The following is a 72,089-nucleotide window of genomic DNA, read 5'->3' on the forward strand; positions in this document are numbered from 1 at the left end:
CGCAGGATGGCAGCAGCACATGACAGAACGGGCGCAGGATGGCAGCAGCACATGACAGAACGGGCGCAGGATGGCAGCAGCACATGACAGAACGGGCGCAGGATGGCAGCAGCACATGACAGAACGGGCGCAGGATGGCAGCAGCACATGACAGAACGGGCGCAGGATGGCAGCAGCACATGACAGAACGGGCGCAGGATGGCAGCAGCACATGACAGAACGGGCGCAGGATGGCAGCAGCAAATGACAGAACGGGGACGCAGGATGGGAGCAGCAAATGACAGAACGGGCGCAGGATGGGAGCAGCAAATGACAGAACGGGCGCAGGATGGGAGCAGCAAATGACAGGATGGGAGCAGCAAATGACAGAATGGAGGCGCAGGATGGAGCAGCACATACCAGGATGGAGACCATATACCAATATAAATGCTCGCCACCCGGGCGTAGAACGGGTTCAATAGCTAGTATATATATATATATATATATATATAATGTGTTTTATTAAGAATATCTCGCTGTAAGGATATGTGCAGACGTCAGGATTTCTTGCAGAAATTTCCTGAACAAAACCGGACATTTTCTGCAAGAAATCCGCATGCGTTTTCCGGAGGTTCTGTGATGCAATAATATAGTGGGAAATCTGCAAAATGAATGAACATGCTGCATTTTTTACCGCGATGCGTTTCTTTTCGTGGAAAAAAACGCAACATATGCACAAAAATTGCAGAATGCATTATAAATGATGGGATGCATATGTATGCGCTTTTTAAGCGTTTTTATAGCGAAAAGTGTATGCAAAAGAACAAATGGGATGGGAACAAATGTATATACCAATGTATATACCAATGTGTGAGGGGTCATTGCTCTGTTAGCCTAGGTAAGACTACAGATATTTGGGGTGGAAGCCATGCACAATATCTAATTGTTAGCTATAGTCAACTGATTTTTCAGACTGGACACCCTTCTCTAGGTTATATCATGTTGTTTTTGATGGGCATTTATACCACTGTTCATGTACCATGGGTATACTATTATTATGAAATAACAGCATGTCTATACCTGACAAAGGGAAACCGTGTTTGATCTTATTGTGCATTATAATCGGCCTATTTGTGTTTTGGTATTCACCTGCAATATTGGTCTGAAATACTGACCTAGCTTATCAGATTTACCTTCTCCGGCATGCCAAATATGTGAGGTTTTATTGTTTTTTTTGGTTTATGTTAATTTATTGTTGGTGTAGATGGGCATTTATATCTTTGTTATGCACCAAGGCTACACTCTTGTGAAATAACAGCCTGTCTATGACCTGGGAAAAAGGGAAACGGTGATCTGAACATATTGTATATTATAGTCGGCCTGTCAGTGTATTTTTTCTGGTATTTTCCTTTAATAATTATTGTGGACCCGTTACCTCTACCCATGTGGTGGGGGGCCATTTAATTGTTTTTAATGTTGTTGTGGGGTGTTCTCAATAAAAATAAAAATTATTTTTTGTACTTTAATATTGTTATGGTGATCCCATTTGTTCTTTTGCATACACTTTTCTCTTTTTTGGTTGTACTTCAATTTTGTATGCAGTAGGTGATCCCTTTAGTTACTAGTAGATGGTGCCCGCTCAGAATTGTGTTTTGGTTTATAGCGAAAAAACGCGAAAAATCCTGAACGTGTGCACACATCCTTAATGTCAGAGAACTTTTGCTCTCAGTCTCAGCTGAAGTATATAATGAACAAGCTGAAGAGCCCGGCGTTGCCTGGGCATAGTAAATATCTGTGGGTAGTTATAGCACCTCACGTCTCTTATTTTCCCATCATGCCTTTCATTTTCTCCCTTACACCTCTCATTTTCTCCCTTACACCTCTCATTTTCCCAATCACATCTTTCATTTTCCCCCTCACATCTCTTTTTCTCCCTCACACCTCTCATTTTTCCCCTCACTCCTCTCATTCCCCCCTAGCACTTGTCATTTCGACCTCACATCTGTCATTTTCCGATCACTGCACTATTTTCCCTCACTCCTCTCATTTTGCACTCACACCTTTTCATTTTCACCTCACACCTCTCATTTTCACATCAGTATATACATGTTTGTCATCTCCCTTATATATAGTATACACCTGTATGTCATCTCCTTTATATAGTATATACCTATATGTCATCTCCCCTGTATATAGTATATACCTGTATGTCATCTCCTCCTGTATATAGTATATACCTGTAGGTCATCTGCTCCTGTATATAGTATATACCTGTAGGTCATCTGCTCCTGTATATAGTATATACCGGTGTGTCATCTCCTCCTGTATATAGTATATACCTGTATGTCATCTCCTCCTGTATATAGTACAGGTCCTTCTCAAAAAATTAGCATATAGTGTTAAATTTCATTATTTACCATAATGTAATGATTACAATTAAACTTTCATATATTATAGATTCATTATCCACCAACTGAAATTTGTCAGGTCTTTTATTGTTTTAATACTGATGATTTTGGCATACAACTCCTGATAAACCAAAAAACCTGTCTCAATAAATTAGCATATCAAGAAAAGGTTCGCTAAACGACCTATTACCCTAATCTTCTAAATCAACTAATTAACTCTAAACACATGCAAAAGATACCTGAGGCTTTTATAAACTCCCTGCCTGGTTCATTACTCAAAACCCCCATCATGGGTAAGACTAGCGACCTGACAGATGTCAAGAAGGCCATCATTGACACCCTCAAGCAGGCCATCATTGACACCCTCAAGCAAGAGGGTAAGACCCAGAAAGAAATTTCTCAACAAATAGGCTGTTCCCAGAGTGCTGTATCAAGGCACCTCAATGGTAAGTCTGTTGGAAGGAAACAATGTGGCAGAAAACGCTGTACAACGAGAAGAGGAGACCGGACCCTGAGGAAGATTGTGGAGAAGGACCGATTCCAGACCTTGGGGAACCTGAGGAAGCAGTGGACTGAGTCTGGTGTGGAAACATCCAGAGCCACCGTGCACAGGCGTGTGCAGGAAATGGGCTACAGGTGCCGCATTCCCCAGGTAAAGCCACTTTTGAACCATAAACAGCGGCAGAGGCGCCTGACCTGGGCTACAGAGAAGCAGCACTGGACTGTTGCTAAGTGGTCCCAAGTACTTTTTTCTGATGAAAGCAAATTTTGCATGTCATTCGGAAATCAAGGTGCCAGAGTCTGGAGGAAGACTGGGGAGAAGGAAATGCCAAAATGCCTGAAGTCCAGTGTCAAGTACCCACAGTCAGTGATGGTGTGGGGTGCCATGTCAGCTGCTGGTGTTGGTCCACTGTGTTTCATCAAGGGCAGGGTCAATGCAGCTAGCTATCAGGAGATTTTGGAGCACTTCATGCTTCCATCGGCTGAAATGCTTTATGGAGATGAAGATTTCATTTTTCAGCACGACCTGGCACCTGCTCACAGTGCCAAAACCACTGGTAAATGGTTTACTGACCATGGTATTACTGTGCTCAATTGGCCTGCCAACTCTCCTGACCTGAACCCCATAGAGAATCTGTGGGATATTGTGAAGAGAAAGTTGAGAGACGCAAGACCCAACACTCTGGATGAGCTTAAGGCCGCTATTGAAGCATCCTGGGCCTCCATAACATCTCAGCAGTGTCACAGGCTGATTGCCTCCATGCCACGCCGCATTGAAGCAGTCATTTCTGCCAAAGGATTCCCGACCAAGTATTGAGTGCATAACTGAACATTATTATTTGATGGTTTTTTTGTTTGTTATTAAAAAACACTTTTATTTGATTGGATGGGTGAAATATGCTAATTTATTGAGACAGGTTTTTTGGGTTATCAGGAGTTGTATGCCAAAATCATCAGTATTAAAACAATAAAAGACCTGACAAATTTCAGTTGGTGGATAATGAATCTATAATATATGAAAGTTTAATTGTAATCATTACATTATGGTAAATAATGAAATTTAACACTATATGCTAATTTTTTGAGAAGGACCTGTATATACCTGTATGTCACGTCCTCCTCTATATAGTATATACCTGTGTATCATCTCTCCTGTATATAGTATGTACCTGTGTGTTATCTCCCCTGTACATAGTATATATCTGTATGTCATTTCCTCCTGTATTAGACCTCGTTCACACGTTATTTGGTCAATATTTTTACCTCAGTATTTGTAAGCTAAATTGGCAGCCTGATAAATCCCCAGCCAACAGGAAGCGGCGACTTTTGTATTTCGACTTTTATGTGGCGAGGTTGGTGTATGTGTGGTGAAATGTGTGCTGAGAGTGGGGCGGCACAGTGTCATCTCCCCTGTATATAGTATATACCTGTATGTCATCTCCTCCTATATATAGTATATACCTGTAGGTCATCTCCTCCTGTATATAGTATATACCTGTAGGTCATCTCCTCCTGTATATAGTATATACCTGTAGGTCATCTGCTCCTGTATATAGTATATACCTGTGTGTCATCTCCTCCTGTATATAGTATATACCTGTATGTCATCTCCTCCTGTATATAGTATGTACCTGTATGTCACATCCTCCTCAATATAGTATATACCTGTGTGTTATCTCTCCTGTATATAGTATGTACCTGTGTGTTATCTCCCCTGTACATAGTATATATCTGTATGTCATTTCCTCCTGTATTAGACCTCGTTCACACGTTATTTGGTCAATATTTTTACCTCAGTATTTGTAAGCTAAATTGGCAGCCTGATAAATCCCCAGCCAACAGGAAACGGCGACTTTTGTATTTCGACTTTTATGTGGCGAGGTTGGTGTATGTGTGGTGAAATGTGTGCTGAGGGTGGGGCAGCACAGTGGTTAGCACAGCAACCTTGCAGCGCTGGAGTCCTGGGTTCAAATCCCACCAAGGACAACATCTGCAAAGAGTTTGTATGTTCTCTCCGTGTTTGCGTGGGTTTCCTCCGGGCACTCCGGTTTCCTCCCACATTCCAAAGACATACTGATAGGGAATTTAGATTGTGAGCCCCATCGGGGACAGCGATAATAATGTGTGCAAAATGTAAAGCGCTGCGGAATATGTTAGCGCTATATAAAAATAAAGATTAATATTATTATTAATAAAGATTATTATTATTATTGAGAGTGATGTGTTCAAGCACGTGGTAGTTTGTGGCGCATTTTGTGTGTGTGTTCATATCCCTGTGTGTGGTGAGTATCCCATGTCGGGGCCCCACCTTAGCAACTGTACGGTATATACTCTTTGGCGCCATCGCTCTCATTCTTTAAGTCCCCCTTGTTCACATCTGGCAGCTGTCAATTTGCCTCCAACACTTTTCCCCCATTATGTAGATAGGGGTAAAATTGTTTGGTGAATTGGAAAGCGCGGGGTTAAAATTTCACCTCACAACGTAGCCTATGACGCTCTCGTGGTCCAGTCGTGTGACTGCAAAATATTGTGGCTGTAGCTGCGACGCCTCCAACACTTTTCCTTTCACTTTTTCACCATTATGTAGATAGGGGCAAAATTGTTTGGTGATTTGGAAAGCGCGGGGTTAAAATTTCACCTCACAACATAGCCTATGACGCTCTCGGGGTCCAGACGTGTGACTGTGCAAAATTTAGTGGCTGTAGCTGCGACGGTGCAGATGCCAATCCCGGACATACATACATACACACACAGCTTTATATATTAGATTTGAATTACTAATTTTTAATGTTTGCCTAAAATGAAAAGCCTAAAAATAAAACATGGGAGTCAGAGGCTTGGGGCGCCATCACACACACCTCAATTGTAGTATAATAAGGTGAATTACAAAGAACCACCTGACCATCATTTATTTTCTCCTCGGTAACCATGAGCTTCAGACCTTCCTTGACTATTTGTACCCACTTACCTGTGGATCTGATTGCCAGAGGCCGCAGTTAGATGCAGAGGTCAGGCGAGTGGGACGGAGAATCAATGAACGTGCCTCCGATGACGCACCATTAGTCACATTTCGCCAAGATTTCCGAAACCCCACCAGCAAGTACTCTACTGATTTTGCAGTGCAAACCAGCCACATCTGAACGATCCCTTATGGATGACTAGTGTGGCTTACCGGTTTTCTACAACACAAGGGCCAGCTCCTGACAACTGTAATTTTGGTGTGTGCGGACACTAATGTCACACATGGATAGCGCACAGATTAATTCAAGTCAAATGGTCAATGCTAATTTCTCACACAGACCAAAAAATGAAGAAAAAAAAAAAAAGAATTGCAGCATGCAATAGTCTAGTCCACTAGTTTCAACTGTGACAAAAGGCACTTCACATGCGCAACCATCTGCAATGCAGACAAGCACATGGATCAGTCACATACACAATTTGCAGACACCATAATCTTGAGATTTCACAAGTTTGTGTGAATTCAATCCAAGTCATATGAGCCAATGTTGTATTTGGTCATTTTTACACGAGTGTAATCCAGGCATCTTTGCGCACTATTATGGCAGTAAGTAAAGCCGCACCTGTAATCTGATTTACAGTACCACAGCTTCCGATAATGCTGTCAGATCAGACCATTAGACCTGCAGCCATTTACAGAGCAAAACTGAGAACATATTATCCTTGTATTAAACTGGACTTTCTCCGATCCTCCCTCTGTTCATTAAGGGAATCAGATTCCGGTCTTTCCTCTGCATTCAGTCTCTGCCATTTACTCGCTGTGAAGGACACTGAATAGCACTATTTGTGCTATGAAGACACAATATCCACAGTACAATTATATAGGCAGCTCCTAGTACAGGCAGCAGGGATATTTGGAAAGCTAGCCGGCAGCATATACAGTGAAGGAAATAATTATTTTATCCCCTGCTGGTTTTGCAAGTTTGCCCACTGACAAAGACATGAACAGTCTATAATTTTAAGGGTAGGGTAATTTTAACATTGAGAGATAGAATATCAAAAATAAAATCCAGAAAAATCACATTGCATAAATTATATCAATGTATTTGCTTTTTGCAGTGAGAAATAAGTATTTGATCCCTCTGGCAAACAAGACTTAATATTTGGTGGTAAAACCCTTGATGGAAAGCACGGCAGTCAGAAGTTTTTTGTACTTGAAGATGAGGTTTGCGCACGTCAGGAGGAATTTTGGTCCTCTCCTCTTTGCAGATCATCTCTGAATCATTAAGATTTTGAGGCTGTCGCATGGCAACTTGGGAGAGTCAACTCCCTCCATAAGATTTCTATGGGATTAAAGTCTAGAGACTGGCTAGGCCACTTCATGACCTTAATGTGCTTCTTTTTTAGCCAATCCTTTGTTGCCTTGGCTGTATGTTTTGGGTCATTGTCTTGCTGGAAGACCCAGCCACGAACCATTTTTAATATCCTGGCGGGGGAAGGAGGTTTTCACTTTGGATGGAGCCATATACCGTAAAATCCTGTCTCCCATTGATGCAGTGAAGTAGTCCTGTGCCCTTAGCAGAGAAGCACCCACAAAACTTAATGCTTCCACCCCCATGCTTGACAGTGGGGATGGTGTTCTTTGGCTCATAGGCATTTCTCTTCCTCGAAACACAGCGAGTTGAACTAATGCCAAAGACCTCAATTTTTGTCTCATCTGACCACAGCACCTTCTCCCAATCACTCAGAATCATCCAGGTGTTCATTGGCAAACTTCAGACGGGACTCCACATGTGCCTTTTTGCGGACACTGCAGGATTTTAAACCTTTATGGTGTAATGTGCTAGCAATGGTGACTATGGTCCCAGCTGCCTTAAGATCATTAACAAGTTCCCCCCGTGTAATTTTAGGCTGATCTTTCACCTTCCTCATGATCAAGGATACCCCACGCTGTGAGATTTCGCATGGTGCCCCAGATCGATGCCGATTAACAGTCACAGTCAAGAGAGCTATCTTTAATGCAGGTAATTAGTTGATTAGGTGCGTCTAACTGGTCTGTTGGAGCCAGAACTCTTAATGGTTGGTAGGGGATGAAATACTTATTTCTCACTGCAAAATGCAAATAAATTTATTTAATTTCTACAATGTGATTTTCTGGATTTTATTTCGGATATCCTGTTTCTCAATGTTTACATTAACCTACCCGTAAAATTATAGACTGTTCATGTCTGTCAGTGGGCAAACTTACAAAATCAGCAAGGTATCAGATACTTATTTCCTTCACTGTAGTGCCACTTACTAGAAAACACTAGATTGCTCTCACGCTGAGAAGGCAGTTTTCAAATGCTCGGATTTATGCTGCAACATGTGTGAAGAAGTCTCTAGGGAAAGGATGTCCCCAATGTGCATTAAATGACCAGCTGCAAATTATCAGTTTCTACTTATCTAACCCAGATGACCATGTTCCCTGCTGGAACACTCACTCTGACAATGCAGCCCACACTGGATGGGTTAGGATGGATTCTGCGAGTGTTCAGGTCATTATAATTCACAAAACTAATACCTACCAAACTAAGGCTGCAGCTCATGGTGAGGAAGCCACGCACACTGCGGTAACTGCGGTGAGAAAGCCACGCACACTGCGGTGAGAAAGCCACGCACACTGCGGTGAGAAAGCCACGCACACTGCGGTGAGAAAGCCACGCACACTGCGGTGAGAAAGCCACGCACACTGCGGTGAGAAAGCCACGCACACTGCGGTGAGAAAGCCACGCACACTGCGGTGAGAAAGCCACGCACACTGCGGTGAGAAAGCCACGCACACTGCGGTGAGAAAGCCACGCACACTGCGGTGAGAAAGCCACGCACACTGCGGTGAGAAAGCCACGCACACTGCGGTGAGAAAGCCACGCACACTGCGGTGAGAAAGCCACGCACACTGCGGTGAGAAAGCCACGCACACTGCGGTGAGAAAGCCACGCACACTGCGGTGAGGAAGCCACGCACACTGCGGTGAGGAAGCCACGCACACTGCGGTGAGGAAGCCACGCACACTGCGGTGAGGAAGCCACGCACACTGCGGTGAGGAAGCCACGCACACTGCGGTGAGGAAGCCACGCACACTGCGGTGAGGAAGCCACGCACACTGCGGTGAGGAAGCCACGCACACTGCGGTGAGGAAGCCACGCACACTGCGGTGAGGAAGCCACGCACACTGCGGTGAGGAAGCCACGCACACTGCGGTGAGAAAGCCACGCACACTGCGGTGAGAAAGCCACGCACACTGCGGTGAGAAAGCCACGCACACTGCGGTGAGAAAGCCACGCACACTGCGGTGAGAAAGCCACGCACACTGCGGTGAGAAAGCCACGCACACTGCGGTGAGAAAGCCACGCACACTGCGGTGAGAAAGCCACGCACACTGCGGTGAGAAAGCCACGCACACTGCGGTGAGAAAGCCACGCACACTGCGGTGAGAAAGCCACGCACACTGCGGTGAGAAAGCCACGCACACTGCGGTGAGAAAGCCACGCACACTGCGGTGAGAAAGCCACGCACACTGCGGTGAGAAAGCCACGCACACTGCGGTGAGAAAGCCACGCACACTGCGGTGAGAAAGCCACGCACACTGCGGTGAGAAAGCCACGCACACTGCGGTGAGAAAGCCACGCACACTGCGGTGAGAAAGCCACGCACACTGCGGTGAGAAAGCCACGCACACTGCGGTGAGAAAGCCACGCACACTGCGGTGAGAAAGCCACGCACACTGCGGTGAGAAAGCCACGCACACTGCGGTGAGAAAGCCACGCACACTGCGGTGAGAAAGCCACGCACACTGCGGTGAGAAAGCCACGCACACTGCGGTGAGAAAGCCACGCACACTGCGGTGAGAAAGCCACGCACACTGCGGTGAGAAAGCCACGCACACTGCGGTGAGAAAGCCACGCACACTGCGGTGAGAAAGCCACGCACACTGCGGTAACTGCGGTGAGGAAGCCACGCACACTGCGGTAACTGCGGTGAGGAAGCCACGCACACTGCAGTAACTGCGGTGAGGAAGCCATGCAAACTGTGGTGAGGAAGCCACACACACTGCGGTAACTGCGGTGAGGAAGCCACGCAAACTGTGGTGAGGAAGCCACGCACACTGCGGTGAGGAGGCCACACACACTGCGGTGAGGAAGCCACGCATACTGCGGTGAGGAAGCCACGCACACTGCGGTAACTGCGGTGAGGAAGCCTTGCACACTGCGGTAACTGCAGTGAGGAAGCCACGCAAACTGTGGTGAGGAAGCCACGCACACTGCGGTAACTGCGGTGAGGAAGCCACGCAAACTGCGGTAACTGCGGTGAGGAAGCCACGCACACTGCGGTAACTGCGGTGAGGAAGCCACGCAAACTGCGGTAACTGTGGTGAGGAAGCCACGCACACTGCGGTAAGGAAGCCACGCACACTGCGGTGAGGAAGCCACGCACACTGCGGTGAGGAAGCCACGCACACTGCGGTGAGGAAGCCACGCACACTGCGGTGAGGAAGCCACGCACACTGCGGTGAGGAAGCCACGCACACTGCGGTGAGGAAGCCACGCAAACTGCGGTAACTGTGGTGAGGAAGCCACGCACACTGCGGTAACTGCGGTGAGGAAGCCACGCAAACTGCGGTAAGGAAGCCACGCACACTGCGGTGAGGAAGCCACGCACACTGCGGTGAGGAAGCCACGCAAACTGCGGTAACTGTGGTGAGGAAGCCACGCACACTGCGGTAACTGCGGTGAGGAAGCCACGCAAACTGCGGTAAGGAAGCCACGCACACTGCGGTGAGGAAGCCACGCACACTGCGGTGAGGAAGCCACGCACACTGCAGTGAGGAAGCCACGCACACTGCGGTGAGGAAGCCACGCACACTGCGGTGAGGAAGCCACGCACACTGCGGTGAGGAAGCCACGCACACTGCGGTGAGGAAGCCACGCACACTGCGGTGAGGAATCCACGCAAACTGTGGTGAGGAAGCCACGCAAACTGCGTTGAGGAAGCCACGCAAACTGCGTTGAGGAAGCCATGCATACTGCGGCGAGGAAGCCACGCAAACTGCGTCGCGGAAGCCGGGCATACTGCGGCGTACATAATGAAATTACCCCCTCCTGAATTGGTAATTAGCTGCAATCAAATTCACAATTTTTGGCAAACCCAGAATTGAGGATGACATTAAAAGACAAATTAATTGAATTCACTCAATCAACTACCCAGCCCTATTTACTCATCCAGACGATGTTTTCGGTCCACTAACGGCCAATTATATCCAATGTGCTAGTGCACATCAGAGTTTTTCGACATGGAACAAAAAAATGCAGCATTCACAATTCTGGATGTTTTAGGGACAATAATAGTTACCGGTACATCCTGTACATTCTTAGCAGTAGCAGGACTGCGCTTTCTGTTTTGCCAAGGTTTTGTTCTGATTTTAGATTTTTGAATTAAGACTGATGTACAAAATGATTTTTTCTGTTTATTTAACAAAAATGATGAAGTTGATATAAGCCTGAGTTGAAAAAAGTTGTAGATTGGTCTTAAAAAATCTTTTCAGTCCATTAGTTATAGGGCACAGCAGTTCAGAAAAAAGTATGGGGTATGGGGAGGTTTCTCCATAAAAAGGCTTCGGTGTTTAACTGAATAGTCCTTCCTTGGCCGTTAACCTCTGTCGATGAATTTGGTCTTGCTGAAGCTCCTCTTGGCTCGGGTGCCAAAGTCTCATTATTATTCGCTCCATGTTCAGTGCATAAACAGTGTGAGAAGGGATGACTTCTCTGTGAATCTGAAAAAGAGGTAAAAACTGAGGTCAGGGTCTTCAACTTCCACATTTAAAATCAGAAAGTTGTGTTCAGAAGTGCCAGTCATCCACACGTGAAAGGCATTATTAACCCTAATAGCTATGTATAGGGTTTGCATGCAAGTAGTGAATGTGGATTTATATGGGGGCTTGCCCTATTCAATTCACTAATCCAGACATCATAAGAAAGGCTGTTCACACCTAATAAAATGTTTTTCAGAAACTTTCCAACATGTTGTAAAATAAAGAAAGAATATATATATATATATAAAAAAAAAAAAACCCCGAAGTAAGTACATGCACCCTTTATGTTCTCTGATGCTTTCCTTCCAACAGTTCCTGTACTTTTTATTTTCTCACCCCATCAAATGCCCATCAAGTAGGGGGAAGTACAAAGAATGATGGAGGATCCAGGCAGCGTTCAATGTAATGTGGCGGAAGACATGAAGGAGAGTTTGGTTTATCTTTTATTTTACAACATGATGAGGAATTCTGAAAAGGAATGTACCACTATGGATAGCCCCTTTAACCACTTCCCGATACTGGAAGGACTAGCACTTCCTCTGTCTGATCCCTGTGTATAATGCGGGTTCAGGAGCTGATCCTGCAGCTTACGCCTTGCAGACTTGAGCCGGTATATAACCAGCAGTGAGAGGAGCTGTGTCAGGTATGATGCAAGCTCAACCACCAAACACAGGGATCAGACATATGACATATTAGTACTCATGTCGGGAAGGTCAAGAGAACGGTTCACAAGGAGAAGAGTGTCCAGTTTCTACTCTTATTTTAAGATGCACCCCAAATGTAAAGTAGGCAAATAGGAAAAAAAAAATTAAAATTTGAAAACGTTGTGTTCGTCTTATAGTCCGAATTTAGCTTCCCAGGGAGGGGGGAAAGCTGCGGTCTCTGGGCTGGATGGAGGAGGTGTCTCGGCAGTGCAAGGCAGGAGCCATTGATCTCCCGCTGGTGGGCTTCAGGAAAATGGCGGTGGGAGGGGGTGGGGAGTGTGTAGAAAAAAAAAAAAAAAAATACGGTAATTCTTCTCTTTGCCTCTAGGTCTATTACATCATGAGACTAGAAGCCGACCAACTGTATTTTCCTGTACACTATATTTAAAAAAAATGGTGTCGTTCAAAACTACAACTCGTCCCACAATAAAATAAGCCCTAGAATAACTATGTCGACAGAAAATTAAAAAAAAAAAATACATATTTTTTTCTTTTATTATGGTTTCTTTTATTATGGGAGAAAAACAAAAAAAGTGAATATCGCCCAGCGAGGAAAAGCTAAAAGTACCTACTAACAGTGAGCTGGAGCTGCACTCACAGCCACTGACAGCACAATCTACCAGCGCTCTCCTACCATAATGTTTTGTCACCTATTCGCAACTGGAAGTGATTCAACTGCAGGAAAACCCAAGTGGGTGATCTGCTGAGAGCCTTTTATCAGTTACGTCATCCCAGAAAAATAATTGGTGACTGTCATAACCACTTTGGTGGGAATAGGCCTCATGGGTGGTCTGATCTTTTAAGTCCAAGTGGGTGTTATCAGATAGCAACTCATGCAGGGAGAAGTCCACACCACCAGTGAAATCGCCCACTCGGACATAGCTACAGTTAACGCATTAGGTGTCAAATAATTTGCTAATATCTCCACAATGGAAAGTGAAACTATAAAACAAACAAAAAATTACAAGTTTATTCTGCTCTACAGCCATTATTAAATGGTGGGTCCAGCTCAACGCAAAAAATTTGGTAAACGGTCGTCTTAAATGTACTGAAGCATTAAAATATCCCTTCAATGGAACAAGAGGGCAGAGGTAGAGAGCCCCTGAAAGATATTCCTGAAGAATTACCCATTCGCCACAAAACTTTCCAGGCAAGTAATGTTCTCCTGGCATTCACCAAACCCAGAATCGGCTATCAGACTCCAGACAGAAGAGTGTAAGCTGCATTAAGCCGTTACGTGAGCTTGGATCCATGAATCTATAATCTATTTTCTGAGACGATTATGTTTTCAGGATATGGCACAGATATTTTAAAAGGCCGCGAAATTATGCACTGGCATTACCTTCAAGGTTTCTAAAAGATCATACATGTTAATGGGAGGCAGGCTGGACGGAAGGTTGTCCCCAGAACAGGCTAATAAGAGGGCAGCTTGTTGTTCGGCGTCATCCGGATGTATACTTGTTCCAGGATTCTGGTTTCCATTGTGAGCAGGGATCATGGGTGGACTGAAACACAGAAGACACAATTTTATCAAAAAGGGAACAAATTAAAATTTCCAGTAAGGTATGTGAGGTTGAAAGAAAAACTGCTGAAAATATGGCCAAAAATTAATTCAGAAGCATTCCCTCTAAAAAAACAAAAACTAACAAATTATGTATTGTTTTTTTTGTATGACTGTGATACTATGTCTTAAAGGGAATCTGTTAGAAGAATCTACCCTCCCTAGCTATCTGTACGGACATGCAGGTCATAGGAAGCGGAATAACATGATACCTTTGATATCTGCAATCATATGTCTTATTCCAGAGAAATCCAGGTTTTTCTTAACATGTAAATGAGCTGTTACAATCTATGGGCCGTACATAGATCTCCCTGAGAATCTGTCTCCGGAGATTGTTAGAAATGAAAGGGGGTGTTAACATTGTTAGACATGTAAAAACTGACAGCTGTAATGAGAGCTCTGCAGTGAGATCAGGAGAACAGACTAATTCAGTACAGCAGAGCTGAACTATGGCTCACTACAAACACCTGTGCAGCTGCAGCTCTCATCTCATAGTGCAATCAGCTCTGCTGCTGAGCCGTAACTGATGACAACTAAAAGTGGTGAGTGATCGTGCTCAGATAAAGTGTTATCCGAGCATGCTGGTGTTCTAACAGTGTCTTTGGCGTGCTCGAAAAATATGTTAGTTTGTTAAGCTTCCATCTCACAGGCAGCTAGTGCGGGTGGAGTACAGCTGAGCTCACAGCATGAGAAGAGAGCTACAACTGCAGATGTGTTGGTAATGAGAACGTTCAGCTCTGATGAACTACGTTAGCCATAATCACAATGCTATGCAGTGAGATCAGAAGGGCATTCTGTCAGTCATTACATGTCTCACATTGGTAACACCCCCTTTGATTTACAATAAGCGCTGGAGGCAGATTCTTGGGGAGATCTATGTCCGGCCCATAGATCTTAACAGCTCATTTATATATTAAGAAAAACATGGATTTCTATGGAATAAGACATCAGATCGCAGATATCAAAGCATCATTTTATTAAACTTTCAATGACCTGCATGTCCATATAAACGGCTTAGGATGGTAGATCCTACAGACAGATTTTCTTTAAGTTTATTTTTTCGGTAGGGAAATAATGCTGAATATTGGTTGGCGATGAGAAGTATTGTGCTTTCTGATCGTCTCAAAATCCCAAAAAATTATGTAAAACAGAATTTTCACTTTCTCTGATCTAAGTCATATTAGTTGGTTAATAGAAAGCTCATGGAAAACCTATAAGAGAAAAAAATGTATCTAGGTAAAGCACCTAGTAAGTACACTCATTGCAGATTGGTATGAGTAAGACTTCCTCTTTGTAAGCAGCAGCATCATTACCACAGAGCGATTAACATCTTTTAGTGTAACAGCGAAATCAGCACCCATGAGTAATCCTTTCCCCACCGAAAAACAAAAAAACAGGTGAAACAAGAACAAGTGGACAGTCCCTGCTCTATTATCACCGCTCTCAGTAAGGGGATGGCCAGGCCTGGACTTGGCTAAAAGTAACATATGACTGTTACTGGAGATGCGATTACTCTATGAAGTGTATGCAACGGTTGGAAAAATTTACTTGGTCAGTTCTTACTGTAAATGTCCACTACAGGAACATTCTCTGATGACTAGTGTCTGTGTATTATTGTGTATGGCTGCGTAGGACTACATCCATCCTGCTGCAATATAGTTTCATAAGGAAAACAAATATTTAGAGTGAAAACTAAGATCAGACCCAGCCATGCCTTTCTGCATACACCCAACAGAATCTGAGCGTGCTGCTCCACTGCAGAAGCTCCCATCGTCCCCATCACGCCCCATTTATCTCATGATGAGAGGTCATGCAGAACAGCCACGCAATCACTGTAGCTAATAACACCATGTAACCTCTGAGGCCAGTGATTGGCTGCAACAGTCACGCGGACGTCCACATGTTACTCCTCCGGGAAAATACAAAGATCAGCAAGACCAATTGGGTATTGATGCTGAAAAGCCAGGATTCTTTGGATAATTATTATTTTTTTTTTTTAATCTTATAATTTCTTAATTAGTTTTTCAATCTTTGCATAAGTACAAGTAAAAGGGGAATTCTCAAGTTGTCTCTTGAGCAGCTCACGACTCTAAGTCTCCTCACTTCCTGGTTTCTAGCAGGGCGGGCGCTCTTCCTAGATTGACAGCTCTGGTGAGAAGCAGAACTGTAGAATTAATAGAGCTATAAAGGCGCCGCACAAGCTCCGCTGTAACACCGCTTACAGTTCAGCTAGCAGTGGTTTGTTTTGGGGTGTACACCAATAGCTCTGTATGTAAGAATAATAGTTAACAGGGCATTTTAACAAGGCATGACCAAGGAAAGTGAGAGCTGTGATTAGCAAACCTGCTGTAAAAGCTGCCAATGGTGGAGCAGGTGATTTTACAAAATTTATAACAGCAGTTTGCCAGGAGCTGATAGGGAGGGTGAGGGAGGAAAGCCAATAACTACTGTATGGAAATCAATGGGCAGAAAATGGGTGGCTGGGATATTGGAAGTTAGCCCCTCCTCTGACATGTAACTATATGGCTCTGGTGGCAGAGTTCCATGGAAACCAGCTGTACACTATAGAAGATAAAAGCTCTCATAGCAGGAGAATGACAGCAGATAAAAAACACAAGCCTATTGCAAACATGCTGATTTTCATGTGGTCTAACTAAAGCAATTTAATCATATAAGAATACCCAACTAAGGCCATGTTCACATGTTCAGTATTTAGTAAGCGTTTAACATCAGTATTTGAGAGCCAAAACCAGGAGTGGGTGATAAATACAGAAGAGGTGACGTGTTTCTAATATACTTTTCCTCTGACTGTTCCACTCCTGTTTTAAGTTTACAAATTGTGATATAAAATACTGTACAAATCCTGAATGTGTGAACGTGGCCTACAGGTGGCAGGGGTGGGAGGATAAATGGATAATAATGAAATGGTTTCAAATGTAATCTTTGGGAGCACAGTACACTGTTGACTCCTGGCTTTCTGTTGTCTGGGAGTGGTTCGCTCCTGAAGACAGCTGGCACCAGCGGAATGGCTGAGCCGCTGTCCTGAACTGCATGCTCTCCAATGCTGATAGAATAGGCAGCTTTACCTCTGCAGCATTGGGGGGGGGGGGGGGGGGGAGCGTAGAGTTGGATGCCAGACGGATCCAGCAATTTGACCAGCGCATGCACGATTTTGAGGAAAAAGCTTGCAAACACTGCTTCTTGCCTAGGAGTTTGCCCTCTTCTGAAAGACTACAGAGGTGGTCAGAAACCTAGGCAGTGACCAGTAAAACAATAGCATTAACCCGTTAGTGACCAACAATACATCTTTTAACTAACCTGATAACAGAATAGCATCAGCAGCAGCTATTGGCTGCACACTATAGCTGACTTCCTGCTGCATCGGCCACGAACACTGTTAGGGTGCAGACAGGCGGCCACATTTCTCGGGCGGGGATCGCATTGCAGTGCATGGACTGGCCCGGCATCTCTCCTGACCAGGGCTTCACAGCGTGATGTGTTTCTATGCAGCAGACACGCTCAGGTCAGGCACGACAAATACGGACGTCTGTCTGCCCCCTTGGCACCAACCTTGGCCCTTTAACCCGTCAGATGCTGTCAATAGTGACTATAGATAGTTAAAAGAGTGTGAGGGGGCTCCCTCTAAAACCCCATCGGCACCCTGAGATCTTGTGGTCCTGATAGTTACCGTGGTAATTCTTGGCCAAATAACGGCCTTACAGTCTGCCGGCTACAGTGGCCTGTTCAGAAGCTTTTGGTGGTAAAAACAAACATTTTTCTTCTCCATCATAACACGCTGCATTAATTCCTGTAAAGCACCTGAAGGGTTAATAAACTACCTGACAACAGTTGAGAATATGTTGAGGGAGGAGGTTTTGTAATGGTATCACTTTTGGGGGCTTTCCCATATATAGGACCTACAAAATCACTTAAAAACTAAATAGGTCCCTAAAAAATAAATTTAGCAAATTCCATTAAAAAAAAAAGAAACATAGAACCATTACTGTTCTATATTTTGTTAGAACATTAGAAAATGTTAAAAAAATATAAAATTTTACAGCTGGTGCCGATGTAAAGCAGACAGGAGATACATGTTATTTATTACTACAATGTCAGCATAGCAGTGCACACGCACCGACCATCGCCATTATCCCTATGGCTTGCCTGTGTGCACTACTACGCTACACTACTTCGATAAAATGGCGCTGTAGTCAGCGTGTGCGCATACCGCCATCTCCAGCACCATTTTATTGAAGACACTGTCTAAATCTACCAATAAAAAGGTTTGCCACCAGGGCTTAGAACAGGTTCAATAGTTAGTAGACTATAATGGGGCCGACAGAGCGAATGTGCATCATTTGCAGGCATGTATGCTTACTGGAGGCAGTCACCCAGACGTTGTAGACTGCAACTGAGTGTCCACCTCTAGTAGGCACACGTCCAAATATGATGCACGGCAGGGCACATGTTCGATCTGTCAGCACCATTACAGTCTATGGTCCCGTCGGCAAATATGTCCGAATCTCGTTTTGCAGGGGGTGAGGTTTAGACATACAGTCATGGCCAAAAGTATTGACACCCCTGCAATTCTGTCAGATAATACTTATTTTCTTCCTGAAAATGATTGCAAACACAAATTATTTGGTATTATCTTCATTTAATTTGTCTTAAATGAAAAAACACAAAAAGAATTGTCCTAAAGCCAAATTGGATATAATTCCACACCAAACATATAAAAGGGGGTGGACAAAAGTATTGGCACTGTTCGAAAAATCATGTGATGCTTCTCTAATTTGTGTAATTAACAGCACCTGTAACTTACCTGTGGCACCTAACAGGTGTTGGCAATAACTAAATCACACTTGCAGCCAGTTGACATGGATTAAAGTTGACTCAACCTCTGTCCTATGTCCTTGTGTGTACCACATTGAGCATGGAGAAAAGAAAGAAGACCAAAGAACTGTCTGAGGACTTGAGAAACCAAATTGTGAGGAAGCATGAGCAATCTCAAGGCTACAAGTCCATCTCCAAAGACCTGAATGTTCCTGTGTCTACCGTGCGCAGTGTCATCCAGAAGTTTAACCCCTTAATGACCGCCAATACGTCTTTTAACTGACCTGAGATATAAGAGAATAGTATCCCCATACAGATGACAGTCCAGCATCTGTCGGTTGTGCACTATAGCTGACAACTTGCTGTACCAGCCACAATCAGTATTTGCACCATCTAAATCTGTTTAACCCCTTAGATGCTGCTGTCAATAGTGACTACATCATTATAAATAGTTAACAGAGTGTGGGGGCTTCTTCTTTGTCACAATTGGTGCCCTCAGATCATGATTTTGTTGTCCTGATGTTTGCCATGGCAATTCATGACCAAATAGTGGCCTTAGAGTCTGACGGCTGTAGTAATCTGTTTAGAAGTTAGAGACATTTAGGTGGTAAAAAGACACATTTTCATTTCTGTCATACCACTTTGCATTAATTCCTGTAAAGCACCTGAAGGGTTAATAAACTACCTGACAGCAGTTTTCAATATGTTTGGGGGTGCTGTTTTTAAAATGGTATCACGTTTGGGGTTTCCCAATATATGGGACCCCTAAAGTCACTTCAAACATGGATAAGTCCCTAAAAAAATAAATTTTGTAAATTTCTTTGAAAAAATGAAAAATTGCTGTTACATTTTTAAACCTCCTAAAATGCTAACAAAATAAAATAACATTTTACAAATGGTCCTGATGTAAAGCAGACATGTGGGAAATGTTATTTATTAATGGTTTGCTGTGGTATGACTATCTGGATTAAAGGGATAATCTTTCACATTTAGAAAATTGCTAATTTTTTTTACATTTTTCTCAAATTTTTGATATTTTTTATAAATAAACACAAAAAATGTTGAACTAAATTTACCATTATCATAAAGTAGAATGTGTCACGAAAAAACAATCTCAAAATCACTGGGATTTGTTGAAGCGTTGCAGAGTTATTACCACATAAAGTGACACTGGTCAGATTTAAAAAATTTGGCTCGGTCACTAAGGGGTTAAAGCCCATGGCACTGTGGCTAACCTCCCTAGATGTGGACGGAAAAGAAAAATTGACAAGAGGTTTCAACGCAAGATTGTGCGGATGTTGGATAAAGAACCTCGACTAACATCCAAACAAGTTCAAGCTGCCCTGCAGTCCGAGGGTACAGCAGTGTCAACCTGTACTATCCGTCGGCGTCTGAATGAAAAGGGACTGTATGGTAGGAGACCCAGGAAGACCCCACTTCTTACCCCAAGACATAAAAAAGCCAGGCTGGAGTTTGCCAAAACTTACCCGAAAAAGCCTAAAACGTTTTGGAAGAATGTTCTCTGGTCAGATGAGACAAAAGTAGAGCTTTTTGGGCAAAGGCATCAACACAGAGTTTACAAGAGAAAAAAAGAGGCATTCAAAGAAAAGAACACGGTCCCTGCAGTCAAAGATGGCAGAGGTTCCCTGATGTTTTGGGGTTGCTTTGCTGCCTCTGGCACTGGACTGCTCGACCGTGTGCATGGCATTATGAAGTCTGAAGACTACCAACAAATTTTGCAGCATAATGTAGGGCCCAGTGTGAGAAAGCTGGGTCTCCTTCAGAGGTCATGGGTCTTCCAGCAGGACAATGACCCAAAACACACTTCAAAAAGCACTAGAAAATGGTTTGAGAGAAAACACTGGAGACTTCTAAGGTGGCCAGCAATGAGTCCAGACCTGAATCCCATAGAACACCTGTGGAGAGATCTAAAAATGGCAGTTTGGAGAAGGCAGCCTTCAAATATCAGGGACCTGGAGCAGTTTGCCAAAGAAGAATGGTCTAAAATTCCAGCAGAGCATTGTAAGACACTCATTGATGGTTACCGGAAGCGGTTGGTCGCAGTTATTTTGGTAAAAGGTTGTGCAACCAAGTATTAGGCTGAGGGTGCCAATACTTTTGTCTGGCCCATTTTTGAAGTTTTGTGTGAAATTATCAATGTTTTGCTTTTTGCTTCATTCTCTTGTGTTTTTCATTTAAGACAAATTAAATGAAGATAATACCAAATAATTTGTGTTTGCAATCATTTTCAGGAAGAAAATGAGTATTATCTGACAGAATTGCAGGGGTGTCAATACTTTTGACCATGACTGTACGCCTTGATGGGCCCAAAACGCAATGTCAAGGCACCCTAACAAATACACAGCTAGAAATGAAGGCTTGACTAGGAACAGAATTATTAAAACTGGTCAGCTAGAGTTATTAAAAAAAAAATAAAAAAAAAGTCTTCAAAATTACATATAAATACATCTCATCTGAGAGATCATTGTCGTATTTTCTGTAGCCAGACAATAGTAATGTCAGACTGTCATAAACCACAAGTTCGTGGATCCACCCTATCTCGTGTCCATGATGTAATATTACGGGAGATGTATTCTTGGCACACAGACAATAGTCTCAACATGTTGAGCAACAAAGAAGTATCTGAGCTGGGCCTGAGTGTTGTTCCCGCTCATATGGATCCCTCTAGAAATAATCTTCCAATTAGCTAATGGTTATCTGGATAGTATGCCATTCAAATAACAAAAACTTACTGGCACTTCCAAGCTAATGTGAACAGGTGCATACCAGGAGCAGCCACCTCCGTATACAGTATCTATATCTAATCGCCAGGTGGGATTTCCGGCCTCTGTCCCCGAATCCCATAAGGCACCGTGGCAGTGTCACTTGGGCAGGCACAGTTCGTGGGTGCAAGGCCACGAACTGCGCCTGCGCAAGTGACATTCACGGCACCGCTATTCCTGCGCATCTGCAGTAACAGCCACAACTGCACGCTCTACCTGCGCATGTGCGGTAACGACGCGGCTGTTACTCCGCCTGCATGGGGAATAGCACAAGACGCATTAATATTTCACAGAAGAATTAAACGTAGAAAGCACACAAATTATTCAGAACGCGTACACCTAACTGTAATATATCTATCTATATATATCTCTATCTATATAGCTATATCTATCTAATCGCCAGTTGGGACTTCTGGCCGCTGTCCCCAAAAACCATAAGGCACCGTGGCAGTGTCACCTGTGCAGGCGCAGTTCACAGCCTCAAGGCCACGAACTGCGCCTGCACAAGTGATATAAACATCTCCACTATTCCCACGCATGCGCAGTAACAGCCACAACTGCGCACTCTACCCGCGCAAGGACACGAGCTGCGCCTGCGCAAGTGACATTCACGTCACAGCTATTCCCACGCATGCTCAAGTACAGCCACAACTGTGCGTTCTACCCGCTCATGTATGGTAACGACGCGGCTGTTACTGTGCCTGCGTGGGTAATAGCGGTGATGTTTGTTTTATTTGTGCAGCTGCAGTAACAGCCTTACGGCCACTAACTGCGCCTGCGCAAGTGATAGATATACGTCACCGCTATTCCCAGTAACAACCATAACTGAGCGGTATACCCACGCACGCTAAGGAAGAAACAGTGCACAAGGGGTGAAAGAGGTCAAATGACCCAACACATACAATACAAAAATGCAGAGCGATGATATAGAACAGATATGTTGGAAAGTGCAAACACGTAGGGTCTCAGCAGCGTGAGAGCACCTTGTCGTTGCTTGCTGGGCATCCATGAATTGGCTAAATTATGTGTAATCTTTTTTTATTATTATCCAGAGCAGTATTGCTATTCATATTTCATATATTCCATGTGTACATGCTTTAGCATGATAAAGTACAACTTCTTTTGTATATTGGATAGTACGCCATGTTACAGGGGACATGCCATCTCAGACTGGTCCAGAAATCATCTTCTGCCTCCTTCATATGAAAACAGACCAAAATCTGTCGGATGTGTTGGTCACGTTAGTACGTGTACGGCAAAAATCATATACACATCTATGTACTCAAATTACTTCTGTCTAAAATGAGTGGATAAAAAACACAATAAAAACTACAAGATAAAGTTAAAATGCTTGGAAGCTATATTATAACAGTCTTGAAAAAGGATTACTCCCATCTTCATACATTGGTAGTGTCGGATACTGCCTGTAAAAACGAGAAATTATGAACTTTTCTGTTTATTACAGTTACAATTTTTGCTTAGCTATTAACATTTTGGTTTGTTTTTTTATATAGCTCGTTGCCTAGGAGACCGACCACTGCTTCTACACAACAGAACAGGTGCAGAGATCAAACATGCTCTGCTGTTCAGCACTATTTTGAAGCTGGCCAGGATCGGGCCTGTTACCTTCTAATCCTGGCCAGCTTCAGTGCAGTGCTTACAAGCTAGACAGCAGTGGTGGTCGCTCCCGTAGGCAACAATTTGTAAACAAAAGAAAACTGTTCACATCTGAAGAAGGAAAGGGAATTGTATTAACCGGTAAAATAGTTAAAGCGCTTATTTTTAGAGGCCCTGACATTACCCATCTATGAAGATGGTAATAATCCTTTAATATGTTATTGTAAAAGGTCTCCAGACAGCTGCTCTACTCAATAGACAAATACTGCCATCTGGTGGCAGGTTTATAGATGGCTGCCTGACACTGCTCTATAGGAATTCATCAGAAAAGTGCAGGGACACAAATACACAGCCTCATTCTTTAAACTTCCTGCAGTCAAAAGCAAAGATCCTAGATACTTCACTAATCCAAAACATGGCCCACTTAAGTAAGTTACCACATAATGAATATTCATGTAAATTCTCCATGAAAGTGAATCAAGCATTTCTCAAAAACCTGACCAGCGATAGCCCCGCTATCCTCTCCCCTTCATGCTATACTGCTGCAGATGAGATTGTCACAGTAAGGCTATGTGTACACCTTCAGGATTTCTTGCAGAAATTTCCTGAGCAAAACCGGATATTTTCTGCAAGAAATCCGCATGCGTTTTTTTCGCGCTTTTTTTTTCCAGCGCTTCCCAATGCATTGAATAGCGTGAAAAATCCACAAAATTAATGAACATGCTGTGTTTACCGCAATGTGTTTTTTTTCGTGGAATAAAACGCATCATGTGCACAAAAATTGCGGAATGCATTCTAAATGATGGGATGCATAATGTATGCGGTTTTATAGTGAAAAAAACGTGAAAAATCCGCAACGCGTGCAGACAGCCTAATAGAAGGATTTTTTTTTTTTTTTACTCATCTTAAAATCCCTTTCTCATAATCTTCATTGGAGTACACGGTAACCGTGGGATTGTCTGCTGCCACCTGGAGGGCGATACTATTAATGCAACTAATTCAAATCTGCCCCTCCCCGGCAGACTATACATCGCCTGCTAGCACCAGGCTCCTCACTTAAGTCAAAATGCAGTGAAAGAAAGCCAAAAAAAAAGAGATTTTACAGAGAGTAAAAAAATTCTTATTTCTCGTTTATCTTATTAGGGGGGACGTCCCACAGCTGTCCTAGAAGTGGGAAAAATGTAAACATTATACAGTTACCAGAGAACGTCTTCCATCGTTCCTAAAGCGTTTGCCTGAGCAATTGCTGCCTGCAGGATCTTTCGCCCCAGATTTGCATCTGCTGAAGCAAAAGTGTGGACCATGTAAAACCTGGAAAAGGAATACATTGATGCGCATTTATCTTAAAGAGCTGCAATGTCGATCCCTGGTGAGGAACTGAGCAGAAAGATCTTGCAGTCCACGCCGAGTGCGGTCTAACCATGAAAGGGGGAAGCACTGGGACCGGCCCTATAAGTCTCGATAATATCTGATCTAATCAGCAAAGATCACCCTAGAGGCGGTCGGACTTGGGCCAGAGCATACCGGGATGACCCTAATGCACCCAACAGAATAAGAACATCTCATGCTAATCTCTTCATTAAAACGAAAAAGCAGGGAGTTCTGCTAAGGTGAAAAGAGGGAGCCAAACACGCGAATACTCTGTCCTGGAGGAGAGAGAAAAATCACACAAAAAAAAAACTAAGTGGAGAGATCTCTCTGATCAGCGCAAAAGGGAGGGCACCGAAGAACAGCTGATCCCCTAGATGTCCCCTGGCTCCAAGGGAATAATACAGTGGCCACGAGTTCTCTGTCTGGGCGGGCAGTTCTGACCTCTAGCCTAAAAGATACTTTCTGCTGGACCAGGATAGTCAAGGCAGGAACTTGGCTTTTAGGAGTCTGCCCTAGTTCAATCTAGACCTGCAAGGAGGAAGAAGAAAGATATTTCCCTATGAACACTGCCCATAGCATCTGTTTCATAGGTGAGAACATAAGATAAATTGGGAAGAAGAGGTTTGTCTGGGAGCTGTCTGGCATCTACCACGAAGACCGGGACATTTCGACTCAAACTAAAGAATCCTAAGCAAACCGGTATTCAAAATACTCAGTCCAAGCTGGAAAAGGAGAATCCTGCCCTATGAAGGAAAGGACAAGATGTCTCTGGGTTGTGGAAGAGACCAGATGTCTGCCCTGATCCATCACGGACCCATCACCTACCAGGGGAAGCTCTATTGTAGGTAGTAGGCTATTTGAGAGACCCAAGATCTCCACACATCCTGGAGGTCCAGGAAACATCAGAAATAGATCATTTGCAAGATCTGCTTTAACCCTCAAATGGCCAGTGCTCCCATAGGAGGCGAAAGGATGGAAGCACCACTAGACAGGAGGACGCTCCCGGGACCTCCACACATGCAGCACTTTGAAGCAGCCACCACAGTCACCTCACTTGGTCACAGCGATAGTGATTACCTATAAAGGACACGCTGAGCTGAATTCTGATTCCCCACACAGCATCCAGTACTCTACCACAGCGACGGCAGTCGCCATTTATGGATGCACTACATTTCATTTAACCACATTCAATCTTGCCTCCTTAATAGCATTCCGGCATTTTCCTCTTCCCATCCTTCCAGCTTATTTGAAGCACACTGTCTTATCCTTCTGAACTACCAAGATACTGTGATGAAGGTCCAATATGAGACTGAAAACATTCAGTTATTTCTTCTGTTTTTGTCTGGATGCAAAATAAATGAAATTTCCTCATCTTCATCAATTTGAGTGCCAAGTTTATTTTTGCTTAGATTACGGGTTGGATCCGATACTTGAGCACCATCCACAAGTCATTTTTTGTTGAGTGCCTTGCTGTTCTCTACTTTTCAGTCAGGTTCACTTGCAGAGCTCTGCCTGATAATTCGACCCTCTGGGGGAACGCAGATGGAGTACTCAGAATGAACTGCAGGGCCAAAGCGGAACTAACGGTCCAACACTAGTGACATGTTCAATCATCATCTGGCATGGTACCTGAAACTGCTCCAAAGGGAGCACACAGCATAGCTGCCCTCCACACGGAGGCCTAGACAGGATACTGGGACTCACCTGAACAGTACGTCTCTCTGTGTGAAATCTGGTTGTAGGTCTGACCAACCGTGGAAAGTTGTCAGAGCACAAGAAACTACCACTCGCACTGTCAGTCGTCTGCACCACCTTTTTCTTTCATGAAGTCTCTGCTGGAGGTTGAGAGCCACTGAGGAAGGTTACAGCACCTGTAGATTGCTAAATATGGCGGTGCGCTTTACAGAGAACCTCCAGCGAGCATTACTCACCAAGGAAAGAGGTAGTGTGCTATCTAAATCACCTTTGCGACATGACCCCCTTACCTGCTGTGGAAGGTGGTCCACCCAGTGCCCGGGTTGTTCACCTGTGGACTCTGCATAGCTGTGAGGTCTCATATGGAGAGTTTGACTCTCAGAAATGTGGTCTGAATAACTTCTGGATTTGCAGGGTTTTCTGTGGAATTCGCCCAGCTGTAAGGCCTCACCTGGTAGGTCTGATTCACTCTATAAAAGGTGTTCAGAATAACCTCTGGATTGCGGAGTCACCTGTAGGATTTGCCCAATTGGAAGGTCTCAGCTGGAGGGTCCATCTTTCAGGACAGTAAAAAAACTAGCATCTTGTATGCAGGGTTGTTAGGCTCGCCCGACTGTATGGTCTCAGTTTACCAAAACACAAGGGCGCCTCGTTCCCCTTCCCCCTGGCTCTGCTCAGGTCTCTGAAGCACTAACTGTCTGCACAGCAGACGCGGAGTAATGACGTCTTCACTTCTGCAGTCTCACATTCTCCCCTATGCATTCACTGCTGTCTGCATCCTGTGTGCGAGAGCATGGTGTAACCTGTAGGACACCGTTTTCAGCCCTTCAAGCTGTCTTGGTCTGCAGGCTGGACTGAAACAACCAGAGGGCCAGACGTGGCATGTGGGCCGCCCTTTGCCCAGGTTTACTATAAAGGGATTTTTTTTTTCTGATTTCTGTCAGGGAGGACTTTATCCTCGAATTTACAGCAGTTGGTTACCACCTCATAAGCGGATTGCAAGGTGGATTTGATAAACCTGTTTTGTTTCCTACATTAGGCTACTTTCACACTAGCGTTGTTGGGCCTCCGTCGCAATGCGTCGTTTTGGAGAAAAAACGCATCCTGCAAAGTTGCCCGCAGGATGCGTTTTTTCTCCATAGACTTCATTAGCGACGCATTGCGACGGATTGCCACACGTCGCATCCGTCGTGCGATGGATGCGTCGTGTTTTTGCAGTCCGTCGGGACAAAAAAAATGTTGCATGCAACGTTTTTTTGTCCGTTGGTTCCGCTTTTTCCGACCGCGCATGTGCAGCCGGAACTCCGCCCCCTCCTCCCCGGACCTTACAATGGGGCAGCGGATGTGTTGTAAAACTGAATCCGCTGACCCCGTTGTGATTTTACTTCACAGCATGCGTCGGTACGTCGGGCCAACGCACTGCGACGGGCCCGTACCGACGCTAGTGTGAAAGTAGCCTAACAATAAAGGACCTCCAGCGTCAGGCTCCTGGACAGGGCTATCATATTCTTTACACCAGGCTGCAACAGTCTCTAGAGAATTCCCTCCTGTTTCCTACCTGCTATCAATATTTGCATGCAATAGCTCGGTGCTTTCAGGAGCTGCCGAGGACTTGCCATAAGACCACGATGGAAACACTTGGGAATCTGTAACCAAGTATAATACACTGTGGGCAGCATAACGTAGGGACAGAGAACACGATCCTAATGCTGCCGCACTTACCAGATTCTTGCTGCGTAATCCTCTGTATACATCAGCACTAGTTTGTTCTGTCCCAATTCTTACTTACAGCTTTCTGCCTATGCACAGGGAGGCAGAACAAAACTAAGCCCATGAATACAAGGGATTGCACAGCAAGAAGCCAGTAAGTGACCATTGTAAGGGGAGGGTCACGTGACCATAGATTCTCTAACTCAGGAGAATAGGGTTTATTATGCTAATGACACTCCGCTCAAACTTTGATCAGAGTGTCAGCATAGTGTGGTATAAGACTCTCTGATGAGAGAATCTAAGCACAGTGCGAGAACATGGAGAACAAAATATCTCCATGTTCTCTATTGCGTCAGTGAGCGGACATCTGAATGCATTCGGACGTCAACCAAGTGCAGTCAGATGTTCTCCACGCGCTCAATGACTTGCATGGCCGAGTGCGATAAGACTTTCGATTCAAACTCAGGCATGCTATGACTTTTTCCCAGACTGTCTCAGCCGAGAGGGGAAACAAACAAACAAAAAAAAAACCGGACATGTGCACAGCCCATGGATGAAAAATTGGTGAGTGTATGAGCCAATGGTTTGTACGATCGCACTTGGACTGATAATATGGTGGTGTGAGCGAGTCCTTAGACTCAGGGTCTACGCCTCGACTTCATGCTGCCCTCAGATCAGGCAGCAAAACATTGGTGACAGATGACAGACTCCCTTTAATAAAAGCATAAAATGGTTAGACATCTGGAGTGGAGTTCCCCTGTAATAAGAGTAAAGTCTTTTTATCAGGGAGCGATAGTTCCTTTTTGTGAGTGTATTTTCCACTGGCTTTCAATGTACTTCCCCAACATATGCTGTGCAGCGAACAAGGACAACGGTATTTTAGTCATTTTCATTGTAAATGTGGAAAACAGATACTCTATGATGGTTAAGACCTCGGGTAAATGTAGATTGTGACAGAAACTGGAAGAATGGTTTCACATGCAGTGGGGGAATAATTCATCAAATAGTTCACACCAGAAAACTAGATTATAAAAGTTGCAAAGCTTAGTTATGGAAAAGTTTTACAACTTTGGCATTTTTACTCCAGACGCAGATTCTTAGTGAGCAGCTGGCAGACAAATTCACTAGAATTTGTGCAATGAATTTGTAAATTACAAATGAAACTCAGACTGCGGCAGATTTCTGAATTTGGCCCATGGCCACCGTGAAAGACTCGCCAAATTCATCAGTGTGAGCTTCAATGGTTTTTGCAAAACGGGTTTTTGTTTAGGACTGATGAAGGATTGATGGAAAAGTGGAGCGTTTATTTTTCATTATATTTTAACAGCTTCTTTCCTACCATTTTTCTAAAATGTTTTCTTTTTTTTTATGACTTGGGTAGGGGTGGGGAGACTACAACTTACAGATTTAAAGGGAATCTGTCACCTCATTTTTCGTATATAAGCTGTGGCCACCGCCATTAGGGGCTTAACTACAGCATTCTGTAATGCTGTAGATAAGCCCCTATGTAACCTGAAAGATAAGAAAAACAAATTAGATTATACTCACCCAGGGGCGGTCCGGGTCCGATGGGCGTCAGAGGTCCGGGTCCGGCGCCTTCCATCATCATACGATGATGTCCTCTTTTTCGCTTCCTGTCGCGGCTCCTGTGCAGGCGTACTGATTTGCCCTGTTGAGGGCAGAGCAAAGCACTGCAGTGCGCAGGTGCAGGAAAAGGTCAGAGGCCCGGCGCCTGCGCACTGCAGTACTTTACTCAACAGGGCAAATCAGTACGCTTGCGCAGGAGCCGAGACAGAAGCAAAGAAGAGGACGTCATCCTATGAAGTTGGGAGGCGCCGGACCTGCAACGCCCATCGGACCCGAACCACAGCGGGACCGCCCCTGGGTGAGTATAATCTAATTTGTTTATCTTACAGATTACATCGGGGGCTTATCTACAGCATTACAGAATGCTGCAGATAAACCCCTAATGGCGGTGGCCACAGCTTTAATCCAAAAAATGAGGCGACAGATTCCCTTTAAAAAAAAAAAAGTGAAAAGAAAAGAAAAAACGCTTGAATTTATGGCATTAAACGGCACGTGTGCTTGTGGCCTAAAACTGACAAAACAATTCGGCAGACCAGAACGTCAGCACTTACCAGTCAAGAAGTTGATTGTAGGTTGCCACGCTGTTTCTTAGGTATGGCTGGGGATTGATATTGCAGCCAAAGGCGTATCTGAAGTGTCCATCTTTAAGGCGATATGCTTGTCTCCGCGACACAACGGAGGTCAACAAATTCTTTAAATGTTTCTATAAGACACAAAATAATTACAGTTTTTTATGAAGTAAGGAAGGACTGCTTTTTTTGGGGGGGTAATATACATATATAAAAATGCTTTGTTCTTACATAGTACTATTACTATGCCTGATGGAGACTGAAGTAGCCTCGAAAGCTATGTAATACCATCTTTTCAGTTAGACATTAAAAAGGCATCAGTCACTGAGGATTCTCAAATTTAATTTTTTTTTCCTCTACTGGCTAACACGGTACAAATATATTTTTCTTGTTCTCATGTAGTCGTCCATAATTGGCCTCATGTATTTTCATTATACAAGCCCCAGACTGTGCTGACCTAATTGGTGTGTATCTATCATTGGTAAGCTGCTTCTTAGGCTATGTTCCCAAGGTGAGTTTATTACGCTGCATATTCTAGAAAAAATGCAAGTAACCCCTTTTACTTAAAGAGTGGAGAAATGGTGCAAAAATTCTAAAAGAGGCTTCTATCCACAACACATAAAAGTATTTCCAAACTTTACACGGCACTTGAGATTTATTTGCAAGAGCATGGCTGTATTAGGCCACATTCACGTGTGTTTTTTGCTTCTGTTGCTGTATTTTACAAGAAGCAGAGGCCATCATGGATGTAAACAGATTTAAATAAAAATAATAGATAGATAGATAGATAGATAGATAGATAGATAGATAGATAGATAGATATGCCATATTTTTCATCAGTTTTGATTAGCTCAACAACCTATGGGATTTCAATGGGTGATTGAAATGTTTTGTTTGTATCAGCTCTGCCAAACTGACACCAACTGAGCACTTTCGCCACTGCTGAAAACAGGTTGTTGAGCTGATCATTCACGTGTGGCGTCTGAAAAAGAAACAAAAACAGAATGTAAACACATTGATGTGAACCCACCCCTGGTCATCTGCTTTTTTTTTTTTTTTACGAGGGAAGGGGACATATTTGGAACAAAGTGATATTTAATGGAAAAACTAATAGGTCCTAAAAACGGATTGGCTAATGCAGGAAAATCTCAATATATTGGAATTAAATAAACCGAGTAATATATCTTTATAAGATCTCCTGTGAAGTTTTCTTTCTATCAGACGCCTCAACTACCTGGTTACGAGGCCTATCTTCTTGACCATATGCCGTTCTTTCCATATTATGGCAGCAAAATGTGGAGTGTGGCTAGTCATGTCACGCCGCATCCAGATCATTAGTATTTGTTTATTGCCAAGGAAGACGCAGAGTGACAGACGCTTCTCTATTTGTGCTTTATTATGGAAAGGAGTGGCATGGGGTGAGGGCCAAGAACTCCCTCTTTTGATGGCAGAGGTCCTGCGACGGTGCCCCTACTCATCACTTTTAATAGGCAATGGATAGGCTATAAATAATTATTTCAGTTATCAGCAGGAGAATTTGTCAAGAGACTAGTGAAATAAATTAAATATATGAAATGATATAGCCTGCATGACCAGGATGGGGCACTGCCACAAGATGAGGACCGGGATGGGGCACTGCCACAAGATGAGGACCGGGATGGGGCACTGCCACAAGATGAGGACCGGGATGGGGCACTGCCACAAGATGGGGACCGGGATGGGGCACTGCCACAAGATGAGGACCGGGATGGGGCACTGCCACAAGATGAGGACCGGGATGGGGCACTGCCACAAGATGAGGACCGGGATGGGGCACTGCCACAAGATGAGGACCGGGATGGGGCACTGCCACAAGATGGGGACCGGGATGGGGCACTGCCACAAGATGGGGACCGGGATGGGGCACTGCCACAAGATGGGGACCGGGATGGGGCACTGCCACAAGATGGGGACCGGGATGGGGCACTGCCACAAGATGGGGACCAGGATGGGGCACTGCCACAAGATGGGGACCGGGATGGGGCACTGCCACAAGATGAGGACCGGGATGGGGCACTGCCACAAGATGAGGACCGGGATGGGGCACTGCCACAAGATGAGGACCGGGATGGGGCACTGCCACAAGATGAGGACCGGGATGGGGCACTGCCACAAGATGGGGACCAAGATGGGGCACTGCCACAAGATGGGGACCGGGATGGGGCACTGCCACAAGATGAGGACCGGGATGGGGCACTGCCACAAGATGAGGACCGGGATGGGGCACTGCCACAAGATGAGGACCGGGATGGGGCACTGCCACAAGATGGGGACCGGGATGGGGCACTGCCACAAGATGAGGACCGGGATGGGGCATTACTACAATATGGGGAACTGGATGGGGCACATTAGTACAAGATGTTTGCCAGAATTGCTACATGGGGCTAATTACAAGGCAATGTGGCCAATTGGGGGAAACAAAATAAAGCATGAAAAAATATTGTCACTAAATGCTGGTTTATATATAAACTAAACAAAAAAAGTGCAGGTTTGTTATCGCCACATCCACAATGACCCAAGCTAGACCCAAGCTATAAAACTGTATAATAATCCAATCGATTAATGCCATTTTAAAAAATTAAATAAATATGCCAAAAATGTTGCAAAAAAATTATCAAGTGGTGTATAGAAAAAAATGCTACCACTTCGTCCTGCAAAGAATGCGGCCCCCAAAATTCAATTTTTTTTTCTATGTGCGGCCAATATACCTAGCTGAGTTTGAAACCCTTGCCCTATAGCCTGCTGACTGCATGGAAGCAGTGTGCAAAGTGATTCATCATGCCTGAGCTACTTTTGTAGCTTTTAGATAAACCCATACAAGACCACCCTACCTCTAGTGCATGGATAACAATGGTCACTGCGTCCTCTGTTACATTGTCCAAGCCATGTTCAAAAGCCGTAACAATCATCCGCGCCTCCAGCTGCCCCCTGCTGGGCAATGTCATAGTGTGCGAGCACAGCTTGAGCTCATCGTCCTCCTGAGGGTCCCGGCTCACAAACTGCTGAGCTCCTGCCAGAGGATTCTGAGGCTGGAAACGATGCTGGAAAAGAAAGGTGATAAAGTGTCTTACAGCATTCAGGGGCGACTCCCTATAAAGAATTAGTGCAGGCGAATACGCTGGGGGTAAGAACCGTGGGAATAAGGTGGGATCAATGCTCACTACAAAAGCACTGCAACTCACCGTACATCACCTATGACAGGAGGTAGCAGGGCTTAGGAGAACTGAAAGGAGCAAGTCACAATCTGGAAAGTCTTAAATCAGGAAGCAATTCCAGACTCAGCCCCATTAAAGGGAAACGGTTAGCAGGCTTTTGTCACCTAATTAGAGCAGTATAATGTAGAGACACAAACCCCAATTCCAGTGATTTATCACTTACAGGGCTGCTTGCTATAGTTTCGGTAAATCACTATTTTATCAGTAGGAGATCACTAGAGTAACCCTGCTTGCCAGGGAGTCCTCCAAATTTAGGAGCTCTGTATACCCACGCCCTCACCACCGATTAGCAGCTTTCTGTCTTTGAATAGTAAACACAAAAAACAGCGGTGTGGGTTGGTTTATACACTGCTCAGAATTCAGAGAACTGTTAGATCTGTATTCGAGGTCTCTGGCCTTAGCCCAATGTCACATACTTTTATGTGATTACCGTATATACTCGAGTGTAAGCCGACCCGAGTATAAGCTGAGGCGCCTACTTTTGCCATGAAAAACTGGGTAAAATTATTGACTCGAATATAAGCCGGGTATGCATTGGCTCCCCAGTCCCGGTGCGCACGGCTCCCCAGTCCCCGTCCAGGTGCGCACGGCTCCCCAGTCCCCGTCCAGGTGCGCACGGCTCCCCCGTCCGCATAGCTCCCCAGTCCCAATGCGCATGACTCCCCAGTCCCCGTCCGCATAGCTCCCCGTCCCCATAGCTCCCCAATCCCTGTCCTGGTGCGCATGGATCCTTAACCCCTTATCCCTATGTATGATTCCGGTTAAAAAAAAAAATAGTAACATAGTAACATAGTAACATAGTTAGTAAGGCCGAAAAAAGATTTGTCCATCCAGTTCAGCCTATATTCCATCATAATAAATACCCAGATCTACGTCCTTCTACAGAACCTAATAATTGTATGATACAATATTGTTCTGCTCCAGGAAGACATCCAGGCCTCTCTTGAACCCCTCGACTGAGTTCGCCATCACCACCTCCTCAGGCAAGCAATTCCAGATTCTCACTGCCCTAACAGTAAAGAATCCTCTTCTATGTTGGTGGAAAAACCTTCTCTCCTCCAGACGCAAAGAATGCCCCCTTGTGCCCGTCACCTTCCTTGGTATAAACAGATCCTCAGCGAGATATTTGTATTGTCCCCTTATATACTTATACATGGTTATTAGATCGCCCCTCAGTCGTCTTTTTTCTAGACTAAATAATCCTAATTTCGCTAATCTATCTGGGTATTGTAGTTCTCCCATCCCCTTTATTAATTTTGTTGCCCTCCTTTGTACTCTCTCTAGTTCCATTATATCCTTCCTGAGCACCGGTGCCCAAAACTGGACACAGTACTCCATGTGCGGTCTAACTAGGGATTTGTACAGAGGCAGTATAATGCTCTCATCATGTGTATCCAGACCTCTTTTAATGCACCCCATGATCCTGTTTGCCTTGGCAGCTGCTGCCTGGCACTGGCTGCTCCAGGTAAGTTTATCATTAACTAGGATCCCCAAGTCCTTCTCCCTGTCAGATTTACCCAGTGGTTTCCCGTTCAGTGTGTAATGGTGATATTGATTCCCTCTTCCCATGTGTATAACCTTACATTTATCATTGTTAAACCTCATCTGCCACCTTTCAGCCCAAGTTTCCAACTTATCCAGATCCATCTGTAGCAGAATACTATCTTCTCTTGTATTAACTGCTTTACATAGTTTTGTATCATCTGCAAATATCGATATTTTACTGTGTAAACCTTCTACCAGATCATTAATGAATATGTTGAAGAGAACAGGTCCCAATACTGACCCCTGCGGTACCCCACTGGTCACAGCGACCCAGTTAGAGACTATACCATTTATAACCACCCTCTGCTTTCTATCACTAAGCCAGTTACTAACCCATTTACACACATTTTCCCCCAGACCAAGCATTCTCATTTTGTGTACCAACCTCTTGTGCGGCACGGTATCAAACGCTTTGGAAAAATCGAGATATACCACGTCCAATGACTCACCGTGGTCCAGTCTATAGCTTACCTCTTCATAAAAACTGATTAGATTGGTTTGACAGGAGCGATTTCTCATAAACCCATGCTGATATGGAGTTAAACAGTTATTCTCATTGAGATAATCCAGAATAACATTCCTCAGAAACCCTTCAAATATTTTACCAACAATAGAGGTTAGACTTACTGGCCTATAATTTCCAGGTTCACTTTTAGAGCCCTTTTTGAATATTGGCACCACATTTGCTATGCGCCAGTCCTGCGGAACAGACCCTGTCGCTATAGAGTCACTAAAAATAAGAAATAATGGTTTATCTATTACATTACTTAGTTCTCTTAGTACTCGTGGGTGTATGCCATCCGGACCCGGAGATTTATCTATTTTAATCTTATTTAGCCGGTTTCGCACCTCTTCTTGGGTTAGATTGGTGACCCTTAATATAGGGTTTTCATTGTTTCTTGGGATTTCACCTAGCATTTCATTTTCCACCGTGAATACCGTGGAGAAGAAGGTGTTTAATATGTTAGCTTTTTCCTCGTCATGTACAACCATTCTTTCCTCACTATTTTTTAAGGGGCCTACATTTTCAGTTTTTATTCTTTTACTATTGATATAGTTGAAGAACAGTTTGGGATTAGTTTTACTCTCCTTAGCAATGTGCTTCTCTGTTTCCTTTTTGGCAGCTTTAATTAGTTTTTTAGATAAAGTATTTTTCTCCCTATAGTTTTTTAGAGCTTCAATGGTGCCATCCTGCTTTAGTAGTGCAAATGCTTTCTTTTTACTGTTAATTGCCTGTCTTACTTCTTTGTTTAGCCACATTGGGCTAAATAAAAAACATCCTATTTACCTGCGCTCCCTCGGTGGCACTGCATCTTCTTCCGGCATCCAGCAGCTCTTACTGCTGAGCGATCACATGGCCCCGCTCATTATGGTCATGAATATGCACGCCACGCCTACTGAAGTGGAGAGGCGTGCAAATTCATTACCTTAATAAGCGGGGCCACGTGATCGCTCAGCTGGAAGAGCTGCAGGCGCCGGAACGAGATGCTGTGCCAGCACAGAGGGCGCACTGGTAGGCGAGTATGATGAGTGCTGGAAGCCGGCGGCTGGCACTGTGCGCTATTACAGCAGCGGCACAGGCTTTAGCCACAGCCGCCAGCTCCGGCCTCTGTGACCCGCTGCTCCGTCGCTCTCCCTCCGGCTTTCTGGGACCGTGAATCAGGTATAAGACGAGGGGGGGGGGGGGCGTTTTCAGCTTATATACAAGTATATATGGTAAATAATAGGCATAAGGTTACTATGCCTGCTGAAGACCCCCGTTGCCGTCATATTGTTGCTTCTCTGAAGTTCACTTCAAAGGAGACCAAGGCTTACACTATAGTCTGTGAAATTGCAGTATATAGTATAAGCGATCAGATGATCACAGGTTCAAGACTAACAAAGTGAGAAATAAGAAGGAAAAAAAAAAAATTAAAATTACTTTTTCCACCATTCAAAAGAAAAAATATAAACAAATAAATAAAAACATATTTGGTATCACAGTGTTCATAAAAGTCTGATCTATCAAAATCTAAAATGAATTAACCTGATCGGTAAACACCATAGAGAGTTTTTTGTGGTTTCTAGTACACCCTAAAGAAATGCAAAAAAAAAATACATCAATAATGTTGTATAGTCAAAAATGGTATCAATCGTCAAGCAAAAAGCAAGTCCTCACCCAGCTCAACTGATGGGAAAACAAAATTAGTACGGGTCTCGGAATATGGTGATGGAAATGAAGAAAAGGTTTGTTTGCATTGCTAAATTCCTGATTTTTCTACACTAATAAAAAATAAAATGTATACAAGTTTGGTGTCACATAAATGTAGTGACCTGGAGAATCATAACTTTTACAAAAGAATGTATGCCGTAAAAACAAACCACAAAAAAAACAAATGGCAGAAATAGATTTTTTTTTCTCCAATTTCACTACACTTGATAGGTTTTGGAAAAAAAAAATAAGAGGAAAGAAAATAAAAAAAACGCAAAAATTAAAATGGGCTGCAGAGGAAAGAGGTGTAATCCTGCTGCTCTCAGATGGGGTAGCAAAGACTCAGTGACCGAAATCCTTTGAAGATAGCAGGAGATAGAGGCTGAAACAGAATCCAGGGATGTGTCACTTGTTAACCCCCTCCTGTGATAAGCACCTCACTGTCTATGGGCTTTGTACAGTGAAAGCCTGGTGGGGGCGGGGTTAGCTGTGGTGGGGGCGGGGTTAGCTTTCTCAGCTCTGCTTCATTCTAAATCTAAAAGCTCTGATTGTGTCAGCACGGCTGCACCCTTTACCTACATCATGCTGCTCTCAGATGGAGTAGCAAAAACCTGTTGACAGACTCCCTTTAATGAAAACAAGTAAGATAGTGGCAGGAGATAAGGAAATCGTTGCTTCTCTCTCAAGTGGCCAACCATATGCAAATTGGAAAAACGGCTTTGCACTTAGACTTTATTGATGCTATTAATTAGTGTTTCTGGGAACACGAGTGACCACCAGAGTGAGAAAAACAAGTATACACATTTCTATGTAGGAATCAGTCAAGGTCAGGAACACCATTACAGGGAAATCTGTCCAGGACCTGCCATCTTACATCGGCATCACCACCCGACTGATCGTTCACAATAATAGGGGTAAAGTATAATCCAAGGCAAGATGGATGAGCAGCAATGGCCGGACCTTGGTTTACATTAGCATTAGAGAACACATCGTTTCCTAGTGTGCACATGGGCTTACATCAAACTTCTGGCGAACAGATGTGATTTTCTTCTTTCCCTTGGGCTGCTTCGTTTTGGTGGTGCAGGGTAATACGCCAGCTCCCTCTAAATCAAGCAAAATATTGTGTGGTTACAACACTGCGTATCATCCTCATCAGCAACTCAACTTTTTCATCCAGTTACTTACCGGGAGAAGAAATAAGAATTTGGCATCGAGTAAGAATAGCCAGAAGGAAATCATTGTGGGAGTGAACTGCAACAAAAATACACACATATAAAAAGGAACCTGTCACCATGAAAATGCCGTACTATCTGCCAGCAGCATATTATAAAGCAGGGAGAGATGGAGTTTAACCAGTGTTTCATCATTTAAAGGGAACCTGTCACCCCGTTTTTTCAGATTGAGCTATAAATACTGTTAAATAGGGCCTGCGCTGTGCGTTACTATAGTGTATGTAGTGTACCCTGATTCCCCATGTATTCTGAGAAATACATTACCAAAGTCGCCGTTTTCGCCTGTCAATCAGGCTGGTCTGGTCAGGTGGGTGTGTTCACAGCGCTCTTTTCTTCCCCAGCTTTCGGTGGGGGCGGCCATCTTCCTGGGGCCGCGCGTGCGCAGATGGAGTGCTCTGCTGCACGGGGCTTCAGAAAAATGGCCGCGGGATGCCGCGCGTGCGCATTAGAGATCGCGGCAGCCATTTTCCCAAAGCCGAGATGCAAACGAGATGGCCGCCCCCACCGATGCAAGGGATTACAGCGCAGATCGCGCGCTGCGTCTTCACGTGGGCGCAGGGAATTCGGACCTTGGACATGCGCACACCACTACGCCACCAACGGAAAGCTGGGGAACAAAAGAGCGCTGTGAACATACCCACCTGACCAGACCAGCCTGATTGACAGGCGAAAACGGCGACTTTGGTAATGTATTTCTCAGCATACATGGGGAATCAGGGTACACTACATACACTATAGTAACGCACAGCGCAGGCCCTATTTAACAGTATTTATAGCTCAATCTGAAAAAACGGGGTGACAGGTTCCCTTTAAAGTGAATCTGTCAACAGGTTTTTGCTATTTGATCTGAGAGCAGCATAACATTAGACAAGAGACCCTGATTCCAAGGCCCTTAGTGCCACGACTACAGCTCAGGTGACCAGCAGTCCAGCTCATCTGTGTAGCCCCGCCCCCACCACAGAGTAGCAGTTTGCTGACAATGCACAGAAACCTGCCAGTCAGGGGTGTGGGCCGGGTTACACACAATTCAGCTTCTGACCAATGCTACATCTACAGCAGACAAAACAGACAGATTCTATGAAAACTGCACCAAGCAGACCAGTAAGTGATACATCCCTGGAATCAGGATTCCTTGCCCCGTATTACAATGCTCTTGGATTTCATAGTGAAAACCTGCTGATAAATTCCCTTTAACCTCAATCACTGGGGCACTTTTTTTTACCACCTAAATGTCACTAACTGCGGAACAGGTCACTAGAACTGGTAGACTTTAAGGTCGTTATTTGGTCACGAAATGCCATCGCAAACATCACGACCACAAGATCTCAGGGTGCCGATGGGGTGAAAGAGGAAGCCCGCACACTCCGTTAACCATCTAGATTCTGCAGTCACTATTTACAGCAGTATTTAAGGAGTTAAACGGCCATGGTCGGTGTCAGCACTGATCGTGGCTGATGCAGCAAGTTTTCAGCTATAGTGTACAGCCAACAGCAGCTGGATTGTCACCCGTCGGAGGATGCCATTCTCTTATATCGCAGGTCAGTTGTAAGTCATTCTGGTGGTCATTAAGGGGTTAATCCTCTGCTAGTTCTGGGCTTTTCAGTCCAGTGAGCGGTCTTATCAATGACTGACAGCCTTCTTTGTATAAGTCTACACAAGTGTGAGGTTTGACCTCAGCAAGTAGGACAAAGACTGGCTGCTATCGATGTAGTGCCTGAAGACCCCAAGCCTGTAGGTGCGTCATTGCTTCAGACACCTGTTTATTGTTTCTTTATGGTAAAGTCTAAAATCTAAGTGTTAAAGACTAGTGATGAGTAAATGTGCTGGGATAAGGCGATATCATCAGACCATGCTCAGGTGCTAACCGACTGTCTGCAGCGTGCTCGAATAATATGTGCCAGTCCCCGCGGCTGCATGTCTCAAGGCTGTTCAACAGCAGCAACACATGCAGAGATTGTCTAACAATCAGGAAATCCCTGCATATCCAAGGAGACACGCACATATTATCTGAGCACGCCGCAGACATGTTCTGATAACGCCTTATCCCAGCACGTTCACTCTGAAAGATGTATACTAGCGACTGGATAGTGATCTTAGATCACTATGGATTTGATTCTAGAGCCCCCACCAATAACTACAAATGAAGACATCAAAATCCCTTTATACCCTCCAACCACAGCTAAAGGTACCTTCACACTAAGCGAGGTCGCTAGCGAGATCACTGCTGAGTCACAAGTTTTGTGACGCAACAGCGACCTCAGTAGCGATCTCGCTATGTTTGACACGTAGCAGCGACCAGGCCCCTGCTGTGAGATCGCTGGTCGTGTCGGAATGGCCTGGACCTTTTTTTGATTGTTGAGGTTCCGCTGGGTAGCACACATCGCTGTGTTTGACACCTTACCAACGACCTCGTTGACGACTCAGACACCGACACATAGGCGTGCATTTGCGTTGCCTTTTCCGCACCCCTCCGCTCCGATTGGTGGTCGCTACTGCGTTCTGATTGGCAGTCATGCCTTCAACAGAAGGCGACATAGTAGCGCTTCCATCCTAGGTGTCAGAAGAACCGTTGAAGAATAGATAAATCGAAGAGGAGTCGCAGGCCGGAGAACTCTACAACGATCTGCAAACCACCACGCGGTCAGGAACAAAGGACGGAAGGGCTATTGTGTCGCCTCATAAGGCAAGGCCGCCACCAATCAGAATGCAGTAGCGACCACCAATCGGAACTGAATGGGCGCAGAAAAAGCAACGCAAATGCACGCCTGTGTGACTACAACATCACACAGGACGTCCCTCATCGAGGTCTGAATCGTCATAATAGCCGCCATGTGACAGGGTCACAACGACCAACGACATCGTTGTACAAGTCGCTGCATCGCTGCTGCGTCGTTGGGAAGATCTCACTGTTTGACATCTCACCAGCGACCACATAGCGACGCAGCTATGGACAGGTCGTATCGTTGTCGGGATCGCTTTAGCGTCGCCAAGTGTGACGGGGCCTTAAGAGGTGTATTGTAAAATCTTATGAAGGAATCTCCTTAACCGGAGCAGAAGTCATCCGTTTCCATCTTTCCCATAGAGCCCGGACGCAGCAGGGTGCATTCACGCCTGCCTCTCTATTTCATCTTCCTTTAAAAGGGTTATTCCTATCTGAGCATGTTATCTATACATATAATTGTCTAAGGGTCACTTCCGTCTTTCTGTCTGTCCTTCTTTCTGTCACGGATATTCATTGGTCGCGGCCTCTGTCTGTCATGGAATCCAAGTCGCTGATTGGTCTTGCCAGCTGCCTGTCATGGCTGCCACAACCAATCAGCGACGGTCACAGTCCGATTAGTCCCTCCCCTACTGTCACAGTGGCCGCCGCCTGCTCCATACTCCCCACAGTCAGTGTCCCCGGCGCCTGCTCCATACTCCCCGCAGTCAGTGTCCCCGGCGCCTGCTCCATACTCCCCGCAGTCAGTGTCCCCGGCGCCTGCTCCATACTCCCCGCAGTCAGTGTCCCCGGCGCCTGCTCCATACTCCCCGCAGTCAGTGTCCCCGGCGCCTGCTCCATACTCCCCGCAGTCAGTGTCCCCGGCGCCTGCTCCATACTCCCCGCAGTCAGTGTCCCCGGCGCCTGCTCCATACTCCCCGCAGTCAGTGTCCCCGGCGCCTGCTCCATACTCCCCGCAGTCAGTGTCCCCGGCGCCTGCTCCATACTCCCCGCAGTCAGTGTCCCCGGCGCCTGCTCCATACTCCCCGCAGTCAGTGTCCCCGGCGCCTGCTCCATACTTCCCGCAGTCAGTGTCCCCGGCGCCTGCTCCATACTCCCCGCAGTCAGTGTCCCCGCCGCCTGCTCCATACTCCCCGCAGTCAGTGTCCCCGGCGCCTGCTCCATACTCCCCGCAGTCAGTGTCCCCGGCGCCTGCTCCATACTCCCCGCAGTCAGTGTCCCCGGCGCCTGCTCCATACTCCCCGCAGTCAGTGTCCCCGGCGCCTGCTCCATACTCCCCGCAGTCAGTGTACCCGGCGCCTGCTCCATACTCCCCGCAGTCAGTGTCCCCGGCGCCTGCTCCATACTCCCCGCAGTCAGTGTCCCCGGCGCCTGCTCCATACTCCCCGCAGTCAGTGTCCCCGGCGCCTGCTCCATACTCCCCGCAGTCAGTGTCCCCGGCGCCTGCTCCATACTCCCCGCAGTCAGTGTCCCCGGCGCCTGCTCCATACTTCCCGCAGTCAGTGTCCCCGGCGCCTGCTCCATACTCCCCGCAGTCAGTGTCCCCGCCGCCTGCTCCATACTCCCCGCAGTCAGTGTCCCCGGCGCCTGCTCCATACTCCCCGCAGTCAGTGTCCCCGGCGCCTGCTCCATACTCCCCGGCGCCTGCTCCATACTCCCCGCAGTCAGTGTCCCCGGCGCCTGCTCCATACTCCCCGCAGTCAGTGTCCCCGGCGCCTGCTCCATACTCCCCGCAGTCAGTGTCCCCGGCGCCTGCTCCATACTCCCCGCAGTCAGTGTCCCCGGCGCCTGCTCCATACTCCCCGCAGTCAGTGTCCCCGGCGCCTGCTCCATACTCCCCGCAGTCAGTGTCCCCGGCGCCTGCTCCATACTCCCTGCAGTCAGTGTCCCCGGCGCCTGCTCCATACTCCCCGCAGTCAGTGTCCCCGGCGCCTGCTCCATACTCCCCGCAGTCAGTGTCCCCGGCGCCTGCTCCATACTCCCCGCAGTCAGTGTCCCCGGCGCCTGCTCCATACTCCCTGCAGTCAGTGTCCCCGGCGCCAGCTCCATACTCCCCGCAGTCAGTGTCCCCGGCGCCTGCTCCATACTCCCCGCAGTCAGCTCCCGCTCCATACTCCCCTCCGGTCACCGCTCACCGGACTCGCCAGACCGCTAAGTCATCTGGGTAATTTCGCAATGCATCCTGGGAACGGAAGATGGCAGCCGCATCACACAGCTTCGCTGGATCCCAGGGGGTGAGTATATAACTTTTTTATTTTAATTATTATTTTTTTTTTTAACAGGGATATGGTGTACACACTGCTAAATACTGCGTGGGCAGTGTTATATACCTACGTGTCTGGGCAATATACTACGTGGCTCTGTGCTGAATACTACGTGGCTCTGTGCAATATACTACGTGGCTCTGGGCAATATACTACGTGGCTCTGGGCAATATACTACGTGGCTCTGGGCAATATACTACGTGGCTCTGGGCAATATACTACGTGGCTCTGGGCAATATACTACGTGGCTCTGGGCAATATACTACGTGGCTCTGGGCAATATACTACGTGGCTCTGGGCAATATACTACGTGGCTCTGGGCAATATACTACGTGGCTCTGGGCAATATACTACGTGGCTCTGGGCAATATACTACGTGGCTCTGGGCAATATACTACGTGGCTCTGGGCAATATACTACGTGGCTCTGGGCAATATACTACGTGGCTCTGGGCAATATACTACGTGGCTCTGGGCAATATACTACGTGGCTCTGGGCAATATACTACGTGGCTCTGGGCAATATACTACGTGGCTCTGGGCAATATACTACGTGGCTCTGGGCAATATACTACGTGGCTCTGGGCAATATACTACGTGGCTCTGGGCAATATACTACGTGGCTCTGGGCAATATACTACGTGGCGCTGGGCAATATACTACGTGGCTCTGTGCAATATACTACGTGGGCTGGGCAATATACTACGTGGGCTGGGCAATATACTACGTGGGCTGGGCAATATACTACGTGGGCTGGGCAATATACTACGTGGCTCTGTGCAATATACTACGTGGCTCTGGGCAATATACTACGTGGCTCTGGGCAATATACTACGTGGCTCTGGGCAATATACTACGTGGCTCTGGGCAATATACTACGTGGCGCTGGGCAATATACTACGTGGCTCTGTGCAATATACTACGTGGGCTGGGCAATATACTACGTGGGCTGGGCAATATACTACGTGGGCTGGGCAATATACTACGTGGGCTGGGCAATATACTACGTGGGCTGGGCAATATACTACGTGGGCTGGGCAATATACTACGTGGCTCTGTGCAATATACTACGTGGGCTGGGCAATATACTACGTGGGCTGGGCAATATACTACGTGGGCTGGGCAATATACTACGTGGGCTGGGCAATATACTACGTGGGCTGGGCAATATACTACGTGGGCTGGGCAATATACTACGTGGGCTGGGCAATATACTACGTGGGCTGGGCAATATACTACGTGGGCTGGGCAATATACTACGTGGGCTGGGCAATATACTACGTGGGCTGGGCAATATACTACGTGGCTGGGCAATATACTACGTCGGCATGCATATTCTAGAATACCCGAATCGGGCCACCATCTAGTAACCTATAATCAGGGCTTGTGCACATGGCTGTATTTTCGATCAGAGTGAGATTCAATAAAACACCGGATCGCACTCGGATCAATATTACTCTATAGGGCTGTGCACATGTCAAAAATCGCTGCATGCCTGGATTTGATGCAATATTCCGATCACATGAAGCAAGTAAACAGAGTGGATGTAAAGGCTGAACCTTCTGTTCCCCGGGCACAAGGTGAGCGAGCACTCGCAGATAATCCAATATGGCTTCAGGTGATAAATGAGCAGACTTTAGTCTCACCGTTTTCCTGTGAGAGAAGCCGCCGAGCTTCAACGTCAAACTCTTCCTTGCTTATCTTCTGCTTGAACCACAGTTTTAGATTTGCCCAATATCTGAAACACAAGTAAATCAATGAACAAAGTTTTTTCTGTAAAACTCCATATTAAGATCTATGACCACAAGATAGAAGCCTATAATTGTTTCCAATATACATAGTTTGAAACTACAACTCCCAACATGCCCATTAATGTAAAAGCAGAAATTTAAAAAGTCGTAGATTTGTAACTTGGGCCATCATGTGTGGATTCGGACACATATCCATATGTTGCTGACCTAGACCCGCACACGACAGTGAACAGATTCTCCAGCTTTGAGGCCACTTGGTCTGTTTATAATGAAAACCACAGCACAGAGCTGGGTCCGTCACACAGCGGACGCTGCCAGAGGCCGCGGGACCCGTCACACAGCGGACGCTGCCAGAGGCCGCGGGACCCGTCACACAGCGGACGCTGCCAGAGGCCGCAGGACCCGTCACACAGCGGACGCTGCCAGAGGCCGCGGAACCCGTCACACAGCGGACGCTGCCAGAGGCCGCGGGACCCGTCACACAGCGGACGCTGCCAGAGGCCGCGGAACCCGTCACACAGCGGACGCTGCCAGAGGCCGCGGAACCCGTCACACAGCGGACGCTGCCAGAGGCCGCGGAACCCTTCACACAGAAGACTCTGACAGATGCCGCAGGACCCCAAGGTAACAAAGAACGTCACTGACTCAGAGCCCAGAAGGACCTCATGGCATCATTCTGCAATTAAAGCTGGATCGACTGCTGTGAAAGACTGGAAAAGGACGTCATAGGGTAGTGGTCTTATATTACAGGGGAACTCCATCCCACGTCCAACCACGGTCTGCTTTTATTGAAGGGAATCGGTCACCAGTTTTTTGTTGTTTAATCTGAGAGCAGCAGAGAGGAGACAGAACCCCTGACTGTAACGCTCCGTCACTTCTTGTTCTGTACCCCTCAGTACTCATGGGCTTCATCTTGTTCTGCCCCCTGCGCATAGGCAGAAAGCCGTAAGTAATTAGTGGGGAGCAGAACTAGCCAGAGCCCATGAATAGTGAGGATTATGGAGCTGAAATCCAGTAAGTGACCCAGAATAAGACTCAGAGATGATAATAGTTCTCCCGATCACATACTGCTGTACGCGGAAGCGACTGCCCCCGTCACATGGGGCCGCACGGGAAGACGGAGGTGACTGCCCCCGTCACATGGGGCCGCACGGGAAGACGGAGGTGACTGCCCCTGTCACATGGGGCCGCACGGGAAGACGGAGGTGACTGCCCCCGTCACATGGGGCCGCACGGGAAGACGGAGGTGACTGCCCCCGTCACATGGGGCCGCACGGGAAGACGGAGGTGACTGCCCCCGTCACATGGGGCCGCACGGGAAGACGGAGGTGACTGCCCCCGTCACATGGGGCCGCACGGGAAGACGGAGGTGACTGCCCCCGTCACATGGGGCCGCACGGGAAGGCGGCTGCCCCCGTCACATGGGGCCGCACGGGAAGGCGGCTGCCTCGTCACTTGGGGCCGCACGGGAAGGCGGCTGCCCCCGTCACATGGGGCCGCACGGGAAGGCGGCTGCCCCTGTCACATGGGGCCACACGGGAAGGCGGCTGCCCCCGTCACATGGGGCCGCACGGGAAGGCGGCTGCCCCTGTCACATGGGGCCACACGGGAAGGCGGCTGCCCCCGTCACATGGGGCCGCACGGGAAGGCGGCTGCACCCGTCACATGGGGCCGCACGGGAAGGCGGCTGCCCCTGTCACATGGGGCCGCACGGGAAGGCGGCTGCCCCCGTCACATGGGGCCGCACGGGAAGGCGGAGGTGACTGCACCCGTCACATGGGGCCGCACAGGAAGACGGAGGTGACTGCACCCGTCACATGGGGCCGCACGGGAAGACGGAGGTGACTGCCCCCGTCACATGGGGCCGCACGGGAAGACGGAGGTGACTGCCCCCGTCACATGGGGCCGCACGGGAAGACGGAGGTGACTGCCCCCGTCACATGGGGCCGCACGGGAAGGCGGCTGCCCCCGTCACATGGGGCCGCACGGGAAGGCGGCTGCCTCGTCACTTGGGGCCGCACGGGAAGGCGGCTGCCCCCGTCACATGGGGCCGCACGGGAAGGCGGCTGCCCCTGTCACATGGGGCCACACGGGAAGGCGGCTGCCCCCGTCACATGGGGCCGCACGGGAAGGTGGCTGCCCCTGTCACATGGGGCCACACGGGAAGGCGGCTGCCCCCGTCACATGGGGCCGCACGGGAAGGCGGCTGCACCCGTCACATGGGGCCGCACGGGAAGGCGGCTGCCCCCGTCACATGGGGCCGCACGGGAAGGCGGCTGCCCCTGTCACATGGGGCCGCATGGGAAGGCGGCTGCCCCCGTCACATGGGGCCGCACGGGAAGACGGAGGTGACTGCACCCGTCACATGGGGCCGCACAGGAAGACGGAGGTGACTGCACCCGTCACATGGGGCCGCACGGGAAGACGGAGGTGACTGCACCCGTCACATGGGGCCGCACGGGAAGACGGAGGTGACTGCACCCGTCACATGGGGCCGCACGGGAAGACGGAGGTGACTGCACCCGTCACATGGGGCCGCACGGGAAGACGGAGGTGACTGCACCCGTCACATGGGGCCGCACGGGAAGACGGAGGTGACTGCACCCGTCACATGGGGCCGCACGGGAAGGCGGCTGCCCCTGTCACATGGGGCCGCACGGGAAGACGGAGGTGACTGCACCCGTCACATGGGGCCGCACGGGAAGACGGAGGTGACTGCACCCGTCACATGGGGCCGCACGGGAAGACGGAGGTGACTGCACCCGTCACATGGGGCCGCACGGGAAGACGGAGGTGACTGCACCCGTCACATGGGGCCGCACGGGAAGGCGGCTGCCCCCGTCACATGGGGCCGCACGGGAAGGCGGCTGCCCCTGTCACATGGGGCCGCACGGGAAGGCGGCTGCCCCCGTCACATGGGGCCGCACGGGAAGACGGAGGTGACTGCCCCCGTCACATGGGGCCGCACGGGAAGGCGGCTGCACCCGTCACATGGGGCCGCACGGGAAGGCGGCTGCCCCGTCACATGGGGCCGCACGGGAAGGCGGCTGCCCCTGTCACATGGGGCCGCACGGGAAGGCGGCTGCCCCCGTCACATGGGGCCGCACGGGAAGACGGAGGTGACTGCCCCCGTCACATGGGGCCGCACGGGAAGGCGGCTGCCCCGTCACATGGGGCCGCACGGGAAGGCGGCGAGTACACGCATAGTTATATGACCACACACATACAGTACATATATTAGATATATATATATATATACACACAGTCCAGGATGTGATCACTATACAGCAGGAGATAACTCGTCCCTTCCCCCCATTACTTCACATATCGCACAGTCAGTGGCTGCCCAGCTCGCCCTCACTACCCCGGGGTGGCCGGTAACTTTAGCACGGGGATGTGCAGGCCTCCGGTCCTCGGACTGTTAGGTGACACACTGCACTCACTGCTTCACGTTCTCTCCCAGTGCTTCGCTCAGGCTTTTCTTCGCCACTTCCAGTTCGCTGACAAACGTCGCCATTGCGGTGGATGCAGGGAGCTCAGCAGGCTGCCGGCCGGCGGCTCAGGACATCATCTGTGCGGGCTCACCACCACTACAGGAGCCGCCATTCAGAGTCCCGCCTATACCGACAACAGCCACGAGAGGGCGCCACACATACACATGTATGAAAATGACTTTTTTTTTTTTAAATGAAAAGCTTTATTAAAATGGACAATGATAAATGTGATTGGAGTGCATGGAATCGTGTCACACAACGTGATGTCGGGATCACACAAAATCAACAATGATTAGGTTCTGTACAAGTCACATGGCATCACGTGATCCCGAGGGGTTTGAGCGTTTTCGGAAAATTGTGTAATGTTAAAAATAAAGTAAATGAAAAAAAGAATGAACCATTACTTGTCAGGTGAATTTCTGTCCCCTCTCTGCCACAGGGACAGCAGGGGAACCTTGCAAGTCAGAATTCCATCAAAAAGTAAATAAACACATAGAGTTGGTAATATGGTGCAGATAATTTTTTAACAAGTTAGTGTCAGTAAAATCGCCCATGTGCCGGCACTTTCTGCTTTGGAGGACTGCTGTTCTTCGTAGGTCTGTGTGTAGTCACGGTCCTCCGCATGATCTTATAGGCACTTTAGGCTCATTCATTTTAAAATATTAGCAACTTTGTTGGGAAAACCCCTTGAACTCTATTACCCTTAAGCTTTGTGCACCCAACATCTTTTTCAGGAGGAGTGCGCTCTGAAATTACCTGAAAAAGAACAATATCACCACAAAATAATGACCATATAGTGTAAAGCCGGTCATACACATTACATGGCTGTCAGTCACACACATTACATGGCTGTCGGCCATACACATTACATGGCTGTCAGTCATACACTTTACATGGCTGTCAGTCATACACTTTACATGGCTGTCAAGCACACACATTACATGGCTGTCAGTCATACACATTACATGGCTGTCACTGTCAGTCATACACACTACATGGCTGTCAGTCATACACACTACATGGCTGTCGGCCATACACATTACACGGCTGTCGGCCAAACACATTACATGCCTGGCCGCCAAACACATTACATGGCTGTCAGTCATACACATTACATGACTGTCGGCCATATGCATTACATGACTGTCAGTCATACACATTACATGGCTGTCAGCCATACACATTACATGACTGTCAGTCATACACATTACATGGCTGTCAGTCATTCACATTACATGACTGTTGGCCATACACATTACATGGCTGTCAGTCATACACACTACATGGCTGTCAGCCATACACATTAGATGGCTGTCAGTCATACACACTACATGGCTGTCGGCCATACAAATTACATAGCTGTCAGACATACAGATTACATGGCTGTTGCCCATACTCATTAGAGCAGGGGAGAATGACGAGAGCCATCTTGAGCATCTGCCGCCGGGGAACAGTGCCAACAGCACCGTTGCTTTCCAGGCGCCCGTACATACATGTCAGATGTGTCTATGGGCCTCCACTCCCCCTTTCCTACTGTTTGGGCTTCCCCACCCTCTTCCCGTTGTTGTACACCTAGTTGCTCCTTCACCCAGCGTGACATCATGTGTGTGAATTTAGACTTAAGGCAATTTAACTATGTGCACATGGATCCCCTACAGTTTTTTGTAATAGCGCCACAGCCTGTCAATGTAGTCTGCTTGGTGCCTCCGTAACATCATTCTTTACTCCCCCATTGCTGTCCCTTATAAGTGACGCTGTAAATAAGGTTTTATGAGTCACAGTCATGCAAGTCTGCAACATCAGAGCCTGACTCGATCATATCACCAAGTCCTGATGATCGGCTACATATCGCTGCTGTATGAATCCCATCTCTTCATTTCAGAAGTTTGTTGGCTCAGCAGATGTATCTTCATGATGCAATATCTTACTGGTATTTGTACCATGTAGCTACAGTAAGTGAGCAACACCATTGTGCAATCATTAGATATTTAAATGCATGAGATGCTAATAGATGGCAATACCCAGAGGTGTATAAATTATCAGTTGCTTCATGTTTTTAGCTTATTCTCCTATGGCATAAACAGCATAATTGCCAGGTTCTCTTTAATACACACAGATACAATCTTGCAACTATTCAAAACATGCAACAAAACTTGAAATTCCCAACAGGTGTTAGAAATAACAAGACTAGGGAGGAATTTATGAACGGCCGCACACTGAAATTTAGGAGACAAAACGTTGCATATATTTTGCAAGCAATGTTAGGGCAAAACATAATATTCTTAAGTTTGCAGGGCCGGCTCCAAGTTTTCGTGGGCCCCGGGCAAAAGAATCTCAGTGGGCACTTTAACACATACCACAATTCCTGATGCACAGATATGGCAGAGAAATATAGGTATAGTACAATGCCAAAGATTATACTTCTTACATTACATGAGTCATATCTATTGTAAATTCTACAATAGCTCAGAAACCAGACAGTATAGTCCTCCATATGGTACTCTGGGCACCACATAGTGCTCCATACAGTATAATGAGCCCCATATATTGCTCCATACAGTATTATGGGCCCCATATAATGTCCCATACAGAATAATGAATCACATATAATGCACCACACAGAATAATGATCCCTATAAATTACTCCATACAGTATATAATAGGCCCAATATATTGATCCACACAGTGTAATGAGCCCCATATATTGCTCCATACAGTATAATAAACCCCAAATATTGCTCCATATAGTATAATGAACCCCATATATAGTGCTCCATACAGTATAAGATGGGCCCCATTTAATGCTCCATACTGTATAATGGGCCCCATATGTATTGCTCCATACAGTGTAATAGGCCCATATATAGCTCCGTATAGTATAAGATGGGCCCCATATAATGCTCCATACAGTATAATGGCCCATATATTGCTCCACAAAGTATAATGAGCCCCATATAATGCTCCATACAGTATAATGAGCTCCCTATATTGCTCAATACATAAAGGGCTCCATATAATGTTCCATACAGAATGGGCTCCATATAATGCTCCAGTATATAATGGGCCCCATGTAATGCTCCATATAATGCTCCATATAGTATAGGATGGGCCCCATACAGTATAATAAGCCCCATATATTGCTCCATACACTATAATGAGTCCCACATGTTGCTCCATGCAGTATAATCAGTTTCATATAATGCTCCATGCAGTATATGATGGGCCCCATATATTGCTCCAAACATTTAAAAAAATGAAATACTCACCTCTCCTCGCTGGCTGCTGCTATGCCCCGAACTCCTCAGTGTCAGCGTCTTCCGGCTCTCTGCACTGTGACTGTTCAGGCAGAGGGGGCACATTAGGCCTCTTTCACACTTCCGTCTTTTAGCTTGCGTCGAAATCCATCGATTTTTGAAAAAACAGGATCCAGCAAATTTTTCTGCTGGATCTTGTTTTTCCCATAGACTTGTATTAGCGACGGATTGTGACGGATGGCCTTCCCTTTCATCGGTCGTGCACTGGATCTGTCAGAAAATTGCTGTCCATCAAGCGGGGACAATGCACACAGGAACGTTTTTTCTGCACGTCGGAAAATCGCTCAGCGATGGATCCTGCGCTGCCCGTCATTGGCTAAAATGGAAGCCTATGGAGGCAGGATCCATCGCTGACTGTGAAAAGCATGAATCCAGCGAAGGATGCTGTCTTTTCAAACTGAGCGTGCGCGGAAGAATTTCCAGTCAGGGAAATTCTCTCTCGCTCGCTCTCTCTCTTTTTACTATTGATGCTGCCTATGCAGCATCAATAGTAACAAGATAGAATGTTAAAAATAATTAAAAAAAATAAAAAATCGCAATATTCTCACCTACCGGCGTCCCGCGCAGCGTTACCGATGCTCGCAATGCTCCCAGCAGCTAGTGTTCCCAGTAATGCATTGCAAAATGACCCGATGACGTCCCGGTTTCGTGAGACTGTGACGTCATCAGAGGTCATTGCACACAAGGCATTACTGGGAACACTAGCTGCCGGGATCATCGCAAGCATCGGTAACGCTGCGCGGGACGCCGGAAGGTAAGAATATTGCGATTTTTTTAATTTTTTTAATTATTTTTAACCTGTGTTGTGTATGCGTTTTCGCAGCGGAAAACCGCTGCGAAGACGCATACACAACAGGTGCACATAGTCTCGACAGGTCCGTCAGAAAGACGGGCCCAGTGCACCAATTTTTTACAATCTGCACAGGATCCGTCATTTCAACATTTTGATGGATCCTGTGCAGATTTTGACAACGGAAGTGTGAAAGAAGCCTTAGGGTACCGTCACACAGTGCAATTTTCATCGCTACGACGGTACGATTCGTGACGCTCCAGCGTCGTAACAATATCGCTCCAGCGTCGTAGACTGCTGTCACACTTTGCAATCTACGACGCTGGAGCGATAATTTCATGACGTATGTGCGATGTAGAAGCCGTTGGTTACTATGCGCACATCGTATACGATATATGTTACACCATGCAATCATGCCGCCACAGCGGGACACTAGACGACGAAAGAAAGTTTCAAACGATCTGCTACGACGTACGATTCTCAGCGGGGTCCCTGATCGCAGGAACGTGTCAGACATTGCGATCTCGTAACTATATCGCTCGAACGTCACGAATCGTGCCGTCGTAGCGATCAAAATTGCACTGTGTGACGGTACCCTTAGTCACGTCATCACACCTTCTGACCTGAAACTTCACAGTCAGGAGACATGAAAGATGCTACAGCTGAGGAACGGGGAGTGGTAAGTATTGCACGTACAGGGCCCTGAGCGCTTCCAGTAAGCTAGCCAGACATGATTTAAATGCTATTTACCTGAAGATTTCCACCATTTCATCCTAATAAATAGCATTTTGGGAGGCGAAAGGTTCCATCTTGAGATGTTTCTCTTTTTTTGCCAAGAGCACGTCATCCTAGTCAAATTAGTCTCTTGAGAAAGCAAAGACAAAAATAGGAGTGGTGCCCTGCGCTTAGTTACCCGATGTTTACCCTGGTTACCAGTGAAGACATCGCTGAATCGGTGTCACACACGCCGATTCAGCGATGTCTGCGGGGAGTCCAGCGACCAAATAAAGTTCTGGACTTTCTTCCCCGACCAGCGACAGCACAGCAGGGGCCTGATCGCTGCTGCCTGTCACACTGGACGATATCGCTAGCGAGGACGCTGCAACGTCACGGATCGCTAGCGATATCGTCTAGTGTGACGGTACCTTAAGACCCTCGCTGCTGGGAAGATATAAACTATATTCCTCCTGGCAGAGTTTGGGTCTCAGTCCCGAGGGTGGCAATGATGTGGGTTCAGTCACTGCTTTATGGATAGAGAGCGTCAATTGTATCCTTGCCCCTGGCACTGACTGACAGCCGACTGTAATGCTAGTAACCTGCTGTCAGTCAGTGCCAGGGGCACAGGTACAGCATCCGCCCTCTATACCCAGAGTGGTGACAGCCCGTGTGGGTGCCACCTCTGTAACTGATACCCTGACACTGTGGGGAGTAATAACGTTAATTTCCTCCCAGCAGTGTGGTCTATGTGCCAACAATAGGCAGGTTCAGAACACTATTAACCTGAAGATTAACCCCTATATCTGCAGGTTAACCCATTACTTGCCAAATTAAAAAATTTTCACGTACAGATTTTTCAGAAAAGGGCGTCCCAATATTAATTTCAAAATGACAATGGCATGATTTCCTATTTTGAAAACATTCATTTTACAAATACAACACAAAAAATTGGACCTAATTATAAAAATTATAAAATCTTAGTTGCTAGAAGCTAAAGATTAGACGTCCCAAAAAAAGGACATTGGTAGATAATGGGTTAATAGCTTTCTTTTCACAAGACAGGTTCTCTTTAATAAATCCTGGTCAAGCATCAAGATATTCCCACTTTTCTCTATAGCTATACAAAGTAATGTGAATGGCGCCCTAAATTCTAACGTGTGTTTAAAGGGAATTTGTCAGCTTATTTTTGCTACATAATCTGAGAGCAGCATGAGGTAGGAACAGAGACCCCGATTCCAGTGATGTGCAGCTTACTGCACTGCTTGGTACATAGCTGACAATCAGTGGTGGGGGAGGAGTTACACAGATTAGCTGGACTGCCTGGCACATGGCACCTAGTCTTGCAGTGATAACCTCCTGCTTATGAAATACTGATTGTATTGAAACTATAGCAAGCTGTAGAGTAAGTGGCGCATCCCTGGAATCAGGCACCTACATCATGCTGCTCTCAGATTAATGGGAATCTGGTAATAGAATTAAATATCCTCGACCATCTATATGAGCATGTAGGTCATAGGAAGCTGAATAAAATGATACCTTGATATCTGTTATCTGATGACTTATTCCCGAAAATCTTATATGTCAATGATCTGTTAAGATCTACAATACCGGACAATAGATCTCGTTGAGAATCTGCCTCCAGAGCTTATTACAAATGAAAGGGAGTGTTACCAGTGTGAGTCATGTAATGACTGACAGTCTGTGCTCCTGATTTCACTGCAGATCCACCTGTCAGGAGACTAATGCAGCCTGAACCATGGGGCGTCAGAAGCAGGAACAGGGGGTCCATCCACATTACTGTCTGTCCCTGACTCATTTTTGGGACTAATCTTCAAGCATCCTCTGACAAATTTATTATGAGGCACACTCCTCTTCTTGAATTTAGTGCGTCTTTGGGCTACAAACTCTAGCAGATTTTGGCTACTTTCTGGCATAAATTATAGTGAATCTGATGGGACGCAGCACAATTTTTTAGAACATGATAATTAGATTTGATTGATAAATTTACAACCTTCCAGAAGGGACTTTGCACAATATAGAAGATGGAAAGTATTAGGCTGCCGTCACACTATCAGTATTTGGTCAGTATTTTACCTCAGTATTTGTAAGCCAAAACCAGGAGCGGAACAATCAGAGGAAAAGTATAATAGAAACATATCCAAAAATACTGCTAGTGTGACGGCAGCCTTGGACTGATGTGCAGTTGAAACAATCAAGTCTGAAACAGGTTGTTCTTGATACTAACACCCATGAGCAATAACAGTCATGAGCCTCGTTGTATTGTGCTGACTAATATAAATATTTTAGATTTGGCAAAATGTTTTTTTTTCATCTAATGCCAAGAGGCATATTGAGATGTTTGTTACCTCCACCGCGTGCTCCTTCACCCTTTTAAGAAAAGAACATATTTTGTATTTCTATTTAGAATCAGATTAAGAGCTCATGCCCATGGCAGTAATTGTCTCATACGAGAATCGATCTCATCACTGCTTTTGATCAGCATTTAATTAGAATTTGATGAGAGTCTCATCGGTTTTTCCTTGATGAGAAAAATAAAGTTTCTCTATCTTCTCCTCTCAGTCAGTGAAAAATAGACAGCACGTGGATGTCAACCGAGTGCTGTCCAATTTTGTCACGGACCCATAAACTTTCATAGATGAATTTGGTCCGACACTAGGATCAATATCGGACAAGTATCTGCAATTTTACATGGACCACACCGTCCGCAAAATTATCACAGACATATGAATGACCCCTTAGGCTATTGTAGTAAAAACAAATCCCGGTGGGGGTCCCAGCGGTCGCACACCCACCAATCAGCAAAGTACCCCCTATCCTGCAGATAGATAATTATATATTCACTTTTTTACAATATATATACATTATCAAGAAAACACTGTAAAAATGCAGAGTACCATGCCTCATGGGTTAGGGGAGAGGAAAGATCAGGGTTTAACAGGAACATAATAAGTCGGAGACTCGGGCATCTCTACCTTCAAGAGTACCCCCGGGACAGGGATAGTTAGGGTCCCAGTTCGAGGGACAGTTTGAGGACCCTTTTCCTTACTGAAGACCATGATAGTGTGACACACTGATCTTGTTAGTCTGGTACCATCTACACCGGTATTAGCACTGAGGTCATTGATTGGCTGCAGGGGTCATGTATTGTGCACAGAAATCACAACTGCAGCCTTCTAATCAAACACCGTTGAGAAGCAGAAGAGAGCAGGAGAGAGGGGGCACTGCTGCAGGAGAGGCTTTGCCCCAGTTGTTTCTGAAAATGGAAAATTCCTTTAATCAATAAAATGCTGAATGTATCTTATCCTATTTCATTCTCAGCTGCTGTCTTCTTTTGCCTCCCCTAGTGTCTTTACTCCTGTATGTACCACCGAGCTTACTTACTTTTCTAAGCTTATAAAACAGCTTAACAACAGGAATGTGAAGGTCTTTGGAATTTTTTTTGATACTTTGGAGAAGAACAATGTGCCATATTCATCAAGATTGGAGATTTGTTGACCAATCTTGATACACTGAACACTGCTGCTAATTCATCCAATGCTCCAAATTCATTTACAGATGTTCCTCCTAATGACTTTGGTGCGACCTTCAACTGAGTTGGTTTGTGTAAGTCCTACTGAACTAAACTTAGGTCCCCATAAGCTTAAAGGGGTTGTACAGGCTTGAAGTTCAAGTCTGCAGTCACTCTATGTAACTGCAGACTTGTGAATCCTCACAGCGCGCACAATACCTGCTGTCAGGATTCTCCACGATTGCCAGTGTGTGAATTGCATACATGCAGTCACATACCCACTAGATGCACGGAGCCTCACTCCACACAAGTGAATTGAGCAAGGCCACGCATGTCTAGTAGGAAAGTGCTTGAAAGTATGCAAATCGCATACTCATGGTCTCATGTCCACCCGCTCATGGTGCCAGAGAATCCTGACAGCGTGAGCTGTGAGGATAGAGTGACTGCACACTTGTGTCCCAATCCTCAACAACCTCTTTAAACATATCATACTGTCCAATGATTTAAGTTCATCCCAACACCCCACACTTGTTTACTGTGTTCATCAGTCTGCTGAACAGTTTGCTACCTGCCCCCGGCCTCCTATCCGCCTGCCAGCCTCCAGCACCTCTGCTACTTGTTCCTGGCCTCCAATTTTTCTGTGATCTCCAGCACCTCTGCTACCTGTTCCCGGTCTCCTATCTGCCTGCACTTTTTCCAGACCTCTGCTACCTGTTCCCGGTCTCCTATTTCCCTGCAGTCTCCAGGACCTCTGCTACCTGTTCCCGGTCTCCTATTTCCCTGCAGTCTCCAGGACCTCTGCTACCTGTTCCTGGCCTCCTACTTCCCTGCAGTCTCCAGGACCTCTGCTACCTGTTCCTGGCCTCCTATCTGCATGCAGTCTCCAGGACCTCTGCTACCTCTTCCCGATCTCCTATTTCCCTGCAGCCTCCAGGACCTCTGCTACCTGTTTCTGGCCTCCTACTTCCCTGCAGTCTCCAGTACCTCTGCTACCTGTTCCTGGCCTCCTATCTGCATGCAGTCTCCAGGACCTCTGCTACCTCTTCCCGATCTCCTATTTCCCTGCAGCCTCCAGGACCTCTGCTACCTGTTCCTGGCCTCCTACTTCCCTGCAGTCTCCAGGACCTCTGCTACCTGTTCCTGGCCTCCTATCTGCATGCAGTCTCCAGGACCTCTGCTACCTGTTCCCGATCTCCTATTTCCCTGCAGTCTCCAGGACCTCTGCTACCTGTTCCCGATCTCCTATTTCCCTGCAGTCTCCAGGACCTCTGCTACCTGTTCCCGGTCTCCTATTTCCCTGCAATCTCCAGGACCTCTGCTACCTGTTCCCGGCCTCCTATTTCCCTGCAGTCTCCAGGACCTCTGCTACCTGTTCCCGGACTCCTATTTCCCTGCAGTCTCCAGGACCTCTGCTACCTGTTCCCGGCCTCCTATTTCCCTGTAGTCTCCCAGTACTCTGCTACCTGTTCCCGGCCTCCTATCTGCCTTCAGTCTCCCAGACCTCTGCTACCTGTTCCCGGCCTCCTATTTCCCTGCAGTCTCCAGGACCTCTGCTACCTGTTCCCGGCCTCCTATCTGCCTGCAGTCTCAAGGACCTCTGCTACCTGTTCCTGGCCTCCTATTTCCCTGCAGTCTCCCAGACCTCTGCTACCTGTTCCCGGTCTCCTATTTCCCTGCAGTCTCCAGGACCTCTGCTACCTGATCCCGGTCTCCTATTTCCCTGCAGTCTCCAGGACCTCTGCTACCTGTTCCCGGCCTCCTATTTCCCTGCAGTTTTCCAGACCTCTGCTACCTGTTCCCGGTCTCCTATTTCCCTGCAGTCTCCAGGACCTCTGCTACCTGATCCCGGTCTCCTATTTCCCTGCAGTCTCCAGGACCTCTGCTACCTGTTCCCAGCCTCCTATTTCACTGCAGTCTCCAGGACCTCTGCTACCTGTTCCCGGCCTCCTATTTCCCTGCAGTCTCCCAGACCTCTGCTACCTGATCCCGGTCTCCTATTTTCCTGCAGTCTCCAGGATCTCTGTTACCCATTTGCCACGTGCCTCATCTGCCTGCAGCACTGACGCCCCTGGCCCGCATGCCCACTCAGACCATAGACTTGGGGAATCCACCTCACAATGTGAGCCAAACACAACGTTTGCAGTACATTTACTGTATGCAACAAGAAAGAACGAACTGAATTGTGAGGTCCAATATGTGAAAATAAAAAACAATATATGTATGATACAAAAAGTTGTCATTATTTATTATTAAAGACAAAAAAAAAGAAAGCAGGGGGTGGCCAACGCTGCTTTAAGGGGTCCGCTGGGGTGGTGTTATGGCAGCTAGATGGTATACCTTCCCACAGGTAAAGTGTGTCCCCGGGGCTTCCCAGTGTGTAGATAGTAGAATGGTGAGAGGTGCAGTGAACAACAAGGACACAGGTTTGCAGTCTCTTTACCTTGTTTACTGTTGGTTTCAGCAGCCACAGTCCAGGGCACCAGATCACAGGGCAAGTAGGGTCCGGCCGGTTCGGAGGCAAGTCCAGAGTCCCCTTGTCCAGGTGGAAATCAATAGCCTTCCCTTGCGCTGTAGTGGTGTAGTCCCTTACTGCTAAGCCTCTCGTAAGGTCCTCACTGATGTGATGTTTCGCTCTCTCTCTGTCCCCCATATAGGATAGAACAAAACTCGTATGACTGGTGACTTGAGCCTGTTTATAGGGTCTCTTAGATAACCCGGCTCTGTGGGGTGTCACCATACCTCCTGGGTGTAGGTGCGGACAGGTAACATGCAATTAGCTGTCCTGCTGGTCTCTGAAGTAAGGCGTAGAAGTCCTTACTACCTCAGTGTTCTGGCCCCTTCTGGTATCCTCTCCCGTGCTTTGCTTTCCTGCACGCTCACTGCAAGATATTCTGCTTTCTAAGATGTCTCTTTCTGGGAGCTGCAGCTCTGAGGGCATGCACAGCTCCGTGAACCCTCTATCCTCCTCAGACGGTTGTCTGGAACTGACTCTGTCCGGAACTGACTAACTTTCCCTACAGACTACCAGTTATATATATATGGGGAGTCACCTAATAAATAGGATCAAAAGCTCCCCCTGGTGGCCTGGAGATTGAATGTGTTGCATGCTTGTGGTACCTGGCTGCAGTTATCCTTCCTTTTCCTCCGAACGTAGCATCACCTTCCCCTGGAAGAAAGCAATACCACTGTGACGACCAGGACCCTGGGGTGCCACAGAAATAAATATGTTCATTCTTTTGAGGCTTTTGTTAGTGCTTTGTCAGATTTTGGTGTGAACTTGCGCCAAAAAAAATAATTTTGTGCACATACTCTAAAGGGTCTACAATTCATTCACATTTCTTTCAGAAAAGTAAAGTTCTTTCTTGTAGTTAACTTTCCCACACCCAATGCTCTCATCCTATTGAGACCTTAACCCCTTCCCGACCCATGACGCCACGTAGGCGTCATGAAAGTCGGTGCCATTCCGACCCATGACGCCTATGCGGCGTCATGGAAAGATCGCGTCCCTGCAGATCGGGTGAAAGGGTTAACTCCCATTTCACCCGATCTGCAGGGACAGGGGGAGTGGTAGTTTAGCCCAGGGGGGGTGGCTTCACCCCCTCGTGGCTACGATCGCTCTGATTGGCTGTTGAAAGTGAAACTGCCAATCAGAGCGATTTGTAATATTTCACCCATTATAACGGGTGAAATATTACAATCCAGCCATGGCCGATGCTGAAATATCATCGGCCATGGCTGGAAATACTAGTGTGCCCCCACCCCACCCCTCCGATCGCCCCCCCACCCCCCGATCTGGCCGGTACACTGCTCCGGCTCCCCTCCGTCCAGTGCTCCGCTCCCCCCGTGCTCGTGTCCGCTCCCCCCGTGCTCCAATCACCCCCCCGTGCTCCAATCACCCCCCCTGCACTCCGATCCACCCCCCCGTGCTCCGTTCCACCCCCCCGTGCTCCATTCCAGCCCCCTGTGCTCCGTTCCACGCCCCCCGCACTCCGTTCCACCCCTCCCGCGCTCCGATTCGCCCCCCCCGTGCTCCGATCCCCCCCCCCCGTGGTACCCCCCCACCCTATCATACTTGCCGATCCAGCCGTGGTCCCGTCCGTCTTCTCCCGGGCGCCGCCATCTTCCAAAATGGCGGGCGCATGCGCAGTGCGCCCGCCGAATCTGCCGGCCGGCAGATTCGTTCCAAAGTGCATTTTGATCACTGAGATATAATCTATCTCAGTGATCAAAATAAAAAAAATAATAAATGACCCCCCCCCCCCCTTTGTCACCCCCATAGGTAGGGACAATAAAAAAATAAAGACATTTTTTTTTTCCACTAATGTTAGAATAGGGTTAGGGTTAGGGGTAGGGTTAGGGTTAGGGGTAGGGTTAGGGGTAGGGCTAGGGGTAGGGTTAGGGTTAGGGGTAGGGTTAGGGGTAGGGTTAGGGTTAGGGGTAGGGTTAGGGCTAGGGTTAGGGCTAGGGTTAGGGGTAGGGTTAGGGTTAGGAATGTGCACACGTATTCTGGTCCTCTGCGGATTTTTCCGCTGCGGATTTGATAAATCCGCAGTGCTAAACCGCTGCGGATTTACCGCGTTTTTTTCTGCGCATTTCACTGCGGTTTTACAATTGCGATTTTCTATTGGAGCAGTTGTAAAACCGCTGCGGAATCCGCACAAAGAAGTGACATGCTGCGGAATGTAAACCGCTGCGTTTCCGTGCAGTTTTTCCGCAGCATGTGTACAGCGATTTTTGTTTCCCATAGGTTTACATTGAACTGTACACTCATGGGAAACTGCTGTGGATCCGCAGCATTTTCCGCAGCGTGTGCACATACCTTTAGAATTAGGCTATGTGCACACGGTGCGGATTTGGCTGCGGATTCGCAGCAGTGTTCCATCAGGTTTACAGTACCATGTAAACATATGAAAAACCAAATCCGCTGTGCCCATGGTGCGGAAAATACCGCGCGGGAACGCTGCGTTGTATTTTCCGCAGCATGTCAATTCTTTGTGCGGATTCCGCAGCGTTTTACACCTGTTCCTCAATAGGAATCCACAGGTGAAATCCGCACAAAAAACACTGGAAATCCGCGGAAAATCCGCAGGTAAAACACAGTGCCTTTTACCCGCAGATTTTTCAAAAATGGTGCGGAAATATCTCACACGAATCCGCAACGTGGGCACATAGCCTTAGGGTTAGGGTTGGAATTAGGGTTGTGGTTAGGGTTAGGGGTGTGTTGGGGTTAGTGTTGTGGTTAGGGGTGTGTTGGGGTTAGGGTTGTGATTAGGATTATGGCTACAGTTGGGATTAGGGTTAGGGGTGTGTTGGGGTTAGTGTTGGAGTTAGAATTGAGGGGTTACCACTGTTTAGGCACATCAGGGGTCTCCAAACGCAACATGGCGCCACCATTGATTCCAGCCAATCTCGTATTCAAAAAGTCAAATGGTGCTCCCTCACTTCCGAGCCCTGACGTGTGCCCAAACAGTGGTTTACCCCCACATCTGGGGTACCAGCATACTCAGGACAAACTGCGCAACAATTACTGGGGTCCAATTTCTCCTGTTACCCTTGTGAATCTAAAAAAATGCTTGCTAAAACATAATTTTTGAGGAAAGAAAAATGATTTTTTATTTTCACGGCTCTGCGTTGTAAACGTCTGTGAAGCATTTGGGGGTTCAAAGTGCTCACCACATATCTAGATAAGTTCCTTGGGGGGTCTAGTTTCTAAAATGGGGTCACTTGTGGGGGGTTTCTACTGTTTAGGCACACCAGGGGCTCTGCAAACGCAACGTGACACCCGCAGACCATTCCATCAAAGTCTGCATTTCAAAAGTCACTACTTCCCTTCTGAGCCCCGACGTGTGCCCAAACAGTGGTTTACCCCCACATATGGGGTATCAGCGTACTCAGGAGAAACTGGACAACAACTTTTGGGGTCCAATTTCTCCTGTAACCCTTGGGAAAATAAAAAATTCTGGGCTAAATAATTATTTTTGAGGAAAGAAAACGTATTTATTATTTTCACGGCTCTGCATTATAAACTTCTATGAAGCACTTGGGGGTTCAAAGTGCTCACCACACATCTAGATAAGTTCCTTTCAGGGTCTAGTTTCCAAAATGGGGTCACTTGTGGGGGGTTTCTACTGTTTAGGCACATCAGGGGCTCTGCAAACGCAACGTGACGCCCGCAGAGCATTCCATCAAAGTCTGCATTTCAAAACGTCACTACTTCAATTCCAAGCCCCGGCATGTGCCCAAACAGTAGTTTACCCCCACATATGGGGTATCACCGTACTCAGGAGAAACTGGACAACACATATTGGGGTCAAATTTCTCCTGTTACCCTTGGGAAAATTAAAAAATTCTGGGCTAAATAATTATTTTTGAGGAAAGAAAACGTATTTATTATTTTCACGGCTCTGCATTATAAACTTCTATGAAGCACTTGGGGGTTCAAAGTGCTCACCACACATCTAGATAAGTTCCTTTGGGGGTCTAGTTTCCAAAATGGGGTCACTTGTGGGGGGTTTCTACTGTTAAGCCACATCAGGGGCTCTGCAAACGCAACGTGACGCCCACAGAGCATTCCATCAAAGTCTGCATTTCAAAACGTCACTACTTCACTTCCGAGCCCCGGCATGTGCCCAAACAGTGATTTACCCCCACATATGGGGTATCAGCGTACTCAGGAGAAACTGGACAACAACTTTTGGGGTCAAATTTCTCCTGTTACCCTTGGGAAAATAAAAAATTGCAGGCTAAAAGATCATTTTTGAGAAAATAATTTTTTTTTTATTTTCATGGCTCTGCGTTATAAACTTCTGTGAAGCACTTGGGGGTTCAAAGTCCTCACCACACATCTAGATTAGTTCCTTTGGGGGTCTAGTTTCTAAAATGGTGTCATTTCTGGGGGATCTCCAATGTTTAGGCACACAGGGGCTCTCCAAACGTGACATGGTGTCCGCTAATGATTGGAGCTAATTTTCCATTTAAAAAGCCAAATGGCGTGCCATCCTTTCCGAGCCCTGCCGTGCGCCCAAACAGTGGTTTACCCCCACATATGAGGTATCGGCGTACTCGGGAGAAATTGCCCAACAAATTTTATGATCCATTTTATCCTACTGCCCATGTGAAAATGAAAAAATTGAGGCGAAAAGAATTTTTTTGTGAAAAAAAAGTACTTTTTCATTTTTACAGATCAATTTGTGAAGCACCTGAGGGTTTAAAGTGCTCACTAGGCATCTAAATTAGTTCCTTGGGGGGTCTAGTTTCCAAAATGGGGTCACTTGTGGGGGAGCGCCAATGTTTAGGCACACAGGAACTATCCAAACGCGACATGGTGTCCGCTAACGATGGAAATAATTTTTCATTCAAAAAGTCAAATGGCGCTCCTTCCCTTCCGAGCCTTACCATGTGCCCAAACAGTGGTTTACCTCCACATGTGAGGTATTGGTGTACTCAGGAGAAATTGCCCAACACATTTTAGGATCCATTTTATCCTGTTGCCCATGTGAAAATGAAAAAATTGAGGCTAAAAGAATTTTTTTGTGAAAAAAAAGTACTTTTTCATTTTTACGGATCAATTTGTGAAGCACCTGGGGGTTCAAAGTGCTCACTATGCATCTAGATAAGTTCCTTGGGGCGTCTAGTTTCCAAAATGGGGTCACTTGTGGGGGAGCTCCAATTTTTAGGCACACGGGGGCTCTCCAAACGTGACATGGTGTCCGCTAAAGAGTGGAGCCAATTTTTGATTCAAAAAGTCAAATGGCGCTCCTTCCCTTCCAAGCCCTGCCGTGCGCCAAAACAGTGGTTTACCCCCACATATGAGGTATCAGCGTACTCAGGACAAATTGGACAACAACTTTCGTGGTTCAGTTTCTCCTTTTACCATTGGGAAAATAAAAAAATTGTTGCTAAAAGATAATTTTTGTGACTAAAAAGTTAAATGTTCATTTTTTCCTTCCATGTTGCTTCTGCTGCTGTGAAGCACCTGAAGGGTTAATAAACTTCTTGAATGTGGTTTTGAGTACCTTGAGGGGTGCAGTTTTTAGAATGGTGTCACTTTTGGGTATTTTCAGCCATATAGACCCCTCAAACTGACTTCAAATGTGAGGTGGTCCCTAAAAAAAATGGTTTTGTAAATTTCGTTGTAAAAATGACAAATCGCTGGTCGAATTTTAACCCTTATAACTTCCTAACAAAAAAAAATTTTGTTTCCAAAATTGTGCTGATGTAAAGTAAACATGTGGGAAATGTTATTTATTAACTATTTTGTGTCACATATCTCTCTGGTTTAACAGAATAAAAATTCAAAATGTGAAAATTACGAAATTTTCAAAATTTTCGCCAAATTTCCGTGTTTATCACAAATAAATGCAGAATTTATTGACCTAAATTTACCACTAACATGAAGCCCAATATGTCACGAAAAAACAATCTCAGAACCGCTAGGATCCGTTGAAGCGTTCCTGAGTTATTACCTCATAAAGGGACACTGGTCAGAATTGCAAAAAACGGCAAGGTCTTTAAGGTCAAAATAGGCTGGGTCTTGAAGGGGTTAAAGATTTACATGTCAGGCCAATATGATTTTTATATGAGTTTGTGCTTTTACCTACTGACCTTGAACATTTATATTTATGGCACAACTGAGCTGTACCAAAGTTCATACAACTAACCTAAGGGGCATAAAAGTGCATTTATATATCTCTGGATTTATGAGCTGTCTTCATCATGTAAGCACTAGTGATGAGCGAGTGTACTCGTTGCTCGGGTTTTCCTGAGCACGCTCTGGTGATCTCCGAGTATTTGTAAGTGCACGGAGATTTAGTTTTCGTCCCCTCAGCTGCATGATTTACAGCTACTAACCTGCTTGATTACATGTGGGGCTTCCCTAGCAACCAGTCAACTCCCACATGTACTCAGCCTGGCTAGTAGCCGTAAATCATTTAGCTGAGGTGACGAAAACTAAATCTCTGAGCACTTACAAATACTCGGAGAAAACCCGAGCAACGAGTACACTTGCTCATCACTAGTAAACAGTAAGTGAGCATATTGGCCCCGATTCACCAAGCTGAGTACGCCAGATCATAAAATGCTTTAAAAAGTTGCCATTTTTGTACAACACGGGATTCTGTAAAAAATAGATGGAGCTAGGGTGGCATGACAACACATCTCGTCCAATTCATCATGAAGTGCTCCTTATGCCAAAAATCTTACTCAACGAGTAAGTCTAAACTGACAACCGGATCACACTAGTGCATGCAGCAATTGCTTCTTAAGCTTGTTAGTTAACCAATCGTTTGCGGTAAGCATTATGCACTGATATTTGTGAATTTACCTCACGAGATGAGTCTAACACTACCCCATTGAATTGCATTTGTCCATGTGCTGTTTGCATGCTATCCAGTTTGCATAATGAAGACAGCCAGCTCCACAAGTGAGTACTTGCGGACAGCACCGCCGCCACCACCAATAATGGTTGATGGTCGGGGGTGCCAGATATCCTAAGGATAAGTCATCAATGCTAAAGTAGTGGACAACCCCTTTATGATATGCAGAGTAGTCTGGTAGCATTTATTTTTATTTCTAACAAGTACCAAGGACTAGATTAAGCTGGTAGGCATGTGGGAGATGGGTAGCTTGGCTGCACATGATGTGCACTGGTGTAAATTTTCACCTATACTCATGCCCTTTATAAAAGCAATTTCTCCTCTATAACCATTTCTGTCCCCTAACTGCCTCAACTAGACACTAGGATACAAGAAAGCTTAAAGAATCATGGATTTCTGAGATGTGACACGTGGGCACTGGAGATTTGATCTCTACTCAAGAGTCCAGGAGGGCTCTTTTTTTCTGTAAAAGATATTTTGCTATTTTTTATTCATCATGCAATAGAGGCCACAGAAGAACAAAAAAAACAAATATTGAATATCAAGGAAATATAACTAAAAATGGTATAAATATATAATAAAACAAAACATACTGAGATGATACAATAAAAGAATGCCTTTGTTATATATTATTTGGCAAACAGTAGCACTGATACAACGTGCCTGTACTTGGAAAGCAAATACAACTGTGGCACCCCAGGGTCCTGGTCGTCACAGTAGCATTGCTTTCCTCACGGGGAGAGTGATGTTACGTTTGGAAGCGATAAAGTATATCTTTTATCAGGTAACCACAATACACACAACATGTTCACATTCCAGGCCACAAGGGGGAGCTTTGATCCTATTTACTAGGTGACTCCCCTATATATATATATATTGTGGTTTGGAGGGAAAGAGAGATTAGATTGTCAGAGAGACAGAAGAGCGCAGTCTATAGGACTGGAGGGGCTGTTCAGCCAGAAAGTGCTGAAGCTCCTGGACAGAGATGATACCGACAGCAGAGCATCGTTGAGTGAGCGTGAAGGAGAGCGTAGCACAGGGGAAAGATAACAGGGAAGACCAGCTAAGCTAAGAGAAGGCTGCCTCCCTCTGAGGCGCAGATAACCGGTAGTCGGACCACCGAGGTTGTAAGGACTCTATGACTTGCATCAGAGACCGGCAGGACAGCTGAACTGCAAGTTACCTTTCCGCCTTAATACCCAGGAGATACGGTGACACCTATAGAGCCCGGGCGTGCTAGAGTCCCTGGAGAAAGGCTCAAGTCACCAGTCATAGGGGTTATGTCCTATCCTATATGGGGGAGAGAGAAGAACTGTGAGGACCTTATGTGAAGCCATAGGCAGTAAGAGACTACAACACCACGGCAATTTGAGGAAGGCTTTGAGGATTCGCTTCCAAGCTGGTCGGACCCTGCCTATCCTGTGATCTGGTACCCTGGACTGTGGCTGCCTGAAGCCTTCAGTAAAGGTAAAGAGACTGCAAACCTGTGTCCTCGTTCTTTACTACACCATTTACCATCTTCCATCTACACACCGGGAGCCCTGGGGACATACTTCACCTGTGGGACGTTATACCATCTAGCTGCCATAACATCACCCCAGTGGACCCATCTGAGCAGCGTCGGTCCCCACTGACCGAATACCACAGGTGGCGTCACTAACATAAACTCTATTCAATTTCCCCTTTTACATGGGCGCCCAGGGCCACGGACCGGGTCGCCACCGTGACATTCCCCTGTGAACACCGGACCCAGTACCGAGTACCCCACGGCCCTGGCAGGGCGACTCACAACAATAGTTTACAAATACATATGTATTATTATGCAAAAGAAAAAAATATAGCAACGGGGCGGATAAAAAAAGAGGATGCAAAAATAGACTATAAAGTCATACAAAAATTCTATAAACATCAGAAAAAAATGGGCTACGGTGTGCACAATAATCTATCCGAGAATATATATATTAGTATAATATATGCATGTGCAAAAAACTCCAATCAATATTTACTAAGTGTGCTCAAAAAAAGTGCATTTTACAATATGAAAAATGTATATATGATATAAAATAAGTAGGAAAACGATCAAAATATGATGACAATATAGTCAGACAAATGAGCAAAAAAACAAAAGTGTGGGTGATATAACATATATATATATATATATATGCAGTGCCCCAGAGTCCTGGTTGTTGCAGTAATGTTGCTCTGCCACTAAGGGGAGTGATGTTATGTCTGATTGCACTAAAGGAGTTCACCTGACCAGGTATCACAGTCACACATTACACTTCACACTCCGGCCACCAGGGGGAGCAAAAGGCTCTATCTATTAGGCCACTCCTCACACTCTGGTAAAACTGGGGGTTGAATAGGAAGTTAGTGAGAAAGCAGCCTGGGAGAGTTCCAGGGAGGACCTGTCAGGTGTGGGTTCCTGGCAGGGGCCTAGCAGAAAGGACAGATCGTTACGGAGCCGCGCCTGCACTACCTTGCGGCGGCATCCTAAGGAAGGACACGAAGCGAAGGATATTGTGGAGAAGTGAGAAACGAGATCACCGCAACAAGGAGATACAACCAGTAGGAGTCGTGCCCTGAGATCGGCAACATTCTACTGAGGCGCGTAGCCGGAACGCCGAGGAAGTAACAGACTTCAAGCATTACTTCAAACAGCGGCAGGACAGTTGATTATAGGTTGGCTGTCTAACATACATCACCTAAATAATATTATTTAAACAAACGCAATGCACCAATAATTATCCAACAAATTATATCAATATATGTGCAAGTAATTAATACAACCCTACTGGTGCATTGTGAAAGAAAAAATTAGTGACTAAACACTAAAATTAGAGAACCAACCACAACTACAACGCGGACAGCCAAGAAAGTGCACCCACACAGAAGATCAGTTAAAAAATAGCCTTTATTTATGGTGGCAATTGGCACATAAGATAAAAATAGATAATAGTACGCGAATATAACAGGACAATAAAAAAAAAAAAAAATAGTATATTAAAATCAAAATAGGATATAAATAGGTGACCCCAAGAATAATTATTAATGGATATACATTTCATGTGGTGACGGCCAAAAAAAACTTTTTTTTTTTAAATTAATAATAATCAATTGATGTAAAAAATAAAATCAACAAAAATATCCTGCAAAAAGTGCACGAAAAATGATAATTACCAAGTTCAAAAAATATAAATAATGAATTAAATATTATTTAAAATAAGTGCCAAAAATATATACGTGCTACCGCAAAACAAACCACACATTTGCGGAGTAAAGTTGATTATACTAAAGTGCAAAAGTGCTAGACAGAGCCACTATATAAGGGCATCTGTAGGGCATACAATGTGCCACACGCAAGTAAATGAGCAACACCAAAGAAAGTGCAATGTGCTAAAAAAACCGACCATCCAAAACACAAGAGGTAATATTACTCCACGATATACCTTATTAGAGGGGTCACCAAGGTCCCGCTATCGCGCACCCCGACACGCGTTTCGGAATCTCCTTCCTTCGTCAGGGGGTGGCGAATGTGTATTCAATGGGGCTTTATATATCCTCATTACCTCCATTGCAGTAACCCCGGCATGTATGGCGCATGCGCCGTCAGAGAGACCCGGAAGTCCAAGCGCCGTTGTCATGTGACAGCACGCACGGGAACGGAGTACCCGGCGTTGCTAAGTCACCATGACGCGGGCGCCGGGGCTCCAGGCATCAGACCACGCAGGCGCACTGCTCGAGGTATCGCAAGGGAGCGGGGAAAAGCAAGATACTAATATACGAGAAAAGGGAATATATAGCGGACATGGATGATAAAGAAAAAAAAAAAGGGGGGGGGGGAATCAAACTATGGTGGACGGTTAATCCATAAGAGAGTATAAGGGTATGTGTCCACGTTCAGGATTGCATCAGGATTTGGTCAGGATTTTTGATCAGTATTTGTAAGCCAAAAACAGGAGTCGGTGATAAATGCAAATCCTGATGCAACCCTGAACGTGGACACATACCCTAATAGTTATAGACTGCACCATGATGAAACCCGGGGATACAAAAAAAAGGGGGAGGGGTGGGAATGAAATACAATATAAAACAAATGGCGTTTGTAATTAATGGCACCTTGCTCCTATATATTTCATAACTATAGTGAATCAAAAAAATATTAAATAAATATCAAGTGATATTACATACAATATAAACAAATGCATGTGAATCACATCTAGATTTATGTCAGGGCCCCACCTTAGCAACTGATCGGTATATACTATTTTGCGCCATCGCTCTCATTCTTTAAGTCCCCCTTGTTCACATCTGGCAGCTGTCAATTTGCCTCCAACACTTTTCCTTTCACTTTTCCCCATTATGTAGATAGGGGAAAATTAGTTTGGTGAATTGGAAAGCGCGGAGTTAAAATTTCACCTCACAACATAGCCTATGACGCTCTCAGGGTCCAGACGTGTGACTGTGCAAAATTTTGTGGCTGTAGCTGCGACGCCTCCAACACTTTTCATTTAACTTTTTACCCATTATGTAGATAGGGGCAAAATTGTTTGGTGAATTGGAAAGCGCGGGGTTAAAATTTCACCTCACAACGAAGCCTATGACGCTCTCAGGGTCCAGACGTGTGACTGCAAAATTTTGTTGCTGTAGCTGCGACGCCTCCAACACTTTTCCTTTCACTTTTTTCCCCATTATGTAGATAGGGGCAAAATTGTTTGGTGAATTGGAACGCGCGGGGTTAAAATTTCGCCTCACAATATAGCCTATGACACTCTCGGGGTCCAGACGTGTGACTGTGCAAAATTTTGTGGCTGTAGCTGCGACGGTGCAGATGCCAATCCCGGACATACACACACACACACACATATACACACACACACACACACACATACATACATTCAGCTTTATATAGTAGATATAAAACCATTTTTTCTTTATATTTTTTTATTTCATATTTTTTCTGTGTTTTTTTGATTTATTCATATTTGATTTATTTTTGTATACATTACTTTCATTTTGTCATAAATCTAGATGTGATTCACATGCATTTGTTTATATTGTATGCAATATCACTTGATATTTATTTAATATTTTTTTTATTCACTATAGTTATGAAATATATAGGAGCAAGGTGCCATTAATTACAAACGCCATTTGTTATATATTGTATTTCATTCCCACCCCTCCCCCTTTTTTTGTATCCCCGGGTTTCATCATGGTGCAGTCTATAACTATTATACTCTCTTATGGATTAACCGTCCACCATAGTTTGATTCCCCCCCCCCTTTTTTTTTTTCTTTATTATCCATGTCCGCTATATATTCCCTTTTCTCGTATATTATCTTGCTTTTCCCCGCTCCCTTGCGATACCTCGAGCAGTGCGCCTGCGTGGTCTGATGCCTGGAGCCCCGGCGCCTGCGTCATGGTGACTTAGCAACGCCGGGTACTCCGTTCCCGTGCGTGCTGTCACATGACAACGGCGCTTGGACTTCCGGGTCTCTCTGACGGCGCATGAGCCATACATGCCGGGATTACTGCAATGGAGGTAATGAGGATATATAAAGCCCCATTTAATACACATTCGCCACCCCCTGAAGAAGGAAGGAGATTCCGAAACGTGCGTCGGGGTGCGCGATAGCGGGACCTTGGTGACCCCTCTAATAAGGTATATCGTGGAGTAATATTACCTCTTGTGTTTTGGATGGTCGTTTTTTTTTAGCACATTGCACTTTCTTTGGTGTTGCTCATTTACTTGCGTGTGGCACATTGTATGCCCTACAGATGCCCTT

General features: G+C 46.2%; 1 protein-coding gene across 1 annotated transcript; it reads right to left on the reverse strand.

The window, feature by feature from the left end:
• Window positions 1-11,339: 11,339 nt before the first annotated feature.
• TADA1 (transcriptional adaptor 1) lies at window positions 11,340-48,724 on the reverse strand. The gene is made up of 8 exons (XM_069737497.1): window positions 48,526-48,724; window positions 44,978-45,069; window positions 38,303-38,368; window positions 38,135-38,220; window positions 32,998-33,207; window positions 30,110-30,261; window positions 13,744-13,906; window positions 11,340-11,658 (listed from the first exon to the last, which is right to left on the reverse strand). Exons 1-8 carry the CDS (start codon window positions 48,597-48,599, stop codon window positions 11,509-11,511), a joined length of 993 nt encoding a protein of 330 aa, XP_069593598.1. The 5' UTR covers window positions 48,600-48,724; the 3' UTR covers window positions 11,340-11,508.
• Between the last annotated feature and the right edge of the window lie 23,365 nt (window positions 48,725-72,089).

Source organism: Ranitomeya imitator, chromosome 8, assembly GCF_032444005.1.
Source record: "Ranitomeya imitator isolate aRanImi1 chromosome 8, aRanImi1.pri, whole genome shotgun sequence".
NCBI classification, from domain to species: Eukaryota; Metazoa; Chordata; class Amphibia; order Anura; family Dendrobatidae; genus Ranitomeya; species Ranitomeya imitator.

Bases quoted from the DNA above. Each gene is read 5' to 3' on its own strand.
- TADA1 (XM_069737497.1), bottom strand. From the start codon at position 48,599: ATGGCGACGTTTGTCAGCGAACTGGAAGTGGCGAAGAAAAGCCTGAGC. The intron at 38,221-38,302 runs GTAAGTAACTGG...TGCTTGATTTAG, and splicing joins AATTCTTATTTCTTCTCCCG to AGGGAGCTGGCGTATTACCC. The intron at 11,659-13,743 runs GTAATGCCAGTG...CCTCTTTTTCAG, and splicing joins ATCTTTTAGAAACCTTGAAG to ATTCACAGAGAAGTCATCCC.